Source organism: Neolamprologus brichardi, chromosome 9, assembly GCF_056152115.1.
Source record: "Neolamprologus brichardi isolate AB-2024 chromosome 9, ASM5615211v1, whole genome shotgun sequence".
NCBI lineage: Eukaryota > Metazoa > Chordata > Actinopteri > Cichliformes > Cichlidae > Neolamprologus > Neolamprologus brichardi.
The window spans coordinates 8354048-8415503 of NC_142112.1; the positions used below are offsets into that span (position 1 = coordinate 8354048).

The 61456-nt window shown below is 41.8% G+C and overlaps 2 protein-coding genes across 3 annotated transcripts; one reads left to right on the forward strand and one right to left on the reverse strand.

Annotated features, from left to right (window-relative positions):
* Positions 1 to 26237: 26237 nt before the first annotated feature.
* LOC148101159 (uncharacterized) lies at positions 26238 to 34228 on the forward strand. Of its 2 annotated transcripts, XM_087845572.1 has the most exons (11): positions 26238 to 26292; positions 26570 to 26860; positions 26944 to 27177; positions 27283 to 27387; positions 27494 to 27712; positions 28197 to 28523; positions 32135 to 32480; positions 32591 to 32645; positions 33143 to 33285; positions 33526 to 33580; positions 34103 to 34228. In XM_087845572.1, the coding sequence occupies exons 1-11, from the start codon at positions 26238 to 26240 to the stop codon at positions 34226 to 34228; spliced, it is 1956 nt and encodes a 651-aa protein (XP_087701698.1). The 2 variants fall into 2 exon arrangements, with proteins under 2 accessions (XP_087701698.1, XP_087701699.1); XM_087845573.1 differs by lacking the exons at positions 32591 to 32645; positions 33143 to 33285; positions 33526 to 33580; positions 34103 to 34228 and having other exon boundaries at positions 27494 to 27716; positions 28204 to 28523; positions 32135 to 32484.
* A 19274-nt stretch (positions 34229 to 53502) lies between these two features.
* Positions 53503 to 55200, reverse strand: LOC148101160 (uncharacterized). Its single transcript, XM_087845571.1, has one exon. The coding sequence runs from the start codon at positions 54942 to 54944 to the stop codon at positions 53628 to 53630; it is 1317 nt and encodes a 438-aa protein (XP_087701697.1). The 5' UTR covers positions 54945 to 55200; the 3' UTR covers positions 53503 to 53627.
* Between the last annotated feature and the right edge of the window lie 6256 nt (positions 55201 to 61456).

Here is a 61456-nt window from a genome sequence, read left to right on the forward strand (position 1 = left end):
GTTCAAGCCCCGGCTAGGACAGTCTCGGTCATTGTGCAAGACACTTCACCTACTGGTAATGGCCAGAGGGGCTGATGGTGTGATATGGCAGCCTCGCTTCTGTCAGTCTGCCCCAGGACAGCTGTGGCTACAACTGTAGCTGCCTCCACCAGTGTGTGAATGTGAGAGTGAATGAATAGTGGAACGGTAAAGTGCTTTGAGGGTCTCAAAAGTGCTTTATAAATGCAATCCATTATTATTTAGGAGTCATTAAACATGAATAAAAATAATTTAGAAAGTACATACTGCATGGCTGTCTATAACTTAAAATACTTTCTCAAGTTATTTCTTGCAGTACAGTACCAACATTATTTAACAATTAATGATAGAAAAACAGACAGTAACAAAAATAATGTATCTGTTCACTAATGAAAATTTCTATTAAAGGTGTTAATGGAGGAGAAACCAGGATCTGTGCTCTCAAAGGTTCATCAGTGGATCTGCACTGCTCCCATCAACATCTGACTCCAAGCAGCAAATGGTTCACTATAGACTGGGATGGTTACAAGTATGTTCAGAGTGAGCTCTCTGTGGATGGACAACGTGTAACGTACAACATGTCTGAAGAGAAAAAAACAACTTTAACCACTGTCACAGGTAATTACAGTTTGTTTCACTCAGTGTTCAGGTACCAAAAATGTCCTCAAATTATGTAACAGCTGTCACATGTACAGTAACATTTTACATTTCTGGCCCTTGGATCACTTGCTGCCACAGGTAGGTTTTGGTTACCGGAGCAGAACCATCCACAACAGCATCCATGATGGAGTCACCAAATGTCTCCATTTGATATATATCATATAATAATATCATTATAATAATAATATGATGAGAGAAAAGTCTACCAAATCCTACAAATAAGTTAAACCTGCGTTCTGTTATCCATTTAAAATCTTAATTCGTTTTCTTTAAACACCTTTCTCATGCTTTGAAAAAGAAAAGGATTACTTGAGCAACTTTGTAATGTTGACATGGTTGTTTTGGGAAACTGACAACTAACCTTATGTTTGTAAATAGTACCTTTAAAATGCAGTTGTGTAGGTTGTAGAGTACACCCTTTTTAAAGGTCTAATGTTTTGTGTATGAGGGCATGATGTAAGAAACATGATAAACGTGACCTGAGAAGAGGTTTGATCTTGTTAATCCCTCCAAAGAAGCCATACTTGTTCAGTTTTTTTCTAAATAAGGCATCATAAACGTTAACCTTTGACATGCTAGATGTGACTCTGTGGTTTTTTGCAGTTTCTCTGAGCATTGCGCGGTCTCACCTTTTGCTGTGAAGATTAGCAGCTGTTTTGAAGGTTTTCCACATCTGAAGAATCATTCTCACTGTAGAATGAGGGCAAACTGTCTGTCAAGTCACCTTTATTTGTATAGCACATTTAAAAGATACCAAGTGTCAGCCAACGTGCTGAACAGAGGGACAACGTAGTCAAAATAAATGAAATAATTAAAATAAATTATATAAAAATATAAAAATATTTGTAAACAAATCCACACACATATATATATATATATATGTATATGTGTGTGTGTGTGTGTATATATATATATATATATATATATGTGTGTGTGTGTGTGTGTGTATATATATATATATATATATATATATATATATATATATATGAGAGAGAGAGATATGAATACACACAGACACAGGTGGGCACATGGACACGAAAACATATAAATATACAAATTCTTACATCATCTGGAAATGGTCTTGCTGATATCTTTTCCTCCTCGTCATTGTGTTAACTCACAAACTGAAGGCTCCAGGCCTGCAAGCTGCTAAAACTTCTGTTTTTATTGAAGTGATCCCACTTGCTGATGTTACCTTGGTCATCTGCTTGGTTCTTAGCCTCTTAAGTCCTCATAAGCAGTACAGGTGTCTTTAGTTGAGGTCCGCTCAATATTTATTACATAAATAATTGCATAGTGTAACATGTCGTCTTGGATTGTTCATCTGTGGTTGTATTTACTAGAGATGGCACGATACCACTTTTTTATGTACGATACCAATACCGATATCATAAATTTGAATATCTGCTGATACCGATATGAATCCGATATAGTGTGTTTTTTAATCAATAAAACTGTTTTTTAATATCTTGCTGCATTTTGTATAAGTTTATACTCAAGTTTAAATAAATAACAACACTAAAGCTATTCTGTTAAACCTGTATGTAAAAAATACACTGCACCCAAAATATTTCATAGTTCAGCAAAACTGATCAATCTAATAAAGTTAAACCTGCTCCATCCTCCCTATTCTGGTATTTTAAAGAGTACTTAGCAGAAATATTAAGCAACCTAACTAATAGGGTTGCAAACTCCCAGCAAAAAAAATAGGGAACCACCCTCCAGCTCATGATGCTTAATCGATGTAATCAACTTTAATTTGATGCAGTGTGGAAAGAAAATGCACAGAAATCAATTATTTTTCAAGAATAATTAAATAGATTCAACATCTTTCTTCAGCAGAACTGCAGACTGCACAGATGGTATCTTCCCAGAGGAAAAAGTAGTATAGCTTACTAGGGTATATTAGACTTAACAGTTACTATATACAGTAATGGACTTCTATACATCAGATTAAAACTTTGGGTGTAAGATTCAGATAATTATTTATTAAAAGCTCGACATTTTAAATGAGAATAAGAAAGAAAAGTATGTCTTTGTGCCCCCTTTTCCCTGTTCATGCCCTATCGGCCCCCCTGGCTAAACTTTGCTAGATCCGCCCCTGCACAGTTACGTAGAAAAAGATCCTGGTGTAGAAATAATATTAAATAAATTATAACAACAGCTGATCAAGTTTAAACGCGCTGCTGTTGTTCAGCCGCTGGTTTCCTCTTTCTGGTGAGAAGTGAGCCAAAAACTAAGAAGAGAGACGGACTGACGACAGAAAAGCCGATCAGCTGATCATTGATCAGTTTCACGATTGAAGTAGCAACAGGAGAGGGAGGGGGAGAGAGGCAGTCGCTCCATATATCGGTAGTTAAGCTTAACGTGGGAATGTTTTACAAACAATCAGAGATGAACTTACACACTTGCTTTACTTCTCTCTGGGAAAACTTCCTCGGAGATGAAATGCTGGTTTGGTAGCGAGGCTACAAATACACACAGCAGCTCTATCACGTGACCACACTGCTGCGACGTGCTACGGTTATGAGCCGAGTTGCTGTGTAGCAAGTTTTGTGAGGTGCTTTTTTGATATTTAATGGATCGGATTACATTTTTTATTTCTCACCGATATCCGATCCAGTAATTTGGGTCAGTATCGGACCAATACGATACTAATATTGGATCGGTCCATCTCTAGTATTTACCTTATTTCAAGACCTGCTGAGGACAAGATCTATTTTGTTTTCTATTTTTTCCTAATTCATAAAATCCTACAATTGAAAGTTTCTTTTTCACGTGATTGTGTTTTACATTTACTGACCAGTCTGGCTGTTTCAGAGCTGAGAGTGAAGATGAGTCCTTCTGCAGTGGTGACAGAGGGTCAGAGACTCACACTGACCTGCAGTACCAGCTGTCCTCTGACTGACAACACAAACTACATTTGGTACTTGAACAGTCGACCTCTGACCCCGAGAGAGAACCAGAACAAACATCTGATCCTAGACCCAGTCAGCAGGGAGGATGCAGGAAGCTACTCCTGTGCTGTGAAAAGCAACAAAGATATCAGCTCTGCTCCAAAGACTCTCACTGTCCAAAGTATCACAGGAACATGGACACCAGCAGCTGCAGGAGTTTCTGCAGCTCTGCTGGTTTTAATACTTCTCACTGTCTGCTGGTGGAGGAGGTGAGGATGAGCCCTGTTTTCTCTCTGAGTTCAATCAGATTCAGTCTCAAATTCTCAGACTAACCACGTGTTCATCTTTGTATTCACTTTCTTTTTACAAAGCAGAAAAAAGAGTAATTCTCACAAACCTTCAAGACATGAAACTCTGGATGACTCACACCTGGTAAAGAAAAACATATATGTATACATATATATATAAAATTGTACTATAACATAAAACATCAGCATCATCTATCATGCTTCTTTCACACCAGCTAGGAGAGCAGCTTCATTTTAAAATAGATGTCCAAATCATTAAAATCAGAATTGTTGATTTCTGGTTTTCTTCTCTTGTTTTAGTAGGCAGTGATTTTGTTCTGCTGACAGTAATATTTTGTACCAAATATTCCACGTCCTGTACTTCACGGTGGAGATCATAAATCTGTAAAAATTTCCATGTAAATGATTTTAAACATTTTATTAACATACCACCTCATACAGCTGAGCTATTATATAAGAGCTATGAGTGAGTCTACTTTGTGTTAATCCTCTCTCCAGCTGAGCTCTGCACTGAAAGATCAGCAATAAGTTCAACAATAATAACGTCTCAAATTGTTATTTCTCTTTTTTTTGGTTCCAAGTATGATGAAATCTCACCCCAACCAGCAGAGCAGGATCGTCACTACCCCAGACTCAATTCTTCAGAGGATGAAATGGATCATCTCTATTCCACCATTTCTCCATTTGAGCCCCCTGACCATGTCCACTATGGTTCTGTGGACAACTTCTGACCCAGTATAACCCCTAATAATCACTAACCACACTCAGGCCTGAATACTGTCAAATCTCTTAAATAGAACCTGAAGCAGGCTAAAAAGTCCCAAAAAGCAGCATCATGTGATGGTTCAACGAAACTCAAGAACAGCTGAGAAGATATGTCATTGACATCTATCAGTCAGTCTAGAAAGGTTTACATGAGATATTTCAAAGGCTTCGGACTCCAGCGAACCACAGTAAGAGCCATTATCCACAAATGAAGAAAATGTTTTGTGGCTGTCCCCATCTAGACACCTCATCTCCACCCACTCTGCCTCCAGCAGTGACCCTGATCAAACCAGGATTTGTGGCATCTTTGTAGAGCGTGACTCCACCATAGCTTGCCCAAACTTCCCTGTGATTCTTGCAGCAGGCTGAGCCTGCCGTCTGTAACTCTCCCAATAAGACGAGCAGCAGCCGTATCCATTCAGTCATAGGCCACCAGCCCGCCTCGACCATGGCTTAAAAAGACTAAAAAAGACTGGTGATCACCCCCGTCTCTCATCCAGCAGCGGCGGTGCAGGCCAAGACCCAGGCCAAGCAAGGAGGTTTTCCAAGACCTGCCTCTGGCACTCAGTCTCCTCCTGCAGTGTCTCTGCTGATGCACCACCACCTGCTAACACTGCATCATCACCAGGTCTGCCACCATCTGCACTAGCACCTCGACCAGCTGTATGTGTTGTGGATTCTGCTTGATGTCCTGTGATGTATGTTTTTAACTCCTATTTATTCTTTTGATTTTGAGCAACCTGTGTCTGTGCCTACACAAAAATGTGGGCACACGTTGGATCTTGATTTGACTCACAGTTTACCTCTAGCTTAAAGGTTTTGTGATGTTGTATGGTAGGATCATAAGCCTGTCTTGTTTGAGGTTTCCCTTCCTTCCTTGCTGCCAGAAGAAAGTTTAGGAGAGCTGAACGTAAATGGAAGAAGAATCAACTTCAGGTGTCATACCAAATATTACAGTATTACTGGAACTTTTAAAGATGCTAAGAGAAAACATTTTGCTGCTGTTATTCAGGCAAACTCCTGTAAGCCTTATGCCTTATCTAAAACCATTGACATGGTCCTTCATGCTCCACAGACTGTTGGTGTCGAGTCCTCTCAGGAAATTTGTGAAAATCATCGGTGAAAGCGCAGATTTCCCAGTCCGTTCTCGACCCTTCTATCCCTGTCCATAGCTCTGTTGACTTTGACAGGTTTTCACCAGTTTCTTTGCTTTGCCTGCAGGAGTTGGTCTCTCACCTGAAGCTCTCAGGTTCCCCTTATGATGCTCTCCCTCCTCGATTTTTCAAAGAGGTTTTCCTCACTACAGCACCATTTGTGCAATCCATTGTAAATAGTTGTTTTTCCTCTGGTGTTGTACCCGTGAATCTTAAACATGCATTGATTCAGCCTCTACTCAAGAAACCTGCTCTTGATCCTGATATTACAGGCTTATCTCCAAACTGCCTTTGATCTCAAAAATTCTTGAAAAGCCAGATTACAAGCAATTAATGTCCTTTTTAGAAGAACACAGTATTTTAGAAGTTTTTCACTCTGGTTTTAAAGTTTTGCATAGTACAGAATCTGCCCTTTAAGAGTTTTTAATGATGTGTTTTTAGTAACTGACTCAGGTGACTGTTATTATCGTGCTTTTACATTTAACTGCTGCCAGAGTGGATCATAAGAGTTTAATTTACAGCAGTTGGCAGGTGTTAGGAGTACTGCACTGCAGTGCTTCAGATCCTATTTGGCACAGCAAACTTTCTCTGTGAAACTTGGTGAATTTTTTTGTTTTTAAATCTCTGAATGACCGTGCGTTTGCTGTAGCCGCTCCAAAGTTGTGGAATGATCTGCCCTTGTACGTTAGGCAGGCCTCTTCTTTCTCAGTTTAAAACTCTTATTATAACATATTTATTTGCTGAAGCCTTTGGCACTCTTTGAGGGGTTGACTCAACTTGTTTTATCAACTTGTTTTAACATGTTTTGTTTTATTTTTATTCATTCATTTATTTATTTTATCTTATTTTGTGTTATTTTGTTTTATTGTGTTTATGCTATTTGTATATGTACAGAACTTTGTGAACCCTGGTTTTATCTTAAAGTGTTTCATATATAAAGCTGGTATGGTATGTTTGGCACCACTGTAGCAAGTCTCCAGCTACTGAGGGGACCCACCACGACACGTCAACACACAGGATGTGGATGAGTGCACAGTTCACTGCATTTAATTGGTTGAGGCTACAGAAGCCACGCAAGCCTCTATCTTTAGACTCTAGCTCTGTTCTCTGTTCAGGCTACTAAAATAGTGGAGGCAAGATTAGGTTCTGATAGCTTTCTTCCTTTAATAACTAAAATCATCAGTTAAAAATGTATTTTGCATTTACTTATCTTTGTCTAACAATAAAATGTATTTGATGATCTGATCATTTTAAGTGTAAGATATAAAAAATCAAGAAGGGCGTGAATAGTTTTCAAGGCACTTTGATGGTCTGTAGAAGACTCAGCCAAAGGTTTGAAGCAGTTCAATGTAAAATTAGAATAACTGTCTTACCTCCTCAGCTGAATCTTGACTCTATGGATGAAAACATCCCAGCTCATCACTATACAACACTGCACTTCACTGATAACCACACGGGTGACTTTGACTCCACCATCAAGTCACTGCCTGCTCACTAAAAAAAAAGAAGAGTTTGTAACCAGTGATGGTTTTATTGTCTGAAATAACTTCAGCATTAAAACAGAGACAGCACAGCTGGTATATCGGTCAGTGTTCACTCTCTGTGTTCGGGCATATTATACAGAAGAAATTAGAAGAAAAGTAGCAGTGGTTGAATTGTTCAGTTGAAAAATGTGTAATAATGAAATTCATGTTTCACAGATGTCCTGCAAAATGCAAGAAAACTTGTTAGTACTTCAAAAAGGGCAGTTTTCATGCATGCTGTCAGAAATTAAAACTTCTGTCGTCATGTTTCTTTATTTTTTTACACCACAAAAGAAAAATCCAGTAACTGTCAGGGTCTGTGGGATGAGCAGGCCAAGTGTAGGTCGAGGACCCAAATGTGGACAATGGGAGACAATAATACTATAATAAAAGACACCATTTATTAGCTTGGTAATCCAGACAAAGAAAATTACAATAAAACTAAAACTTTAAAATTAAAGAACTACACTAAGCAAAACATTAGGAGGCACAAGAAGCTAGAAAACACTGAGGGAAGGTGAGCTGATGATCCATAAAGGACAAAGGAAGACTGACGCAATATATTCACAGGAGAGAGCTTAGGGGACATCGATCCCCTGATCCACACCATGAAGATATGCAGCAACAACGTTGGAATGCCATTCGTACTGGAGAAGTGTAGTCAGATGGTAATGAAGACAGGAAAAGTGGTCAGAACTGAGGGGATCGAACTACCAGAAGGCAACATTCCAGACACTGAGGACAGCTACAAGTATCTGGGAATTCCACAGGCAAATGGAAGACACGAAGAAGCCGGTAGGAAAGCTGCAACCACTGAGTACCTGCAGAGGGTTAGGCACGTCCTGAAGAGTCAGATGAATGGTAAGAACTAGATCCGGACTATCAACACCAACGCCCTGCTGGAATAATAAACTGGCCAACTGAGGAGATGGAAGCCACTGACATCAAGACAAGGACGCTCCGAACCGTGTATGGAGGGTTTCACCCCAAGTCCAGCACCCTGAGGCTCTATGCTAAGCGGAAGGAAGGAGGCCAGGGACTAGCGAGTGTCAGTACCACAGTCCAGGACGACACAACGAACATGCACAAATATATCAGGCCACATGCTCAGAGAATACCTCAGGCAGCACAAACCCAAGAAAGAGGAGGAACCATCATAGAAGGTTAGTCCCCTGTGCAGTATGTACCACCATCAGATAGAGGAAGTGGCTGACTTCCAGAAATCCTACCCATTGCTGTGCAAAGCTGGACTGAAAGACAGCACAGAGGCACTAATCATGGCAGCACAGGAACAAGCTGTAAGTACAAGATCCATAGAGGCTGGGGGAGGCAAGACCACAGGTGCAGGCTGTGTAAAGATGCCCCTGAGACAATCCAGCACATAACAGCAGGTGTAAGATGCTAGCAGGCAGGACATACATGTAACCCCATAACCAAGTGGCCGGCATAGTGTACAGGAACATCTGTGGCCTGGAATATGCTCTGGAAGTCCTGAGGTCAAAATGGACTTCCCTCCCAGGGGGGTGGTCGAGAATGACCAAGACTGACCGAACTAAGATCCTGTGGGACTTTGAGATATAGATGGACAAACTGGTGATGGCTGAGTGAATGGACATAGTAGTGGTGGACAAGGAGAGGAAGATGACCATAGTGATAGACGTAAAGATACTGAATGACAGCAACGTGGGTAAAAAGGAACATGAGAAGCTGGAATTCTTATATATAATTTTACGGTACTGAACTTTTACGTCATTTAATTGTTTACTTATTACTTAATTACTTTAGTGTAGTATGGTGTAGTATACACTGGTGTTGTGAAACTTACAGTTAAATGCATGCATCATAGTGAACTACAGTATCATAGACATCATCTGCCTGTTTCTCTTAGTTTCTTTTTCCACAAGATAACCACAGACAACTGTGTTACAGGTCTCTACTCTCATTCTGGTAAAACTCTCAGAACTAAATCAAATTTGCTGTTGCTGCAAGTTTTATAAGCATACCTTGTGATTTTTACAGGAAAGAAAGAAAATAAGAATCATGGTAAAGTACAGAGCAGCAAAGAATACTTCAAGTTGATTTGAATGATGGCAGATAGCTGCTGCACTACACTGACTGTTCATCGTGTCACTTTCAGGTCGTCATGTCTGCAGGTTTCTCGTCACTCGAATTTTTTTCTGAACCACCAAATAACCACATGAGATTCATGTTGCTGCTTTCACTCTGCAAACTCTGACAACTTGTGAAAATGTAATGAAATGCACTCATTTTTCATGTTTAATGATCATAATTTGCAAAATGTGAATAATTTATTTGTGAAAGCTAATAAAGAAGAGTGCTTAGAAAGCACATACCTAAAGGTAAATTCAACACAGTGTCAAATATAGTAGATTGTACACATCTATTCTCAGTTAGAGGTTTCTTCTTTCTTAGGCACACAAAGGAAGTGGGGGCTTTGTCACTCAAAATTCACTTTCAACTTATGTTAAAGAAAATATTGAAAGGAAAATGAGTCAGAATTAGCTGCTTTTGGAATCTTCCAGCACATTATATTAAATTCCAGTTTTATGTCTCAAACATTCAGTTTTCAACATTCAGTGAAAACTGAATGTTGAAAATAGCTTTGAGTGAACATTAGTGTAAGTCAGAAAGAAAGGTTACATTAGCTAACATGACGCTAACAGTTATTATTTTGTTTGTTTTTTTAGTGACTAGCAATACTTTAGTGATATAAGTGTAGATTTATTTCTGTTGAGAAAACGTTGCTTTATGAACTGTGTTAGCATCTTTTTTTTTCAGCTTGGCTAATAAGGCTTTTTATTTTTGTAAGTAGCAAGTTTCTGCCTCTAAAAGAGGAGTGTGGTGGAGAGAGTCTAAACACAACATCCACGCAGCACAACCGAACTGCTCCTAGTCACACACTTCTTCTAAATGTAAGGATGACATCATCTTATATCCATCTAACTTCAGGGTCGGTGGGCCCGCTGGAGCCTATCCCAGCTGTCTTAGGGCAATAGGCAGGGTGCACCATGGACAGGTCGCTAGTCTAATACATAGACTGAGACAACCATTCACACCTATGGGCAGTTTTAGTGTTTCCAATTAACCTAACCCCACTAGCTGCATGTCTTTGGACTGTGGGAGGAAGCCAGAGTACCGAGGGAGAACCCACGCAAACACAGGAAGAACATGCAAACTCCACACAGAAAGACCGCAGCCTGATGGTGGAATTGAACTCAGGTCTTTCTTGCTGTGAGGCAACAGTGCCAACCACCATGCCGCCATGTTGCCCAGTATATTATAGCTGGGGACCATAATTTTAACAGAATGTGCTCCTTTTTATTTTTCAAAGAAGACAACTGCATCAATGATGGTATTTTAAAAAATTGACAATACTCTCGAGCTTGGTACGAGACACACATATTTGAATAATTAGCTTAGACTTTCACTTGTAAAGAATAATCACTGATTTTTATTTGTGTATTTCAGAAAATCTCCTACAACATGTTTCTTTTACATTACTGCCATCTTGTGGCTGCAGTTTGATATTTTCACTGAAAACTGGGCTTATTTCAATTTCACTAGAGACTGTGAGCATCTACTCAAGACTTTTAATTGCTTATCAGTTGCTTTCCTTTCTATAAAAGTCACTGCATGCCACTGCTAAGTAGTGTGTCAGAAAAATGTTCTTCTAAAGGGAAACAGTTACGCAGTGAGCATAACAAGTTTATTCTCTGTCTCCAAAAGTTGATTCTGTTCATCTGGACGTAGCGTTTTCAGTGGGAGAAATGTTTCATCACTCATCCAGGTGACTTCTTCAGTCTCAGCTGACAGGTTTCAATCTTATAAACAGCACATTTGCATAATGACTGAAACCAGCCCACTGAAGGAACAATGGGCTGGGAGGTCAGTTCCTTCATCATAATTATGCAAATTCTCATGACCATTGATCAACAACCACCATCTCTGAATCGAGGAGGGGGCCTAAGGGTACATCTGTCACCATCTTACAATGCTGTGATTGCAGCCATTCCCCAACTCTCTGTGAATGGAACTCATGGCCATTGATCAGCGGTTGTTGATCAATGCAGAAATAAAAATGTTTACAGCCTGGTTGAAAACATTGTTCTGTGAATGATATCCACTGTATCTGTGCTGTTGATGCCTTTTGAAAGCATTCCTAATAGCATCTATCTGGTAATATGCCTTTTGCGCAATGGTTCATGGAAGTATTAACAGTTTTTTAACTGCCTTTATAAATTGAAATTCTTCAGCCTTATACTAGTAAACACTTGTGCTACATGCAAGAGACAGAGTCAGCTCAGTATCCAGCTGTTATTATGAAAGTTTTCTCTTTGGCATCCACAGACGCAACAGCTGATAACAAAATGGTGCAAACAGAGGTGAATCCACATAAATATACTTTTTATATCTGAAAGTCCTGAAGAGCACAGTGGTTATGATGGCGTCCTTATATGCCAGTGTTTTAGCTAGCAAAGCGGTGTGGCCGATGTGGAGTGAAGACACGCTAATGACAACAAGATGTGAGCAGGGCCGACGTTAAATTAAGGTGAAGTTTAAGTTCTCAGTCAAATATGTGCTTATCTAGTGTCATTTATTTCCAATTTTCATTTGTGGATATTGATCGTTAAATACTGACACTAGCTTATGAGTAGTGGAAATGCAAGTAATCGTGTCATTATCAGTGATGGGAATAACGGCCGTTACTTTTTTCAGTAACTAGTAATCTGAATAATTACTATTTCTATTGTTACATCGCCGTTACTCAGAAGAAAATGCGGTGTGGACTGATTAGCTGAGGAATAATAAAGAAGTTGTGGTAAACCAAACACATGACCAATTTAAGGTGGCATAGCAACAAGATGTCATGTCAACCCAAGACTCAGGGTGGTCAAAAACCAAAAGAAAAAATCTCCACTGCAACGTGTCCAAGCACACTGGCTTCACCTGCGGTGGTACCAAGGTAGGTATCCCCAACAAAATTTTAATTCCTCTGCATCGTGAGCACGTTTTGCACAGAGAAGCATTTTTTTGAAAAATGTATTGATAGCACAAAGATTTTCTTGTAAAGCAAAGGGGGCCGAGGAAAAAAAGTTTGGGAACCACTGTCGGGTGGCTGTAGCTCAGGAGGTAGAGCAGGTCACCTACTGATCGGAAGGTTGGTGGTTCGATCCCTGGCTCCTCCAGTCTGCATGTCAAGTATCCTTGGGCAAGATACTAACCCCAAGTTGCTCTCCGATGCGTCCATCGGAGTGTGAATGTGTGTGAATGTAGTTAAATATAGCACTAAGTATAGATAAAGTGCTTGTGAGAATGGGTGTGATTGGGTGAATGTGGCATGTTGTATAGAGCGCTTTGAGTGCTCCGAGAGAGCAGAAAAGCGCTATATAAGAATCAGTCCATTTACCATTTACTGTAATAAGTAAACTTGGATGGATTTGATGCTGGTGTGACCAGAGTGCACACATCTGCTGTTGCTCACAGTGGTCCAAGGGTCCGCTCAGGGAGGTGTGTGTTTGCTCCGACACATGAAAAATTAGAGGGAACATTGTCTGTGAGTCAATGTCCCTGACATGGATCCTGGAATGCCTGGAACTGTACAAGGTCAATGGGACCAAAGACCCCTCATCACAAATCAGTGGGGGTGTGGGGAACAACACTAGATGTTAATTTAAAGCCAGGAGAACAGTCACCATCAACTGCAGGATCTACAGAGGAGATGTTCTGTTCCAACTGCTGTTTTTCATTGGCCTCAGCCCACTCACTAAGATCATTAACAAGACGGGCTACAGATACTGAGTACGAAGTGGAGCAGTTGTCAGTCGCCTCGTCTACACTGGTGACATCAAGCTGTACAGCATACAAACTCAGACATCATCTGATTAGCAAGGTCTGCATCAGGTGTTGAAGAAAGGTGGTGAGAATAGTGAATAGCTGGACCCTTAAGCTGGGTCCGTGGCTCCACCAGATACTAGAAATGATATCCACCACCTCTATCCAGAAGAGCTCAGTCCTAGACAAAGGCACTGCACAAAACACTCAAGCTCTGTGTGTGTGTGTGTGTGTGTGTGTGTGTGTGTGTGTGTGTTTCTGTCATGGTCCCCGTGCCTCGCTGGCTGACTCTGTTTGGCAACATGTTTTGTTTGTTTCCTTTGCGCTCTCTCTCCTCTGCCGGGGCGGTGCTCATTACGGGCTCCCGCCCCTGGCCCACGCACCTGTGCTCACCGTCACACCTGCAGCCGACCCCAGCTGATTTCGAGCACTATTTATGACAGCGGACCTGTGTCATCCTTCGCTGGATCGTTTAGCCATCAGCGTCAGTCCCCCTGGGCATGAGCCTGAGCCTGAGCCTGAGCCTGAGCCTGAGCCTGAGCCTGAGCCTGAGCCTGAGCCTGGACTTCTTTCTCTGTGTGTATATAGATCTGCCCTGGACCCGAGCGAGTGTGTGTGTTTGGATTAATCCCTGTTTCCCCCTGGCCCCTGGAGCCACACTGTATATATATTCTCACCTGGTGTCTCACTGTAAATAAACGCACTTTCTCTTTGCCAAGGATACCTGGTCTGCGCGTGAGTCCGTTTCAAACACTGTGACAGTTTCTTTCTTCTCCCATATCACTGGAAAAATGCTTACCTGTTGACAGTGCAAGCCAGACCACAATACACTGTTATTCAGCTTATTCTACAATACAATTTATAAAGCACATTTAAAAACCCTAAGGCACACCAAAGTGCTTCACAATAAAACAGTAAAATAATAAATCTGAGACCAGATTTTTAAAATATTTTTGTTATTTGGTTCAAATGCTGATTTTTCGGAGTTTATGAAGAAATTCTTTTACTATGACAGCAGGACTTTACACTCTTTTCCTTTTCATATGTTGTATTAACAGGAATAGTGAAGTGCACTGAACATACCACTGGATGGCACCAGAGGAATTTTCAGAGCTCATATTTTAATGTGAGGGTTATGTACTTTCACTTCACTGAGGCAATGAAACCTGAAAACTGAGCCTGTGTGTGAACACAACACTGAAACTGAGACTGTGTGCTGTTCATGGAGGAGTCGGTGCTGTTTGAGTGCCAGCTTTGTTGTTGTTACAGGCTGGGAGGATGAGGATGTGTTGATAGTAGGATGCACAGAAGAGCCACCCGGAGTGCATAAGAAGGTGACAGATGAAGGTGTGTGTTTGTGCGTACAGAAGCAAGTACTTATATTTACTATGGATTACCTCCTTACCATATCAGAACCACTTGTGGAGAGAGCTCCCTTGTGTGCCTTATTTGGGAACAATGAATATGATGATTAACATTTTGAATTTTTCCAGAACATAAACTCATTGTGATAAAGAAGGTAAGATTAACTGGGCCTCGGCTGAACTCACTTTACTTTTTGTTCTTTTAAATATTATTAAACACTAAGTAAATGTAAAAGTAAATGTACCACTTTATTAGGTAAACATTGGTTTCCCATTTTGCCTTCAAAGATGTCTTAATTTTGGAAACATTTCCCACATTTGGTCCATATTGACATGACAGCATCAAACAGATTGTGCAGATTTATCAACTGCACATTCATAATGTCAATTTTCATCCCACCACATTCCAGAAGTGCTGTAATGGATTGAGATCTGGTTCCCGTGAAGTAAAGTAGTACGGGGAACTCATTGTCATGTTCAAGAAACCAGGTTGACATGATTTTAACCTTGTGGTGTATTTTTCTGCCGAACACAGCACTCAAAAGATGGGTACACTGGGATCATAAATGTACAGAGAAAGTATCCTCAGCACCATTACACCACAGCAGCCTGATCTGCTGATAAACAGGATGTTTCATCTTGCTTTTCCCAGCATCTAATGATACAGTCGAAATGTTCTAGGAAAAATTAAAATACTGTTTTTCTAATATTCTTTTGTCTAATGTTGGTGAGTATGTGAAAACTGTAGCCTCAGTTTCCTGCTCGTTGCTGAGAGGAGGATGTGACATCTGGTGTGACTTTGTGCTGTTGTAGCCCATCTGTTTGACATTGTTATGTTTAGAGATGCTCTTCTGCTTATCTTATACTACCATACTTTTGGTTACTGTAGGTGTATTAATTGGTCGTTTGACTAACAGTTCTTACAGTGGGGCCAAAAAGTATTTAGTCAGCCACCGATTGTGCAAGTTCCCCCACTTAAAATGATGACAGAGGTCAGTAATTTGCACCAGAGGTACACTTCAACTGTGAGAGACAGAATGTGAAAAAAAAATCCATGAATTCACATGGTAGGATTTGTAAAGAATTTATTCGTAAATCAGGGTGGAAAATAAGTATTTGGTCACCTCAAACAAGGAAAATCCCTGGCTCTCACAGACCTGTAACGTCTTCTGTAAGAAGCTTTTCTGTCCCCCACTCGTTACCTGTATGAATGGCACCTGTTTGACCTCATCATCTGTATAAAAGACACCTGTCCACAGCCTCAACCAGTCAGACTCCAAACTCCGCCATGGCCAAGACCAAAGAGCTTTCGAAGGACACCAGGAAAAGAATTGTAGACCTGCACCAGACTGGGAAGAGTGAATCTACAATAGGCAAGCAGCTTGGTGTGAAAAAATCAACTGTGGGAGCAATCATCAGAAAATGGAAGACATACAAGACCACTGATAATCTCCCTCGATCTGGGGCTCCACGCAAGATCTCATCCCGTGGGGTCAAAATGATCATGAGAACGGTGAGCAAAGATCCCAGAACCACACGGGGGGACCTGGTGAATGACCTGCAGAGAGCTGGGACCAAAGTAACAAAGGTCACCATCAGTAACACACTACAACGGCAGGGAATCAAATCCCGCAGTGCCAGACGTGTTCTGCTGCTGAAGCCAGTGCATGTCCAGGCCCGTCTGAAGTTCGCCAGAGAGCACATGGATGATACAGCAGAGGATTGGGAGAATGTCATGTGGTCAGATGAAACCAAAGTAGAACTTTTTGGTATAAACTCAACTCGTCGTGTTTGGAGGAAGAAGAATACTGAGTTGCATCCCAAGAACACCATACCTACTGTGAAGCATGGGGGTGGAAACATCATGCTATGGGGCTGTTTTTCTGCCAAGGGGACAGGACGACTGATCCGTGTTAAGGACAGAATGAATGGGGCCAAGTATCGTGAGATTTTGAGCCAAAACCTCCTTCCATCAGTGAGAACTTTGAAGATGAAACGAGGCTGGGTCTTCCAACATGACAATGATCCAAAACACACCGCCCGGGCAACAAAGGAGTGGCTCCGTAAGAAGCATTTGAAAGTCCTGGAGTGGCCTAGCCAGTCTCCAGACCTCAACCCCATAGAAAATCTGTGGTGGGAGTTGAAAGTCCGTGTTGCTCGGCGACAGCCCCAAAACATCACTGCTCTTGAGAAGATCTGCATGGAGGAATGGGCCAAAATACCAGCTACTGTGTGTGTGCAAACCTGGTAAAGACCTATAGTAAACGTTTGACCTCTGTTATTGCCAACAAAGGTTATGTTACAAAGTATTGAGTTGTATTTTTGTTATTGACCAAATACTTATTTTCCACCCTGATTTACGAATAAATTCTTTACAAATCCTACCATGTGAATTCATGGATTTTTTTTTTCACATTCTGTCTCTCACAGTTGAAGTGTACCTCTGGTGCAAATTACTGACCTCTGTCATCATTTTAAGTGGGGGAACTTGCACAATCGGTGGCTGACTAAATACTTTTTTGCCCCACTGTATCTGTCACTTCAAAGCTGCCTGACCATTCTGATCTGACCTTTGTAATTCACTCAGAGACCTGCTGCTCACTGGTTATTTTCTCTTTTTCTAATTATTCTCTGTAAACCTTAGAGATCATTCTGTGGGAAAATCCCAGCAGATCAACAGTTTCTGAATACTCAGACCTGCTTGTCTGACACCAACGTCTGTGTCACTTAAATAACCGTTCTTCCTCATTCTATTCTATTCTATTTTTTCTGTTGTAACATGTGGTTTATCATTGCCTTCTAAGCAAGCCTGCAGTAGAAAAGAAGCATGAATGCAGATCCAAAACCTCTTCAGCAACAATGCTGAACCTTTACTGTACTGGTGTTTTTAGAGACAAATTAATCAACAATATTGTCGATTAATTTTGCCTCTACTATGTCTCTCCATTTCATGCTGGACGGAGCACAAAAGGAACAATGACAATAATCCTACTGTAGTAGGAAGGCACACGACAATTGTAGAACAGTGTTTTTAATTAGAGAGATTTTTACATATATACACTTTTTCAGCTCCCTTCTCCGCCTTGCACATACCACACATCTCTCTTCTCCGGGCCCCAGAAGCTACTGAAAATAGGGAAGGTGTAGTTGGTGTGAAGGCTGACAGACCAGGCTGTGCCAGGTTCCCCTGGCCAATTCACAACCCACTGCTCCACCCCTAACCTGCAGCTAAGCCACAAACCTTACCCTGCATACCCCCATCAATCAACTTGGCCAGCCAAGCTCTGTCTGTATTATTGCCTCTGGACCTCCCCTCACTACAGATCCCTCCCTCATTCTTCCACTCTCGCTGTCACTTTCCCCTCTGTGAACACCGCCCCCCTCCTCGGGCACATACCGCCTGGTATTTGGGACAGAACCTGGCTTAGAGTACTGGCTGATGCAAACCACAGGGCAGTTTTGTCATACCCCATGTGACCAGCCATCAGGTTGCAATGAGCCGCCTGGAAAATAATTTCCTGGCAGCTTTTAGGCACCAACAACTGGGTGTGTTCTTCCTTATTGTGATTGTCAAGACTAACTCTATATAATCTGACCCTGTGTGCAACTTTAAGGTGCACTGTTTGACCATCAATCATCATAACTTAGTCAAAGGCTGAGTGTAGAGTGATGTCACAAGACTGCTCCGGTGGAAAATCTTCCGTGGAGCACCCAAACACATTGACGCAGTCCTAGTGGATATTTTGGGAGACTTAGATGTATTTGTGAGAAGAGGGAGGTCCTCCAGTCTCTGGCAAAATTACTATTGACCAACTGAAAGCACAAGAAAATCACAAATGGAGGCTGTGAAGAGTGTTTGAATGGAGCACAGAGACTAGTGAGCTGTGTGTCTGACTACAAACTGTAATGTCTGTGTTAGTGTGCTCTCTTTACTGAATGACAGTTTGACCACAGTGACTTCCACTTTTACTATGAAATATGAGTGTGAAGTGGTTTAAAGCTGACTCAGGAAACAGCCGACCCACTAAAGTCTGTTTAAAGGTGTTTCATGTAGCATCATGTGACCTTAGCACTGATCCTGTTGTGGTTTATCAGGTTTACTTCTAACATTGAACCAATGAAGAAGTTATACAGCTTATCCTTTTTTGGACCGAGCATTAAGGAAATGTAAACTCACTGTGACAGTGTCACATAAGTCTCTGCCCCTCCCTACACTGTGGGTTCATCTACCTCTGATTGGTTGATGTAAGTCTGCAGTATTTGCTTCCCTTTTCTTTTTCACTTGTTCCTCATATTTACTCCATACATACACTTACAAATACACTCAAGTCATTGAAGGTTTCCCTTAAGCTGTGTGATAAAAGGGACCCTAAAATGCCACCAGACCATCAGCAGTATATGGATCCACATACCATAACACAACCTCCACGGTGCTTTACAGCTAGCTGCAGACAATCACTGAACTTCTATATTCACATTGGATTGAGTCCAGTAGACCTGTTTCCACTGATTTTCAGTCCAGTTCTTGTGTAAACTAGCACAGCTCAGCCTTTTACAGAAGACAAAAGTATGTTTTTAAGGCCTGCCACCAGTTTCATCACATTTCCTTAGAGAGACACTGCACACCATACATATAGCTCTATGGAAATTTTCTTGCAAGTGTACAAATACTATTGCACGCCTGTTGTGTGTTATATTAAACATTTTTCATAGACTCAGCTGAAAAATTAAAACTAATCACGAATTTTTGAGACATGGCGCCAGTAATGAGCTTTGAACTTGTATTGATACTGTAATGAAAATATTATTTTTGTTTGAATTTTGTTCTAATCAATTAGTGTCTTAATCAAATTGCCTGGATAAATTGTATGGGTGAGTTAACTTTGATTCCCCCCAAAATAGAAGAAGCACAATGTAAATAATATCGCTACAAGTCTCAGTTAGCATGTTAAACATCTAAAGCCCAACCAAACCTGAAATGGTGTGGTGGGACTGTGATAGAGCTGTACAGAAACCGGGATTAATATGACGGTGTATCTCAAAAGATTGATATTACAACGGTCACTTGACCCACATTACGTTACTTGCTCTTTGAGTGAATCAACAAATGGCGAAATGAAAAGCCGAACAACAACAATGCTGTTTCTTTAGAGAGTCTTAGCTTACATGCGTGTTTAGTTCATATTTTCAGTTGTTACCCTCCACAGCTAAATAAAGCACTTTAAGTTATGTACTGATGTACAAAACAATGGACATAAGGCGCTTCTTTCAAAGAAAAAACTCAGATGTTATTTTATATATTATGCTTTGTGTGTTGTTCAGTATCTTTCTATGCAAAACCAGATGAATTTCAATACACAGCAGTATATTCACAGTTGAAACCAGATATTTACATACACTTTAGCGAAAAACATAAAAATATTTTTTTTACTGTTGAACATTAATTTAGAGTAAACTTTTTTGTTTAAGATCAATAAATATTGAAAAATCTTTTGAATTAGTTAAATGTCAGAATAAAGAGAGACAGAGCTTCTATTTTTTATCACTTTCATCAAATTTAGGAGTACATATACACTAAGTTTATTGTTAATTAATAAGAAAACTCCAGACGATTCCATTCTGAGCTGAAGAAGCTTCTGATTGGTTCGTAGAGTCCATGTGAGTAAATTGGTGGCACAGCTGTGGATGCATATAAGACAAAACACAGAGCCTGTTTCATAATACATACAATTTCTCTCTGTTTAACAAATATGTTGTTTATATTTATATATATATATTATATCTAAAAAAAATAAACATTTAGTCTGATTTGATGTTTAACAATTAAAAAAGTGTTTTTATCTGAAGAGTTTGTAAATATCTGGTTTCAACTGTATATTTGATGATGTTGTTGTTTGGCTTGATTGTCAGCACAAAGAGGGAGAGAGAGGAACAGAGAGGGAGAGAGAGGAACAGAGAGGGAGAGAGAGGGAGAGAGAGGGAGAGAGAGGGAGAGAGAGGAACAGAGAGGGAGAGAGAGGGAGAGAGAGGAACAGTGAGGGAGAGAGAGGGAGAGAGAGGAACAGAGAGGGAGAGAGAGGAACAGAGAGAGAGAGAGAGAGGAACAGAGAGGGAGAGAGAGGAACAGAGAGGGAGAGAGAGGAACAGAGAGGGAGAGAGAGGAACAGAGAGGGAGAGAGAGGAGAGAGAGGAACAGAGAGGGAGAGAGAGGAACAGTGAGGGAGAGAGAGGAACAGTGAGGGAGAGAGAGGAACAGAGAGGGAGAGAGAGGAACAGAGAGGGAGAGAGAGGAGAGAGAGGAACAGAGAGGGAGAGAGAGGAACAGAGAGGGAGAGAGAGGAGAGAGAGGAACAGAGAGGGAGAGAGAGGAACAGAGAGGGAGAGAGAGGGAGAGAGAGGGAGACAGAGGAACAGAGAGGGAGAGAGAGGAACAGAGAGGGAGAGAGAGGGAGAGAGAGGAACAGAGAGGGAGAGAGAGGAACAGAGAGGGAGAGAGAGGGAGAGAGAGGAACAGAGAGGGAGAGAGAGGAACAGAGAGGGAGAGAGAGGAACAGAGAGGGAGAGAGAGGGAGAGAGAGGAACAGAGAGGGAGAGAGAGGGAGAGAGAGGAACAGAGAGGGAGAGAGAGGGAGAGAGAGGAACAGTGAGGGAGAGAGAGGAACAGAGAGGAACAGAGAGGGAGAGAGAGGAACAGAGAGGGAGAGAGAGGAACAGAGAGGGAGAGAGAGGGAGAGAGAGGAACAGAGAGGGAGAGAGAGGAACAGAGAGGGAGAGAGAGGAGAGAGAGGAACAGAGAGGGAGAGAGAGGAACAGAGAGGGAGAGAGAGGGAGAGAGAGGAACAGAGAGGGAGAGAGAGGAACAGAGAGGGAGAGAGAGGGAGAGAGAGGGAGAGAGAGGGAGAGAGAGGAACAGAGAGGGAGAGAGAGGAACAGAGAGGGAGAGAGAGGGAGAGAGAGGGAGAGAGAGGAACAGAGAGGGAGAGAGAGGAACAGAGAGGGAGAGAGAGGAACAGAGAGGGAGAGAGAGGAACAGAGAGGGAGAGAGAGGGAGAGAGAGGGAGAGAGAGGAACAGAGAGGGAGAGAGAGGGAGAGAGAGGGAGAGAGAGGGAGAGAGAGGAACAGAGAGGGAGAGAGAGGAACAGAGAGGGAGAGAGAGGAACAGAGAGGGAGAGAGAGGAACAGAGAGGGAGAGAGAGGAACAGAGAGGGAGAGAGAGGGAGAGAGAGGGAGAGAGAGGAACAGAGAGGGAGAGAGAGGAACAGAGAGGGAGAGAGAGGAGAGAGAGGAACAGAGAGGGAGAGAGAGGAACAGAGAGGGAGAGAGAGGGAGAGAGAGGAACAGAGAGGGAGAGAGAGGAACAGAGAGGGAGAGAGAGGAACAGAGAGGGAGAGAGAGGAACAGAGAGGGAGAGAGAGGAACAGAGAGGGAGAGAGAGGAGAGAGAGGAACAGAGAGGGAGAGAGAGGAGAGAGAGGAACAGAGAGGAACAGAGAGGAACAGAGAGGGAGAGAGAGGAACAGAGAGGGAGAGAGAGGAGAGAGAGGAACAGAGAGGGAGAGAGAGGGAGAGAGAGGAACAGAGAGGGAGAGAGAGGAACAGAGAGGGAGAGAGAGGAACAGAGAGGGAGAGAGAGGAACAGAGAGGGAGAGAGAGGGAGAGAGAGGGAGAGAGAGGAACAGAGAGGGAGAGAGAGGGAGAGAGAGGAACAGAGAGGAACAGAGAGGGAGAGAGAGGGAGAGAGAGGAACAGAGAGGGAGAGAGAGGGAACAAGAAAAGGTGAGACAGACTTGTTAGTCAAATGGTTGCTTGTCAAAACACATTACAACATGTATCTAGTACAACATGCCACATTCACCCAATCACACACTTTCTCTAAACTGATTCTTCCCAACTACATTCATACACATTCACACTCTTGACATGCAGACTGGAGGAGGCAGGGATCGAACCACAAACCTTCCAATCAGCAGTGATGGGAATGACAGCGTTACAAGGAACAGCGTTACTAACGGCGTTACTTTTTTCAGTAACGAGTAATCTAATTACTGTTCCTATCGTTACAACACCGTTACAGTTACAAGAAACTGCGGTGCGGTCGTGTTACTATTTTTCAGCAAACAGACGGTTGAAGCTGTCGTCAGCTTACTGCATCTTATATCAGTTGCATGCAAGTAGCTGACTATGTAAGTAATCTGGACGCTACAGCTTTAAGCAGCCGTGCGCTGCCGCTGATGGTAATTACGGTCACTTTTTGGCACAACACCTGGAGCTAGGGGGGAAACAATCGCATGAGTGCTGCTGTTTGACTGAGGAAGAATAAAGTAGTCGTGGTTAGGGATGGGTACCGTTTAGGTTTTATCCGATACCGGTGCCAAACCGGTACTTCTGAAACGGTGCCGGTGCTTAAACGGTGCTCGAACAGGTGCTTAAAGAATGGAGAACACAAACTTTGTCCAAAAACCTCTCATGTTCAGCTGTTTTTTTGTAAAAATAAACAATGTTAGCCTTTTCTGCAGCTATGGGGCATATATGGTATCACTCTTGGCTGGAAGCAGCTTAAAGAATGGAAAAAACACAAACTTTGTCCAAAGAGAGAGAGAGAGAGAGAGAGAGAGAGAGAGAGAGAGAGAGAGAGAAAGAGAGAGAGAGAGAGAGAGAGAGAGAGAGAGAGTTTTGAGATGTGAGAGATTTGTGACATTTAGCGTCACACGTTGGAGTGTGTAGTTAATGTGTTGTCTTGTGTAGTTAGCATGTAGTGTTGTGGATAGTTTTGTGTTGTGTGTCAGAACAATGAGGCGACTGCTGTCTCCAGGTAGAAACAGCAGTGACACACCTGCTGCTGTCAGACCTGCAGGTATCAGCTGTGACGTTTCCTTTATAGTGGACAGAAATTTTTTGGAGTGGCACAAATAATTTGTGGCATCTTGTTCTGTAAATAGTTTGAAATGGTTATTTAAAAAAGAGGTAAAAGGTAAATGGCTGCAAATAACTTTGTTATTTTCAAAACTTGTGCATATGATTTTAAAATTGACAATTTACATTTGCATTTAAAGTTATGAAATATGATTCATTACACATGTCTGTTACAGTAAAAAATATACATTTTTTTACTCAGATTTTATGTTTTTTGTCTGATTTTAGATCAATTGTATTAACACAGTATGTCAAAATGAAAACATGACTGTAAATTCAGACATGTGAGGCTGTGCTGAAAAGAATGATACCAAACAGGGCAAAGTAAATAGTTTTTAAAGGTGAAATGTGGAGGGAAAATCAAAAGTAGTCAAAAATGGCCAATTACACCCTGGACCTTAGAGGGTTAAACATTTTTTAAAGTAATGCAATAGTTACTTTTCAAGTAATTAATTACTTTTAGAATATTGTAACTCAGTTACTAACACTGCAGATCAGTAGGTGACCTGCTCTACCTCCTGAGCTACAGCCACCCAGTGGCAATGTGGAGTAAACCATCATTAGGTATTTATAAAGTGTGCACTCACAAACCTGTCAAACCTGCATTTAACACGTTGGCTTCCATAGCAGTATAGTATTGCAACTAAAATAGGAAAATAAGAACATAAATAGTGCATCATTGCCAGACCTGGCCTGCATCTGGTTGACATACACTCTGCCACGACACCAGTCAGTCAGAAGTACCAGCCTGATGGGCCAGACCTGTTTTCTATGAGCCTGGGCCACATAAACCAAACCACAATCGGCCAGATGTGGCATGCCATCAGGCTTTTTTGAACCATTTATAAATTTTAAATGGCAGCACATAATCACACCTGTGGTTCACAGGGGTCAAAAATGTCCCCACTTCATTTGAGTGTTTTTTAAAGTATAAAGTATAAATTGTCAATCAATTCAGTGTTACACCTTAAGACCAACACATCAACACAAAATGTACCCAACATTTTACATTTTAGGGCCACCAGACCTTGTTTACATAAAGTATACTTTGTTTTTGAGCAAAAACAAAATGAGAAAATAAAATATTTAAATGTTCAGATTATTTTGACTATCTGACTAACTACAGAGTGCTGTATGTTGAACTTTAGTGAGAAAGGTTTTTTTGAAGCATTTATAAATTTTAAATGGCAGCACATAATCACACCTGTGATTTTTTCCCCCACTTTTAATTAAAACTTAATTCAAACATTTTGACACAATTTTTTATTCCATTTCAAAATTAAGTCTGATGAAAACCTCATAAAAATGATTTTTTTCTTTGTTTTCGGGTAAAAAATAAATTAAATCATCAGTTATTGTGATTATCGTTTCACAACCAAAGTCAGCTGCTTTAACAGATGATCACTGACAGGTTTATGTCAAAGTTAATTTAAAAAGCTGTTTTTAAACTACTTCAAGTTTTTTACTGGCAGCAAATAATCACATCTGTTGTCCTCTGGGCTCAAAAATGACCCCGTTTGCTTTGACTGTTTATAAAGCAAGAAGTATAAAATATCATCATCTCTGTGTTTCAAGGTTTTATTCATCTTTATTCCAACTCATTACTGACAGTTTTCTATATTTTGGCATGGTAGGAACAGCAGGGCACGAGTCTGAGTGGGGGCAAACTTTCATGAGGACAAAGACGTGTCCATATTTGACACAAGTGCAGGAGGAAGCTCAGGTTCATTCCTCTGCACTGGTCCCATCATGGACAGCTTTCTTTCTGCAGTTGCAGGCCAAGGGTCATATACAGTAAACAAGTTGTTACAGGTGATTGTTTTCTTTTGGAAACCTGCAATGTTAGGGACAACTCGTGTGTCCTGACTGCAGGACAGACGGTTTGCCATCGTACACTAGCATGTTCCATGTACAGCTGGACCTGCATCACATGCTGCCCATGTTTTTACCTCATAGCTCCCTGGTTTACTTGGATGTTCTGTTGGACAGAGTCCTCTGAAGGGGACGTAGTGCTCATACACAGTCACATCAGTACCAGGATCTTACATCAACAGCAGGAGAAACACCCACTAATGGGAGCACGTTTGTGTCATGAACGACAATCTTCTATTGTGTCTTTATTAAGAAATTATATCCTTTTTGTGCTTCTATGATTAATCTTGTGTCAGCATGAAAACTTCTCTACCAGACTCAGGATGTCATAAACTGGCCGTAGCGACTCTACTGGATGCACGGCAGTAAGAATCAACACACCCACATACGCCTACAGCTGCATTCGATCCATTTTTCTTCCTCTCTTGTTGTCCCTCCTTTTTTGTCATTGAGTTGGCTGTAGAGCAGGTCATCTGCTGATTGGATGGTTGTTGGTTCAGTCTCTGTGTGCTCCAGTCTGGAGTTCTTACCAAGGTGTCCTTGGGCAAGTTACTGAACCCCAACTTGGTCTCTGATGCATCCATTGGCATGTGAAAGTTAAAAAGCAGAATACAACACAATACAATACACACTGTGTATAATGTTTTCAGTGCTCGAGTAGAAAAGCAGCTGAAGGAGTATGGGACCTGGCACACGTGCTTGGTAAAGTAAATGAGGAAGTGATGGTGTTAAAGCTAAATGCAGTTTGTCTGCTGACACACTCACACAAGTCAGTCATTCCTGTTAGACAGATGTTGATTTTTAACATTCATGTTTCTGATATTTCTGAAACTCTGAGAGCAGCAGTGATCGGCTCTTTATAATCATCATACATCAACTTTCTGATTAGAAGAGAAAATCTACAACAGCCATGTTGTTGGCAGAAGCTGGATGTTTGTTCATGGGTTTCATTCTGTGTCTCTCAGGTAGGAATAATTTGTTTCTCCTCCTCATGATGACTGTGATGATGTTTGTGGAAGGCAGGAGTTTTAGTGTCAAACCTGCAGAAAGTTACAACATGATTTTAGAAAACAGAAGATTGACAGTTAACAGGATTTGTACTTTTACTGTTCTGAACTGTCAAGTGTATCAAAGCACCAGATTGTGATCCTTCACAGTAACATGCTGTCATCACAGATTAGCACAGAAAAGAAAGTTAGCATAAATGTTCACCATGTTTTCTAATCACATGTTGTGTTAAAGGTGTTCAGGGGAAACCAAACAGCATCTGTGCCTTGAAAGGTTCATCAGTGAATCTGCCCTGCTCACATCAACATCCCACTGCAAGAAATAGCTGGTACGCTGGATGCTTGACTGTCTCCAAGATTGAACTCTCTACAGAGGAAACACATGTAAAGTACAGCATGTCAGCAGAGAGTAATTTCACTCTAACAATCAATAATCTGACAGAGAGAGATGCAAATTTTTACTGCTGCATTAAAACTGCTGACAGATCAAAGTGTCAACAAAGTGGAATTCATCTCCAAGTTACAGGTACAGTTCTTTTTACAAATGCATCACAAATGAATGAGTTTATGGATGATCAGTGTATTCATGTTGGTCATGTGACCTCTCAGAGCTGCAGGTAAAGGTGATTCCTGCCACAGAGGGACAGACAGTAACACTGATGTGCAGCAGCAGCTGTCCTCTGACTGAAAAGCCTGCAGCCTACATCTGGTACAAGAACAGAGAGTTTCTCTATGAGGACTGGTCTCCCTGGTACCAAGAGCTGCTCAGCAGTGAGGAAGCAGTCACATACTCCTGTGCTGTCAAAGGCTACGAGCATCTCAGAGCCCCTGAAGTCTCTGTGGGTGAGTCATGATGGACGCCTCCTCATCATGTTATGAGATGTTAAACACAAACACTTTACTCTTCAGACTCTAATGAATTTACTGGAAGTTGTTGGTTTTTCTCAGGTTCCATCACAGAGACCTGCTTCAGTGTGACCTATGCTAAAGGGAGAGTGTGTCCTTCTCAGCAGACATCAGTGGACGAGTCCTGCTCCATCACATATCCCAGAGGTGAAGTTCTGGACAAACTGCACTTTGAAACTTCATTTTTATTTGTTAATTTATTTGACATGACAGAGATGAACTGGTGGAAAATGTGTTCATCATCTCCCAACAGAAATCCATGTCCAGAGGACTCCTGCTGAACACAGAGGTCACATCAGACTGACCTGTAACAGCAGCTGTTTTCTGACTGAGCCTCTGATTTCCTTTGTGTGGTATGAGAACAGAAAGCCTACAGTGCAGGAGAGAAAACAGATTCTAGTTCACATTTCTCAGCCTGACAGTTTGTCTTGTGCTGTAAAAGGTCTTGAGGATGTGCGCTCTGCTGACGTCTGTGAGTAAACTTATTGTCTCTCCACTTACAAAGTATTACCACCACTTCTTGCAATTATGACTAATCATCACACTGGTTTCCTGTAAAGGTCAGGATCCGTTTTAAAATGTTGATGATCACATCACAATTCTCAGCTGCAGATCCAAAACTCTGGACTCGTCTCCCTCTTCAGATCTGCTCATCTATGATACTAACAGTATTCATCTCCTGACTTCTCCTCAGCTTTTTCAGTCACAGCCAAGAATAACTCAGTCTGTCATTTTCCCCAGTGTATTTCTTTCTTCATTTATATATCTTTAACATTTTAATTGCATTTATTTATTTATTTATTTTTTAGCTGATTTTTATTAGTATAATTAAACATAATTGTTACTTGTTGTGCAGTACGTTCGTCAACATCTGTTGTGTTTAAATGTGTGATATAAATAAACTGATCTGACTAATTAAGTTAAAATATCTCTTCTCTGTTTCATTGATATTTCAGGTTTCAGTGATTGCTGCTGGACGTTGAATTATGTCCACAGCAGAATCTGTGCTCTGGAAGGAGCTTCAGTCAACATCTCCAGTAAATACTCACATCCTGACTATGAGCAGATACAGTCTAAATGTTGGTATAAAGTCAAGAGAAATGCTGAACAGCTGACTGAGGATGCAGATCATGTGGAGTATGATGACAGCATGAAGAACCAACACATCCTCAGATTAAAGAAGCTGAAGAGAGATGACTCAGCAGAATACAGGTTCACCATCACAACAGAAAATGAAGAAGTGATACAGTCTGATTTTCCTGGAGTTATTCTGATTGTCACAGGTAATTACAGTTTGTTTGACTCACTATTCATTGTTTAGATCCCAGTTAGTCCTGTGTGTTACTCAAATAAGCTAACAGAAACTAATCTAAGATGGTAGTGAGGAGACTCACCCAGCACTAACAGCCTACAGCTGCATGACTACAACATTTCAGCTTGATAGCTTGATAGTTAGCTGCAATTATTAGCTATTAATGCCAATTAACAGCAGCTCTGCTCGCCTGTGTTTGCACTTGTTACCTTACTGGTGAAAATAGATCCCAGGTATGTGTTAGCATAAGGACTAGAACAATCTGTGAGAACGATTTGAGAGATGTAATATTTATACACAAGTTTTCACCATTACTGTTACTGAAAGAGTCAAAAATAAAATGTCCACAACTTTAGATTTGTAGTTGTTCTGATATCAAAGGTTTTTAAGGTAGAATGTCCTGCGCATTCGAAGATCCTCCAGTCCACGCCAGTGGCGCTACGTGGCCACAAACCAGAACCCTGCAGACCATGCAACACGTTCGGTTGCTGCAAGACACCAACTGGCTTAGTGGAACCAGGTTTCTGTCCAAACCAGAGCAAGACGTCCCTGACATCACCTTTGATCTTGTGGACCCAGGTTCAGATCCAGACATCCGCCCGCTTGTGTCCACATTAAGCACTGCCACAGCATCCAAGCAACTTGGGTCCCAACGATTCACCAAGTTTTCTTCGTGGCAGTCACTGACTCGTGCAATCGCCCATCTGAAACATATTGCCAGTTGTTACAACATGATCACAACAAACAAACCTTGTAAGGGCTGGCATCTTTGCAAGACAGGATTTAGTGTTGAGGAATCCACCCAAGCCTCAGACATCATCATTCGAACAGTCCAAGAAGAGGTTTATGGCGAGGAGATCAAATGTATCATAATACACAAAGAGGTTCCCAGAAGTAGTCCTCTGAAAAGCCTCGATCCCTTTATTGATGCACATGGCCTACTAAGAGTCGGAGGTCATCTTAACTATTCGAGTCTTGCTCAGAGTGAGAAGACTCCTGTGATTATTCCAGGGAATCATCATATTGCAACCCTGCTCATTAGACAGTACCACGAACAAGTTCACCATCAAGGGCGTCTCTTTATGGAAGGGGCTGTCCGTGCAGCTGGGTTTTGGATAGTTGGTGGAAAGAGAAAAGTGAGCAGCATCATCTACCGATGTATGACATGCAGAAGACTTAGAGTTCCAGTAAGCTGCCAAAAAATGGCCAACCTTCCGGCAGATCGTCTGTCAACAGACCCTCCCTTCACAAATGTTGATGTGTTTGGTCCTTGGAGTGTGTCTGCACGCCGGACTAGAGGAGGCTTTTTTTTTTTTTTTACATGTATGAGCGTAAGAGCCGTACATATTGAAGTCATAGAATCCCTCGACACATTCAGCTTTATCAACGCATTAAGGCGGTTTCTAGCAGTTAGAGGGCCGGTCAAAAGTATTCGATCAGACAGAGGCACTAACTTTGTGGGTGCTTGTCAGTCCTTGAAGATACCTTCTAACATCGACCACAATGGTGTCAGCCCAAGGATGCTCTTGGACATTCAACCCTCCACATGCCTCCCACTTTGGTGGAACATGGGAAAGGATGATTGGTCTGGCTAGAAGGATTCTTGACTCCATGTTCCTCCAGCTCAAGGGGAAGCTTACCCATGAAGTGTTGGTAACTTTCATGGCAGAAGTAGCAGGCATCATTAATGCCCGGCCTCTTGTTTCTGTAACAACTGACCCCGACAACTCATTCATTCTTATGCCAGCTGCTCTTCTAACACAGAAGGTAAACTGTTCCTGCTCCTCCAGGAGAGTTTGGAGCCGCTGACCTCTACAAGCATCAGTGGAGACAAGTCCAGCACCTGTCCAACACCTTCTGGGACAGGTGGCGCAAGCAGTTCCTACCAACATTGCAATCACGTAGGAAGTGGCAGTCATCTAACCCAAACATTAAGCCATGGGATGTTGTTCTCCTTAAGGACAGTCAAGTACAAAGAAATAAGTGGCCACTTGGTCTGGTAACACAGACCTTCCGAAGCAAAGATGGTAAAGTTCGCCAGGTCGAGGTCAAGGTCATCAAGCCAGGAGGAGAAACATTGTTTGTGAGACCCATTACAGAAATAGTACTTCTTCTGGCTTCAGATGTCTAGGTGTTGAACTGTCATTGACAAAGTGTGGTGGCGTTAATCACACCAGGCGGGGAGTGTTCTGATATCAAAGGTTCTTAAGGTAGACTGTTTTCTTGGATTTGGTAAATGTTTAAATATGCAATTGTAACTCTCTGATTCCACCTTAAAACCTGTAGTCAGTAATAGGACATGATGTCGTCGGTAAACAGGAAGTAAGTCTGTGAATTAAGGAGAAGGCATGTGCAGCATGGTGGCATTAGCCAGATAAATCCAGTGGCATCCACATACATCCTATGCCTTTGGTAGCATTGTGTGTATGTATAGACTTGTTTTATATTTTATGTGCATGTATAGACCACTTTCTTTCAAGTAAGTTCATTTTTCTGTAAGTTTAATGATAAAACCAATCTTATGCAGTTTATGCTAGCAATCGCTTATGGAGCTAGTTAAAGGGGAGTGACAAACGAATTGGAGACATTCATTATAGCAAGACTTGTTAAAATTATAATTTGATGTTTGTATTTGAGTTCAAAAGGGAAGTAATTCATATGAACAATGTATGTTGACATATTAAAAAACTGAGTTAATTTCAATGTTATATATGTACATGGTGAATAAGTACAGTGATTATGCCTTGTACTGGGGTGACCGTGGCTCAGGGGGTTGGGAAGCGTATCTGTAACCGGAAGGTCGCCGGTTCGATCCCCGGGCTCTCTGTCCTGGTCGTTGTGTCCTTGGGCAAGGCACCTACCGCCAGAGGTGTTGGCCAGAGGGGCCGATGGCGCGATATGGCAGCCTCTGCTCAGCTTCTGTCGGTCTGCCCCAGGGCAGCTGTAGCTACAACTGTAGCTGCCTCCACCAGTGTGTGAATGTGAGAGTGAATGAATAGTGGCATTGTAAAGCGCTTTGGGTGCCTTGAAAAGCGCTATATAAATCCAATCCATTATTATTATTATTACTGTTTGTTACAGTTTCACCTTTCCCTGTGTCAATAAACCTGTGAACCGGGAAGCTGACTGCCCAACCATAGCAGAGGCAGTACAGTAGTCTTGTGTTGCTTTGAAGGAGAGAGAGCATCAATGAGGAGCAGAAACTCAGCACAAAATCACCAAACCTCTTCCAGGTTTCAGTCCAACACAGACAGAATTCCAGTTCATAAATCCATTGATCATGGTTCAATTCTCTCGGGTTTCCTACTAAAGATGTTCTCCAGTAATGTAAAAGCTGTCACACGTACAGTACAGTAATATTTTTACATTTCTGGCCGTTTGAACATTTACTGTCAGTAGGTTCATTTTGGATTAAAATCTTTACTAAATTATGTATTTTTTTTCTTAAATTTAATACAGTTCTAATATTTGTAAAAAGAAAAATATTTTCTCAGTCACTTTGTAACATTGATGCCTGAAAACCAACCTGCTGTTTATAAGAAATATCTCTTACATTTACTGACCAGTCTGAGTGTCTTTCAGAGCTGAGAGTGAAGATGAGTCCTTCTGCAGTGGTGACAGAGGGTCAGAGAGTCACACTGACCTGCAGTACCAGCTGTCCTCTGACTGACAACACAAACTACATTTGGTACTTGAACAGTCGACCTCTGACCCCGAGAGAGAACCAGAACAAACATCTGATCCTAGACCCAGTCAGCAGGGAGGATGCAGGAAGCTACTCCTGTGCTGTGAAAAGCAACAAAGATATCAGCTCTGCTCCAAAGACTCTCACTGTCCAAAGTATCACAGGAACATGGACACCAGCAGCTGCAGGAGTTTCTGCAGCTCTGCTGGTTTTAATACTTCTCACTGTCTGCTGGTGTGTTAGGTGAGGATGAACACTGTTTCCTCTGTCAGATCTCTTAGGTTTCATCTAGAATTTACACACTAACCTGACACCACCTGTTCATGTTTGTATTCACTATTTTCATAAACCAGAAGAAAGACGAACTCTCATCAACCTTCAAGAAATGAAAATTTGGATGATTTGGAGGTGATACAAATAAAGTACAGTTTTAGTACAACACAAAACATCAGTGTCATTCTATACTTTTTAATAAGAGTCATTTTTTAAGAGATGATACGTTTCTTGTTCATTATTTGATCAGATCATTGTTCTTTCTTAGTTTTTTGTCTTCTTTTAGTTTTTCTTCTGCTGACACAGAAATGTTATGTACCACATGTTTTAGGTCCTGTACTCTACAGCAACAAATAATAGACCAGTCAGCTTTTTAAAAGCTTCATGATAGTTTTTTAAAATGTCAGAGCAAATTATTTAAACAGACTCACTCACATAGTTTAACTCATATAGAAGATCTATGAATTCAAGTTTGAATCTACTATTTTGGGCTAATTCTACCATCCAGCTGAGCTCTTAGTTGAAGGATCTGCAATAATGTATTCATTACTGTAAAAATAACAATAATCATTATCATCACTGATTATGTAACTTCTCTGTTTCTTTGTTATCATTTAAACTTTGGTCCCCAGTATGACGACATCGCAGCTCATCGAGGAGAGCAGGACCTGAACTACCAAAGACTCCACGTCTACAAGAATCAAACAGATTCTCTCTACTCCACGATTCCTCCATCTCAGCCCCGAGAACAACATCATATCCACTACAAACCTGAGTATGTCTGACACATTAATTACACTGTAAAGAGGGCTATATTGTTACAAAACTGTAGATTATTACACACTGGGCTTTATAATAACCTGAATAAGATCAAAGTGGATTATAGAGGTCAGTACTTTGTATTTTGAATATAGAGGGCTGTGAGCTCCTTTCCAGATTCAGTGGAGCAAATAAGGAAATTGTTTTTGTTTTTGTCTTATTTTTCACATAGTCAGTCTTTTTTATTTTGAACTAGATCAAAGAGGACTTCCAGACAGTCTCCAAGAAGAACCTCAGACAACAAAGAGCAGGTACAGAACTGGATTCAAACAAAAACATCTCATCTGTCGTGTTTGTCTTCACCTGAAATAATTAGTCTTCAGCTTTTTCAGTTTTCTCACAAACTCTACCTGATGATTTTCTTTTATAGAGTTTTTATTTGATTATATACAGTTACACCACGAACATCATGTGACAGGGACACACTACTATTATATTTTGAGATCCTACAAATGCCGTACATCAACAATCATTAGACTGATATCAGGCTTACATATTATTTTTGGACATTGAACAGACGTGACGTTTAGCCCTGACTGTACACAGATTTCACTCTGATTTGAACTACATCAAAAAGCCATGTCGTATAATTTATGTTAATAAACTAGGAAATAATTCCCTGAAACGACCACTAAAAGGCTTGTTTACCACATGATTAACACAGACATTTATCACTTGAGCTCTACAAAGTGATGTTTTATAATGCTCTGAAAGGAGGATGAGCTAGAGGTTTAGTTTAATATAAATGTATAATTACTGTCTCATCTCCTCAGATCAACCCTGAAAGTATCTCAGCTCAGTCAGCAGAGCAGGATGATCATCACTACAGGAGACTGCACTTCAGTGAGAACCACACAGCTGATCTCTACTCCACCATGGAGACACTGCCTGCTCACTAAAGAAGAGTTTGTTACCATGGTGATTTAAAGGAACAGTTTGCGGAGAGTTTGTGTCTGAAATAACTTCAGTGTCGCAGCAGAGACACCACAGCTGATGTGTCTGTCAGTGGGTTTCACACATTGTACTAAAACAGACAACACAGGAAAGTAATTAACAGAAATATTAAATATGGCATTTAATCTGTTGTTAGACTCAATTGGTTTCTCTCAAAATGTAAAAGAACCCACCCACCACTTTAATCACACTCTAGATCTTGTTTTAACATATGGCATAGAAACTGAACATTTAACAGTGTTTCCTGAAAACCCTCTCCTGTCTGATCATTTCTTGATAACATTTACATTTACAATAATTGATTACGCAGCAGTGGAGAGTGGACTTTATCAAAGTAGATGTCTTTCTGAAAGCGCTGTAACTAAGTTTAAGAATATAATCCAGCCACTGTTATCATCGTCAATGCCCTGTACCAACACAGAGCAGAGCAGCTATCTGAACGCTACCCCAACAGAGGTCGATTATCTTGTTAATAATTTCACCTCCTCACTACGTACGACTCTGGATACTGTAGCTCCAGTGAAAACTAAGGTCTCTAATCAGAAGTACCTGACCCCGTGGTATAATTCTCAAACACGTACCCTAAAGCAGATGACTCGTAATCTGGAGAGGAAATGGCGTGTCACGAATTTAGAGGATCATCATTTAGCCTGGAGAAATAGTTTGTTGCTTTATAAGAAAGCCCTCCGCAAAGCCAGAACAGCTTACTACTCATCACTGATTGAAGAAAATAAGAACAACCCCAGGTTTCTCTTCAGCACTGTAGCCAGGCTGACAAAAAGTCAGAGCTCTTTTGAGCCAACCATCCCTTTAATGTTAACTAGTGATGACTTCATGAACTTCTTCACAAATAAAATTTTTATCATTAGAGAAAAAATTACCAATAATCATCCCACAGATGTAATATTATCTACAGCTACTCTTAGTACCATTGATGTTAAGTTAGACTCTTTTTCTCCAATCGATCTTTCTGAGTTAACTTCAATAATTACTTCCTCCAAACCATCAACGTGTCTTTTAGACCCCATTCCTACAAAACTGCTCAAAGAAGTCCTGCCATTGATTAATTCTTCGATCTTATATATGATCAACCTATCTCTAATAATCAGCTATGTACCACAGGCCTTCAAGGTGGCTGCAGTTAAACCTTTACTCAAAAAGCATCTCTAGACCCAGCAGTCTTAGCTAATTATAGGCCAATCTCCAACCTTCCTTTCATATCAAAAATCCTTGAAAGAGTAGTTGTCAAACAGCTAACAGATCATCTGCAGAGGAATGGTTTATTTGAAGAGTTTCAGTCAGGTTTCAGAGTTCATCACAGCACAGAAACAGCTTTAGTGAAGGTTACAAATGATCTTCTTATGGCCTCTGACAGTGGACTCATCTCTGTGCTTGTCCTTCTTGACCTTAGTGCAGCATTCGATACTGTTGACCATAATATCCTATTAGAGCGATTAGAACATACTGTAGGTATTACAGGTACTGTGCTGCAGTGGTTTGTATCATATCTATCTAATAGACTCCAATTTGTGCATGTAAATGGAGAGTCCTCTTCACACACTGAGGTTAATTATGGAGTTCCACAGGGTTCAGTGCTAGGACCAATTCTGTTTACATTATACATGCTTCCCTTAGGCAGCATCATTAGAAGACATAGCATACATTTTCACTGCTATGCAGATGACACCCAGCTCTATCTGTCCATGAAGCCAGATAACACACACCAATTAGTTAAACTGCAGGAATGTCTTAAAGACATAAAGACTTGGATGGCCACTAACTTTCTGCTTCTTAATTCAGATAAAACTGAGGTCATTGTACTCGGCGCTGAAAAGCTTAGAAATATGGTATCTAACCAGATTCTTACTCTGGATGGCATTACCTTGGCCTCCAGTAACAATGTGAGGAACCTTGGAGTCATTTTTGACCAGGATATGTCCTTCAACGCACATATTAAACAAATATGTAAGACTGCGTTCTTCCATTTGTGCAACATCTCTAAAATTAGAAATATCCTGTCTCAGAGTGACGCTGAAAAACTAGTTCATGCATTTATTACTTCCAGGCTGGACTACTGCAATTCATTATTATCAGGATGTCCAAAAAACTCACTGAAAAGCCTTCAGCTAATCCAAAATGCTGCAGCAAGAGTACTGACAGGGACTAGAAAGAGAGAGCAGATTTCTCCTGTTTTGGCTTCCCTTCATTGGCTTCCTGTTAAATCCAGAATTGAATTCAAAATCCTGCTCCTCACATACAAGGTCTTAAATAATCAGGCCCCATCTTATCTTAATGACCTTGTAGTACCATATCACCCTATTAGAGCACTTCGCTCTCGCTCTGCAGGCCTACTTGTTGTTCCTAGAGTATTTAAAAGTAGAATGGGAGGCAGAGCCTTCAGTTTTCAGGCCCCTCTTCTGTGGAACCAGCTTCCAGTTTGGATTCGGGAGACAGACACTATCTCTACTTTTAAGATTAGGCTTAAAACTTTCCTTTTTGCTAAAGCATATAGTTAGGGCTGGACCAGGTGACCCTGAATCCTCCCTTAGTTATGCTGCAGTAGACGTAGGCTGCCGGGGATTCCCATGATGCATTGAGTTTTTCCTTTCCAGTCACTTTTCTCACTCACTATGTATTAACAGACCTCTCTGTATTGAATCATATCTGTTATTAACCTCTGTCTCTCTTCCACAGCATGTCTTTATCCTGTCTTCCTTCTCTCACCCCAACCAATCACAGCAGATGGCTCCACCCCTCCCTGAGCCTGGTTCTGCCGGAGGTTTCTTCCTGTTAAAAGGGAGTTTTTCCTTCCCACTGTCGCCAAAGTGCTCATAGGGGGTCATATGATCGTTGGGTTTTTCTCTGTATCTATGAAGCGCCTTGAGGCGACTTTTGTTGTGATTTGGCGCTATATAAATAAAATTGAATTGAATTGAATTGAATCACACAGGCAAATGGCAACCATGAAGAGGCCACTTGGCAAGCTGCAACCACCAAACACCTGCAGAGAGTAAGGCGACTTCTGAGGAGTCAGCCAAATGGGGTGGACAAGATCCAGGGCAACATCTACACCCTGCTGTTCGTCAGATACCCTGCTGGGACAAGAAGTTGGCCAAAGGAAGCAATAAAGCCACTGACCTTATCATGCATAGAGGGTTTCAATGCAATAAACAGCCAAGTTTATAAGGGTGCAGGCTGACTGAGATTAACTAAAACAACAACAAAGCAGTTCGGTCAATATTAAGATATTTTATTCCCATACCATTTATACTTCAGGATTAAGCCAAATACAAAAAAATAAAAATACAAAATAATTTGTTCCTCCTGTCCGTGTTGTGCAGATAGCAGCTGTTCCTTTATCTTTCACGGAGATGATTCATTCAAATACATCTGTAAATAACCCTGAATGCCTTTCCTTGCACCTTATTTTGGCACTCATTGCTGTTTTCTACTACCAACTTCCTGTTCGGGTGTAGAAGCTTTTATTTTGGATGGGACGATTTCCTGTAAAACTGTTTTTGGCGCAGTTTTCAGTGGCAGTCGCGGGAGTTTTGAAATGTGATGGCTTAACGGAGCCTATGGAGATTTCTTTTGTCATTAGCAGCCCCCTTGATAGAGGCACAAGGTATGGTCATGATATAAATGAGGACACATTTAGATGTTTTTGTGACAGTCGCTGCATTTGCTAAATGTTACGTTGAAACGAACTTCATGTTATAAGGTTTACGATTGTAAGAGTGTGGATTATTTTTGCTTACACGCTGTTTCTATGTATACATCCCCAGCTCTTACGGTGAGATTGATGGTTTGCTGCCATTAAACCTTCAAAACGTCATCAGTAAAGTGTCATTCTTCATTCGGGGGGGTTCGCTACAACATCTTTCATGTCAGTTTTAAGATTTCATATTAATATCATATTTTATCAACAGACATGAGGCTAAATATTGCGTTTCAAGTCAGAAAGGCATTAGATTACTACGGAAGGAAGAAAAGGTACAAATGTGGGTCCCACACATAAGGCAGAACTGGTTCAACATCACCACCATCTCAGCTGCACCTGAGAATACTGCTGATGCTCTGGTGGCAATTCAGGGTCCCTTTTATCACACAGCTTAATGGAAAAATTCAATGACTCGGGTGTATTTGTAAGTGTGTGTCAGAAGTGAATGTGATGAACAAGTGAGGAAAAAAGGGAAGGAAACACTCCAGATTTACCTCAACAAATCCAGAGGTGGATTGACCCACAGTGTAGGGGGAAGTGGAAACTTACATGACACTGTAACAGTCAGTTTACATTTCCCCAGTACAACTTCAGCTTCTTCATTGGTTCATATGTTAGAAGTAAACCTGATCAACCACAACAGGATCAGTGATAAGGTCACATGATGCTACATAAAACACCTTTAAACAGGCTTTAGTAGGTCAGCTGTTTCCTGGGTTAGCTTTCCACATATTTAATACTTTTGTACTCATACTCAAACTGATTCATTCAGTACTCAACAACATTTATCCGACTTCTTAATTTACAAGCATGTGTAAGCTTTACAGGTTTTTCTACTGCTTTTAGTTTGATATAGAATTATTTTTCATGCACATGTGATTAATATACATGATTAATGGGACTGTAGACTGAACTACCCAACAGCACAGACGCAGAGTTGTTAAAGCACCTACAGCTATAAAATGCTACTTGTGCTAAAAGTAAAAACAGGTGAGGCTGTTTTAATGTAACAATAACTAAATATGAAGACAGCCCATCATTTTTATGTTTTCATGCTTTCTGTTGTTATACCGTAAAGTTAAAATACTTTTGTCATTTAAAAAAACAGGATCCAGGAAGAGATGTGTGACGGTGTAATGTGGTTTAGTTTACTACAGTAAAATTGTAAATCATTTTTGTAACATAATTTTTAAACAACTCAGCTCAAGTTTTTTTCCTTCAATCTGATTGTCTCCAATTTTCAGACAACTAAAGAAGACATTAAAAAGATGCTGAGAAAGAATGCCATTCTTTCTCGAATTAAAAATATTTTCAAACCTGTTTCAGACCAACAGAAACAAATCTGTGACCAGATTTTCAATTGTCACTCAGAATCCATGTGCAGTGGACCGAGGGTGGCTGATCAGAACCTGACAGCCTTTATGGAAACACCCAGGGACAGCCTGCATCGACTTAATGAACGGGAATTCAGTCCAGCATCTTCACTGAGCTCTGATGGAAGTTCAATAACACCTCAAGAGAGTCACACTCCCGAGGAGCTCAGGGCTATCCTAATCAGTAGCCTAAAGCCCAATATGTTAGCTACTAATAATATCTTTGTATTGTTTTTGTTCAGACCGATGTTCACAGGCTTGCTCCTGTTTGTTGTTGTGGAAAAATAATTTAAGCATCGAAATGAAAACGATTACAAAACACAAACCCAAACCCCAATCGAATAGAAAAAATATAATTCGACATTGTAAGACAAAAGACAAGAAAAATGCAACATATGCAGCAAAACCTTGATCCCCAGGAAGGGACCTCATCGGCCGCATATTTCAGAAGCTGTTGATCAGTATCAACTTAGTATCAACTTAGTATCAACTAAGGTAATTAAGAGCATTTCTAAACATAAAACATGTCAAACACATGGGCTAAAGCTGCAGAAGACCACACCAGGTGTCCTTCTGTCAGTTAAGAACAGCAAACTGAGGCTACAAGTCACCAAAAATTGACAACAGAAGATTAGAAAAACAGTACCCGGTCTGATACGTTTCAAATTCTGCTGCAACATTTAGAGTTTTGGGTCAAAATGTGGCATAAAAAACACAAACGTCTGCACTGCTACTGGTCTTGCAATGGTTTCAAGGACACTTTCCCAGCACTCTTGGGCCCCTTACTGCTAAATGACATCATTTAAACACCACAGTTACCCGACTATTGTTGCTGAGCGTGTCTATATTGTATGTCTCTGTCCTTTATGACCCCACTGTACCAATCTTTTGAAGGCTGTATCCAGCAGGTTTATGTGCCATGTCTGGTTCCTTGAACATGACATCATTTATGTGCATCCAACCAATCTGCAGCAACTCTGTGATATCACGTCAATATCGACCCAAATCTCTGAGGAATCCTTTCATCACCTTGTTGAATTTGTGCCACACAGAATTAGGGCAGGTCTAGAAGCATCCATTAAGTGCATAAAGGAAGGAAAGTGAATAGAGCTCCGGTTGCCTACCTCTGCTTTTAAGGCCTTATTGTACTGATGGACTTCTGTCATGGCATCTAGTGTCGGGTTATTGGCCAGCAGCCCTCCATCCAGAAAGCGCCCCATTGGTCAGAAATAGGTGGGAGCAGCGCCGCTGGAGCGAGCAGCTCGCCATACAAGTTGTTCTGATATGAACACAAGGATCCATCCAGTGGTATGTTCACAGCACTTCATTATCCCATTTGACATTTGAGGGCTGGTGCTGTAGCCGACAAACACAGGTGATATCTGACGTACCTTGTGGGATGGTGAGAGGCTTGAATGTGGCAGTGGTGGTGTATGGGGCCTCTCTGGAGACGGATGGAGGTCATAGTTCCTGAATATATGAAGCTCGCCTGGATGTCTGTCTGCCAGAGCACTGGTCACCATTACCCTGTAAAGAAAGAAAGAAGTGAAAAGTCATGATGTCATAGTAAACAATTGCATTTCAACCAAATTACAAAAATATTTTTAAAAACAATCTGGCTTCAGATGTATTATTTTAGTGTTTAGAGAGCCATGCTACACATATCAAAGCAAGTCAGAACACTGAGGTCTGAAGTTAAATCTGAGGACTGTTTACTAGATAATTGTCAAAAACTGCCGTTTGAAACCTGTAAACACCAAAAAAACACTAAAAATTAACTGATGTTAAATATGAAAATTTCTACAATAGATCTTCACATTATATTAAAATGCAAAAAATTAAGAGAAAAAATAATGACTAGAAAGTGTGGTGCATTGTGCTGTGAATAATCAACAATGCATACTGTTCCACACTTCATGACTTCATGACATCTCACTAAAAGATAAAATCAAAAAAACATTAAAAAAAACCAAAAAACAATAAATCATGGATCCATCCACTTTATTCAACCTGTTTGAGAGGAAAGAAGCCAAAGCAGAAAACCCCAGACCTCCTCTCCACAGCCACCTCCTCCAGCTTATCCGGGGAACCGAGCTGTTTACAGGCTGACCGAGAGAGGTAATCACTTCATGGTGTCCTGGGTCTACACCTGAACCTCCTCTCGATCATCCATGCTGGACCAGAACACCTTACCCAGGAGGCGACTACTTCAACTGGCTCCTTTCGATGTGCAGGAGAAGCAGCTACTCTGCTCTGAGCCCCTCTAAAATGATTGCACTCCTCACCCTATGCCAAGGAAACGTGCAGCTACTCTTGAGAGAAAGGTGACTTCTGACACCTTTATCCACGATCTAGATCTTTCTCGTTCTCTCTCAAAAGAACAATGACAGACTTAAAAGAAGATCAAGGCTGCATTAACAAATTTCTGGTGCTTTTCTATAGCAATGTAAAGCTGCAGCGCCATCTTGTGGCAGATGGCTGCATAACATTTAGAACACAACAATTTGTCATTCTCTCCGTAAGCGTGACAGGTCGAAAAGTTGAATTATAATAAAACTTTGTAGGAGTGTAGAGTGGGTTCATGTTAATAATCCATTTGGCTTATATCCACTAAGGTGTTCAAGGCCAACTTAATGATTTATTGGTCGAAAATGAACAAAAAGCCTTAAAACTTAGAAACTGTGATTCTTACAAGTGTGCCATTTAACATGTCAACATATAAAAAGTATCATAAAGATTTTAAATATAATGTAACATTTGACCACTGACCCCTTCTTCAATGTAAAACTGAAGGTTAAAGTAATAATAATGCTATTTAGAGCTATTTAAAACTGTTTCTTACTGCCATTGTTAGTATTGACAACATATATTCATGGAATAATAACAGATAAGATTTGAGGCTTCTGAAAATTGTTCGTTCAAACTCACTATAACTCACTCATCCTCTGACCCTCTGCAGCTTTGCGGAGTCTGCGGCAGATCACACATTGTCAGATAAATGAGGCAACTGTTTTACTCATTCCAGGAATCCAGTAGCCACTGGATCTGATTTCATTTATGGTGAATCCTTTTCCTTGGTGTTTTACTTTGTCATGACAGTGAGATATTCTGAGTTTGGCTGCACAATGTTCTTTTGGGATCACGATCGGGTGTTTGAAGGTGTCACTCGTTGCATGCTGGAGTCTCCCTCCCACCTTGAGGAGACCATCTGTATCCATGAAAATGTCCAGTTTAAACAGTTTGTTATGATGTGGGAGCTGTTCTCCTTTCTTCAGCTGTGTTATTTCCTGTTCATACGTTTGACTTTGTACATGTCGAATGATCACAAGTTCAGCATTTTTCTGCTCACTCACTGTAGCTGATGCATTTGACTTGATGTGTCTAGCCCTTCTTATGAGATGTGCTACAGCCTTAATTGCTTTGGACCAGGAGGAGAACTTACTTGGACATTCAGCAAGACTTACAGTGTCTGTGACTTTAGTTAACATTGTCTGTACTTTTCTGACTTCTGGATCTCCTATGGTCAGATCCAGCTCGACAGGTTGTGCTGTGGGCAGTTCATTTTTCCACAAAAAGGAGGGGCCAGTGAACCAGATAGACTTATTTAACTCATTGACAGTTACACCTCTCGAAGCACTGTCAGCTGGATTCAGTTCTGATGGCACGTAAAACCACTGCTGAGGGCTTGTACTTTCCCTGATCCTCTGGACCCTGTTAGCTACAAAGGTGTGGAAACCACGTGCATCATTGTTTATGTAGCCCAGCACCACCTTTGAATCAGTCCAGAAATACTCTTTTGCACCATAACACAGTTCTTCCCGTAACATGTTGCTGACTGAGACTGAAACTACAGCTGCTGTTAGTTCAAGTCTGGGGATTGTGGTCAGTTTAGTTGGAGAAACTCGAGCCTTTGCTATTACCAGAGAGCAGTGAACTTCACCTTTACCGTTTTTTGCCCTCAGATAGCTACATTGTGCATAACCACTTGAGCTTGCATCTGAAAAGTGGTGCAACTCTATTTCTTTAGTTTCACCAAAGTTAGCAGGCAGGTAACAGCGAGGTATGTTTAGCTTGTCTAGATTTACAAAGTCACTTTGCCAACTCACCCACCTTGGCTTGAGTGCATTAGGTATGGGGTCGTCCCACCCGACAGCATGCTGACACATTTCTTGCAAGATTTTCTTTCCATTTAGCACATATGGCGCTAAAAATCCAAGTGGGTCGTAGATCAACGCAACGGTGGATAGAATGCCTCTGCGTGTGGCTGGCTGGACTTTCAGTGTGTTGTCAAATTTGAAACAGTCCTTTTCAATGCTCCACTGGATGCCTAGTGCTCTTTCTTGTGGCATGTCTTTGAATGTCAAGTCTCTTATAAGATAAGAAAAGATAAAGATAAGATAAAACTTTATTAATCCCTCGGGTGGGTTCCTCTGGGAAATTCGGTTTCCAAAAGCACAGCACCGACAGAAGTTACAGAGCGTGAGCAGAATATTATATATATACAAACACACACATATATAAGAGACATATATAAATAAAATATACGAAGGGGATAAACAGAATAAATAGGAATAAAAATGAAAATAAAAGTACAAGTGAATTGCACATTTAAAGTATTGAGGTCAATTGCACCGTTGACTATTAACAAAAGTATTGCACAAAAGGTAATTGCACAGTGAAGTGAAGAGGCACTACAGCTTAGTTGTTCCCCCCTCCTTTGTCCTCCTGTCTCCCCTCCCTCTCCCCTCCAGAGAGGAGTTAAACAGTTCGATGGCGTGTGGGACAAAGGAGTTTTTAAGTCTGTTGGTTTTTGTCTTTGGGAGAAGCAACCTGTCACTGAACAGACTCTTCTGGTTGTTTATGGCCGTGTGCAGAGGATGCCCAGCATTGTCCATAATGTCCAGCAGTTTTTTTTAGTGTCCTTTTCTCTGCCACTGACACCAGAGTGTCCAGCTTCATGCCGACCACAGAGCCAGCCTTCCTGTTGAGTTTCTTTGCTGTGCTGCTCCCCCAGCACAGCAAAGAAGGTAATGTTAATGTTTACAGCACACTCTGATGCAGGTATACTTTGCAAAACAGTGTGATTGTTAGAAACAAACTTGTGGAGACGCAGGTTACCTTTGCGGCAGATTTCTCTGGCTTCTTGTGCCAACTGCATTGCTTCTTTCACTGTGTTTGTGCTCGTAACTCCGTCATCGACATAAAAGTCTTTCTCAACGAACTGTGAACCTGCTGGGTGCGAGTGGCTGTGCAGTACTTCAGTCCATAATTTGCACAGCCTGGAGATGATGCCGCACCAAAAAGGTGTACCTTCATTCTGTATGCTTGAGGTTGTGTGCTTGTATCACCGTTTTTCCACCAAAGGAAATGTAGATAGTCCCGGTCCCTCTCACTGATGTGGAACTGGTGGAACATCTTTTCTATATCGCACATTAAGGCAATAGGATGTTGCCGGAATCTCAAGAGAATGCCAGTCAGATTGTTTATTAAGTCTGGCCCTTGGAGGAGATGATCATTGAGACTTGTTCCATTGTGTCTGGCTGAACAGTCAAATACGACACGCAGTTTTGTGGGCTTTTTGGGGTGGTAAATCCCATGATGGGGGATGTACCATTGTTCACCTTGTGTTCCTTCGTTGTGTACTTCTTCCACGTCTCCTCTTTCAATTATGTCATTCATGTATGCAACATAATCATTTTTGTAGTTCTCATCCTTGTTCAACCTTCTCCTTAAGTGTTCCAGTCTGATCTCTGCAAGCCTTTTGTTGTCTGGTAAGTTTGGCCTTTGCTTGAATGGAAGAGGCATCTCACAGTGTCCTTGTTCGTTTTTCTTTATCCCTTCCTTAAGTTTTTCTAGAAAAACGAGATCCTCTTGTGAGACCGTTTTGTCACATGCCTTTGTGTCCTTGAAATCTGATTCAAGAACATTGATCATGTCCATTGGACTTACAGCAGGCATTTCCTTTACCATGACCCTATGGCACAGACTTGTTTCAGTTTCATTTGACTCTGATGAGCCACCAACAATGCTCCACCCTAGGTCTGTCTGTATGGCAAATGGCTCATTGTCTTTTCCGAGTAGAACCTGTTTTGGAGCTAGAGTTCTGGGACAGTTAAATCCAATGAGTAGTCCAACATCACAACTCAGGAGAGGGGGTATCTGATCAACGATCTCTGACAGATGGGGCCATTGCCTTGCAGTTTCATTTGTGGGTATGTTGTCATAGTTAAATGGGATGTAGTCCTTTGTGTAGGAGGGTGGAAGGTCAATGTGAACATCTGAATTATGACCTCTCACACGTAACCCTGCTACTCTCTGACTTTTGACTGTCATGTGAACTCCCAGCATCGTGGTTAGTTTTAGCTTAACTGGATGGGATGCTGCTTGTAACTGGTTAGTTACCTCCTCACTGACAAATGTGTTGTCACTTTGTGTGTCTAATAAAGCGTACACAAGCTGCTCTTTAGATGGACTCTGGGTAGTGGAAACCCACACAGGAACAATCATGGAGGTACTACCTGATTGACCCACCTTAGTAATATTCAGAGCTGTGGCTGCCATGGTGTCATTTTCTGTTGTTGAAGCGACGTTTGTAGAGCTCTGAGGCCTTTCATTTGCCATGTGACTCTCATTGTGCAAAGAGGTGGGGTGTCGTCCTTTGCAAGTGTCACATTTGTGGTGATGACGACAGTCTCTGGCATTGTGGCCCACCTTTAAGCACCCGTAGCACAGTTTATTTTCCTTCACAAATGTCCGTTTGTGGTCTAGTGACTTCTCTGAGAAGCTTGGGCACTTTGACAACTGATGACTTTCATCTTTGCAGAACATGCAGGCCATCTTTAACCTTGTGTCATTTGACTTAGTTTTTTCTCCTTGTACTGTGGAGACTTGAGTCACAGATCTGTTTGGTTTGGTCTCCCTTATGTATCTTTTCTCCAAGGATGAGCTGCATGAATAGAGTGCATATGAAGAAGTCACAGGATTACATGCAATTTCTGCCTCGAGTGCTACAAACTCTGCAAAATCCTTGAAAGAGGGAAAATCTTTGCCTTTCATGAGAGCAACTGTGACTTGATGGTTCCAACGTGTTGCAAGCCCTTCTGGAATCTTAGTATCTCTAAGCCCTTTACATGTGGTGTTGCTTGCAGACAGGTTGTGAGAAAATCAGAAAAGGCCCGTAGACCTTCTGCATCTTTTGAGTGGATTTTAGGCCACTTTGACAGTTTGTCTCTGAATGCCTTTTGAACAACAAATGGCTGACCGTAGCGTTAGTCAAGTCTTTTCCATGCATCTTTGTATGCCTCTTCATCACTGCGGTAGAACGTGCCCTCAAGACACTTAAGAGCAGGACCAGTGATATACCTTTTTAACAAATGCAGTTTTTTAGCTGGAGATTTACCTTTTTGGCCCACCAGTGAGATGAAGGAAGCCTTCCATTCGATGTAGGTGATGGGATCTCTGCTGAACACGACGGGCACTGGCACTGGAATTCTGCTTACTGCTATGCTGTCTTGAATAGCTTTAGCCAGCTGAAATACATCTGTGGGAGGTGATGGAGTGACAATTTGTGAGTGCAGTTGTTGTAGAGGATTATTGACAGGGATGGATGCATATTGTTCCACATGTGGGTGATATGAACCTGTAGAGAGCTCTGAGGCTGGTTGTGCAAAGCTTTGGTTGATAACAGACATCCCATTGCTCTGTAACATTAACTGACTGTCCATATCAACTTTAAACTCCTTGTCATAAATCTCTAATTTTGCACGTGCTGCTTGCCTTTCCTTTTCCGCTTGTAAATGTTCTAATTCAGACCTTATTGCATCCAATTCCCTCCTGTGTTTCTCTTCCATTTCTCTTATTTTTTGTTTTTGTTTTATTTCCTCTTGTGTAATTTTATACTGAGCTTCTTTTGCAGCTAATTCTGCAACAGCATCGATTCTTTTGGCTGCAATGCTCGCTTCAGATTGGTAACTTGACTGTGATGCAGTACCAAATATGAACTTAGCATGTTCATAAGCTAAGAGCTGATGGAGGCGCTGCCTTTCTCTATCTGCATCATACTCATCTATAGCTGCTAAACGCTCAGATACTATTTTCATAATGTCCTTTGTCACTGAGTCCATTTTGCGCCTTATGACATGGGATGGTTCATTATGCTCTCTATATTCACTGTATGCTTTCATCATATCATTTACTGTCCTTTCAATATCATCAGCCATTTCTGCTAACCGTGAATCTGATAAATCAGTTTTCAGGTCTTCTCTGTATACTCTGACCTGGCCTTTCCAATGTTCATAAATGGTTAGCAGTTTCTTCTCTCTTTTATTCTGTTCATCCCTTTGATATAAAAGCATTTTCTCTGTGGGCACACTGGGCCGTTCTGATCGCCTTGGGAACGTTTCATTAGCTGTTTCATCGGCTTCGCATGTCAATTCCTTTCGTTGTTCCTTTTGGTTTATCTGATCTCCTTCTATATTTTCCATTTTGAGAGCAATTGCTTGTTACCGGACCGTTGCTGTAGCTTGCTGCTCCGTGCCGTGCTGTTACCGTTCCGATTGCAGGAAGCTCTCTCTCTCGCTGCTCCCGGAGGTAAGCTCTTACTGCTCCCGGAGGCAAGCTCTTACTGTAGCGAACCCCCCCAAATAAAGGATGACACTTTACTGATGACGTTTTGAAGGTTTAATGGCAGTAAACCATCAATCTCACCGTAAGAGCTGGGGATGTATACATAGAAACAGCGTGTAAGCAAAAATAATCCACACTCTTACAATCGTAAACCTTATAACATGAAGTTCGTTTCAACGTAACACTTAACAAATGTAGCGACTGTCACAAAAACATCTAAACGTGTCCTCATTTATATCATGACCATACCTTGTGCCTCTATCAAGGGGGCTGCTAATGACAAAAGAAATCTCCATAGGCTCCGTTAAGGTATCACATTTTAAAACTCCCGCGACTGCCACTGAAAACTGCGCCAAAAACAGCTTTACAGGAAATCGTCAACAGCGGCAACAGTTGTGACCATACACTTGTGGGCGTCACACACTCCCCAACAAAAAGAAAATGGCTCCTGACATTTAACCTCTTACCCTTCAACATTCATTATACTCATTACTCAAACAACTCAAATCACATCCCCTTCCCACATACCCACATTCCTTGTGTACTAACATTTATAGATTGGGCAGTTATAATATACAGGGAAGGTCCCTGGGTGTGCACAGTGAGATGTTGGAATGCAATATGGCAGTAAGGGGAAGTAAGGTAACAGGGGATATGGTGACATGGTGTAGTGTGTTGTGTTTGGTGACTCGAGCACTTCAGCACAACTGACTGATGGATGCACCCGGAGAGAGGGCTGGCCAAGGGTATCATATGTGAAATGTGTAACAGGCCGTCGTTCTCTAGTAGACCTTCTTAGAACTGATTCATTAGTCGGCGGGGTCCCGTTAGGTGTATACTGTGCCCTTTCTGAAAGCGGCAGTCCAACTTCTCCTTCGTCGACTGTGAAAGGCACTTCAGTGACTCCTGATTCCCGTACCCTCTCATGTTCCTCCTCTCCCATGTCGTTGTCAAGTTCAGTGCTTTGGTGTCCACCATCTTGTTCCATTCCTGTTTCCCTCAATTCATCTGTGGCTGTTCGTTCCTCCAATACTATTGCTTCTGTCGGCTGAGGTGCTCCACAGTTAACCATTCTGCTGAACTCACCTGTTCCCCTTGAGGGTCCAACAGTATGGTTACAGGTATGTAGAGCATCCTCTTTGTTTCCACTCCTCAAATCATACCTCAACTCATAATACATTGAACTCTCATCGTCATCAGAGCTTGTGTCAGAGTGGGGCTGAAACTCTGTCTCTCTTTGAGCTGGTTTTGATTTCTTTTTCTTTACGGCGGATGGCCCGTCCCCCTTATTTACAGCAGGCAAGTCCACAGGAAGCTCATTGACAAGATGCAATCGATTGCGATGCAGAACACGCACTTTCTTCCCCTTTGCCTCTGAGGTCACTCTGTACACTGGGCTGTCATTGATCTGTTCCTTCACCACATAAATGGTGTTCTCCCAGTAGGACCTTAACTTGCCAGGACCACCCCTCTCAGTCAGGTTCCGCACTAGTACTCTGTCTCCAGGTTGGAGTACCACTCCTTTCAAGTGCCGGTCATAGTGTTTTTTCCCACGATCACTTGACTTTTGGCTGTTTCCAGACGCAATCCTGTAAGCTTCAGTCATTCGTTCTTTCCATTTCTCAGCATAACCTCTTGCAGTTTGTGGCTTTCCATCAGTAAACAACTTGAACAGGAGGTCTACTGGCATTCGTGGATGTCGACCAAAAAGCAGAAAGAATGGTGAGTAACCCGTAGCTTCATGGCGCGTGCAATTGTACGCATAAACCATCTGTGGGAGATACTCTCTCCATCTTTCTTTTTTTTCTTCACCCAGGGTCCTCGGCATCTGCAAGATGGTACAATTAAAGCGTTCAGCTGGGTTGCCCTGAGGGTGGTACAGGGTTGTTCGAGAGTGCCCCACATTGCTCAACTGTTGTACAGTCCGGAAAAGCTTGTTCTCAAACTCCCGCCCCTGATCATGGTGCAGCCTTAAAGGGTAGCCAAATCTGGGGATATAATCACTGAAAATCCTTTCAGCTGCAGTTTTGCCACTCTTGTTGCGGGTTGGATAGGCCTGGGCATACCTAGTAAAGTGGTCTACTACAACTAGGATATACTGATATCCGCCCTTGCTTGGCTCTAAGTGGAGGTAAACGACTGAAACCAATTTCATTGGTGAGCTTGTGGTAGTGCTGGACATGGGAGCTCGGACATGTGTCACCGGTTTCTTCTGTTTGATGCACGGGCACTGCCGGGTGACATAGGCTTCGATGTCTCGCCTCATGTATGGCCAGTAGAACCGTTGCCTCGCCAGGCTGAGAACTCTTTCTACCCCGACATGCCCCATGTCATCATGCAGATGTTTCAGGACCAGGGATTTGAAGCTAGCTGGTAAGACTAGTTGGCGCTTTTCTGCAGTCTTACGATACAGAACTCCGTCTTCTAAGCTCAGCTTTGTCCACTCATGCATCATTTTCCTTGCAGGACCTCTCACATTCCGTCTCATGTCATCTGTCAGCTTTTGATCTGAGTCTTTCATTTTCATGATCTCACCTATCGCAGGGTCTGCTCTTTGAGCCCTTTGTAGTTCATCCAAATTAATGGGCGTGACCTTTTCTTGGATTACTGGTTCAAGCTGGTCACCTTGTGCTAGAGCCAGAGCAGCGATCCATGCGACAGCTCCATGCTTGCCTGCTCCACATCCCTCCCAAGTAGCGGCAACAGCTTCTTTGGAGAGCTCTTTTGTACATTCAGTGACGTATCTGTCAATGTCAAGGGGACTCCTCGACAGGGTGTCTGCGTCAACATTTACTTTGCCAGGTCTGTACCTTATATCAAACCTGAAATCTGATAGCTCTCCCACCCATCTGAACCCAACCGCATTCAACTTGGCAGTACTCATGACATAAGTTAAGGGATTGTTGTCTGTGTAGATGGTAAAATACGGGGCATAGAACAAGTAATCCCTGAACTTCTCGCAGACAGCCCACTTGAGGGCGAGAAACTCAAGCTTACCCGAGTGGAGTCTGTAATTCTCTTCAGCCGGTGTCAGTGTTCGGGAGCCGTATCCAATCACTCTTAGCCTCCCATTCTGATGTTGGTAGAGAACGGCCCCAAGTCCCTTATCAGATGCGTCTGCATGAAGGACGAAGGGAAGCTCAAAATCTGGGTAGGCAAGTACAGGGGGGTTTACCAACATATCAATCAACTTACACAGGGCACCCTGGTGCTTCTCTGCCCACTCAACTGGTGTTTTGGATGGTAACTGTGCACCTTTCCCCTTCTGTCCTGTAACCTTCCCCAGAAGATGCTCCTCTTTGGTTTTCTTGGGTTGCAAAAGCTCATAGATGGGTTTTGCTGTTCTTGAGAAATCCTGGATATATGAGCGATAGTAACTCAGGAACCCAGCGATCCTCCTCACATCTCCCACTGTGGCAGGTGTCTCCTTTTTCAGGGCGTACACTGCCTCGAGATCTTTTGGATCAATGCGCCCAACATACCTCACTTCTCTTTTAAATAGGTCACATTTTGTCGGCCGGAGTTTGACTCCGTATTTCTGCAGGGCTCTCAAGACTTTCCTCAGCCCTTCCACATGTTCCTCAAAAGTCTTGGCGTAGCACAAGATGTCATCCAAGTATGGGATGCAGCACTCATCCCGAAGGGGAGACAGCATTTCTTCCATACTGCGTTGGAATGCAGCAGGTGCGTTGGTAAGGCTGAAGGGAATTCACACCCATTCATAAAGGCCCCAGGGGGTGATGAATGCAGTCAGATGGCGGGATCCTTCTGCTATAAAGCCCTGGTGATAGGCTTTTCCCTGGTCCAAAATGGAGAACCAGTTGTAACCCCCTAAGGTGTCAATGAGGTCCTGGATTCTTGGTAATGGGTGGCGATCAGGTACTGTGCACTGGTTCAGGAGACGGTAGTCGATACAGAGCCTTAGGGAGCCATCCTTTTTCTGCACGCAAACTATTGGCGCAGAGTAAGAAGATCTAGACTTTACAATCCATCGTCTTGCTAGGAGGTCCTCAATATACTCTTTAACCTCCTTATAGAGAGGTTTTGGAATTGAGGTGTACGATTTCTGAATTGGGGTTGTGTCTTTGAGTGTTATTGTCATTTCCAAGCTGGGAATGCACCCCATGTCATTCTCATCACGTGCAAAAGCCCCTGACTCTTCCCTTAACATTTTCTTGGCAACAGTTTGTTGGTCTTCAGTCAGGTGGCTAACATCAACAGGTGTATCCCATTCCTGTGTTGCTTGATCTTCACCGCACCGCTGGGGTATTTGAGATACATCAGTGTCGACATCTTGAGTCACTTTGGGCTCACCGAGGTTTGGTAAGTCAGTTTGTACGACTCCTGCTATTGGTTCAATAGTTCCAAGGGCTGCTCTGCCGGTGAGGGTCACATCGTGCTTAGTGTGGTTGCCAATAGGTACTTTGACATATGGGACATCACAAACTTTGAGGAGGCTGTTGCCAACATCAAGCTGTTGCAGTTGTGGGTTGCTCTCAGTTGGTTCAAAGAGCACGAGGGGGGTGGACATGTCAACTGTAGAGGAGACTTTACACTTAACATACTTAACTTGACCAGCTGGGATTACTACATCGTGCAGGCCCACTTTTAGGACACTCTGGCTGACCCCGTTATCACTGGTAAGCTTGGTCTGGATGAAGTTGACCAGTGCCGTCGCTGTGTCATCCTGGAGGTTCATTGCGCTGCGCAGGAGGCTCACAATGGTGGGTATGAGGTTTGTACTAGCATTTGGCCCCAGTATCAGCTGTTCAATTACATTGAAACTAATCAGGGGGCAGTCCATGGGCACACTGCTTACTAAAAAGGGGACTTAAAAAGGGGACGTACAGTCAAGTTTGGGTCACTATTCTCTGGGAGACTCACCATCACGCCCACCCAGCCGTTGTAGAGTAATGGCTGGCCATTAACACCAAGCACACTAAGAGCCTTATCTCCAATAAGTTCTGTCAGTGGCCGGAGTTTGTGGTCAGAGAGGTAGGTTTTTGCCCACTGGCGATCAATGACACTCACTTGTGCACCCGTGTCCAATAAACAGTCCACTGCAAAGCTATGAATGTAACACTTGATTTTACATTTTTTTTTCCAACAAGCTGTGCCACTCTCTCACTTGTTCCTGTGTCTGCATTTTTCATTGGAGGTGTCGCCCAACTACTCCTGACATGAGCAATCTCTTCTGAGCACGTACCTGGTGATTTTGGGTCTGGCTGTCCACTGGTTCTGGGAGTGTGTGTATCAGCAGGAGGCCAACTAGAGCTTCTGGGTTGGCTTCGTTTGAGACATCCCACTGCCCTGTGACCTGTCTCCCCATAGATAAAACAATGAGTGCATGAAGTAGCCCCACTTTCAATACACTTTGGACAGCCGTACTGTTTTGCAGTTTGTCTGGGCTTCTGCTTTGGGTGTGCACACTGACAAGTAGGTTCACGAGCCTGACTGGCTGTGAGAGACTCCACTTTGGTGTTGAGTACTTTTTCGATGACAAAGTTATACACAACTAAATATTAAAGCAAATATGCTTTAAAATGGGTGTTTTGGCACTGGAAGTGACTGATAATATTTAGTTGTATATTACTGTGATTTTATAGGAGACGGAGTGGAAGTCACTTAAGTGAATAGTCTCCAAAACCAGTTGCGCTCCTTTTTCTTTTTTGGTTTTTCTTTTGGCACTTGGTCATCTCGGGCCTCTGGAATTTCTGGTTTGGTAGCGCTGGCCTCCTCTTTTTCTGGCTGATTCTCCTGGAGTGTCTCATTTTGGGCTGGAGAATTTTCAGGATTGGCAACGTTGGACTGGTCTTCTTGCTTTTTTATTGTCTCTTGCAGAGACAGCAAAAACTCCTGAAGTGTGATCTTTTCTTCCTCTGTTTGCCCGAGTTGGTTGCGGATTGTTGTGTTCTCCAGGTTTTGCTCCACGATTTCCTGGTGGGAAGCTTTGGTTTTCTCCAGCTCTTCTTTTAAATTTTGCACCTTCAAATCATTTTTTTCACAAAGAGCCTCACTGGTGCTGCGTTTGTCTTTCAGCTCAGCGAGCTCACAGTTGGCTCTTTGTTCCTGATCTTTGCACTTTGCAACTTCCTCTTCAAGATTCTTTTGAGTTTTGAGGAGCTGCTCACGGAGTTGTTTGATCTCTTCTTGTTGATTTTTGCACTGAACCTCCAACTCAGCTTCTCGAACAGTTTTTACGTCTGTAGAGTTTGTGTGTGGAGCTTCTGCAGTTTGTGTTGAAGCGTCCACACTCAGCTCTGCAGCTGTGACAACTGAGTTGCTGTCTTGAACAGGAGCCTCACTTACCTCAGGGGTGAAGTTCTCCTCGGGTGTCTTTCTACGAGCCTCTTCCAGCTGTTTTTGAAACTCAAGGATGGTTTTTTGAGCGTTTTGTCTGCAGCACTGTAGCTGCAGACAAACCCAATCATTCTGAGTTTTAGCTGCAGCAGCTTTGTGGTTTGCAGTTGTCATTTTATAAAGATTGGTTTTGCACATGTGCTGAGCCTCCTGCAGGTGGAATCTCAGCGCACCCAGTTCATCAGTCTCATTGTATGGACGACTGCCATCATTTGGTGTTAAGTGAGGCTGTGGCTGAGGTGGCCCATCGTTGGTGTTATGGTCAGGATGGGGCTGATGTGGCACAGGCCCTCGTTTTGGCAAAAACCATGGATTTTGCCAGTGTTGCCCAGGCCCATTATTGGGTTTAAAGTGGGCATTGGGCTGATGTTGCACAGGCCCTCGATTGGGTCCAGAGTTTCTGGCTCTGGGGTTTGGGTTTGCATTTTTCTTGTTTGCACCCTTTGGTTTGGCAGCATCAGATGGAGTACCCTCATTTGGTGCCTTGTTTTTCTCTCTTGGGTTTGGGTTTTGCTGCTTAGGGCTAACAGCGGCCGATGAGGTCCCTTCCTGGGGATCACGGTTTTGCTGCATATGTTGCATTTTTCTTGTCTTTTGTCTTACAATGTCGAATGATATTTTTTCTATTCAATCGGGGTTTGGGTTTGTGTTTTGTTGCATACACTTAACGTGTCAAATCTTTGTCTAAAGGTTGGCTCGTGGTGTGTTCCTATACAGTTGCACAGTTCTGAGACATACTGAGAGCACGCTGGTGTCCTACTTAAGGACTTTTGAGAGAATGTTATTGCTCAATTTCCCTTTGATCCTTTGATCTGGAGTGTGATGTCAGGGAGTGCAAATGGAGTGTGATGTCACCCACTTAGAATGCAAAATGTGATGTCATCAACGTAGCAGAGAGTCTTGTTTTTCTTTGAAATAGAATTCTACCAAACTGAAATAAAAGTCTTTAACTTTGTACGAGATGTTAAATTCCCAATCGAAAGGCCAAATACCCGAGAACTTCAGGAGAAGATTACACAAATAGCTCAGAAGCTTCAACAAATGCTTCAGGATCAACATGTTTTCTATATACACCTTTGGGATGTTGCATCTTCAAAAAATAAAAATGAAATGACTGAGCCTCACACAGGAATATTGCTGCTACTTGTTTACTGAACCTTCTCTTAGCCACATGTTCATAACATCAGTGTCCGTTCACTGCCTCCTGCAGGACGCTCTCTTCTTCCACTGTCTTACAGAACCGATACTGCCTCTCCTGGCATTACCAGTGTAACAACACACTATGTCCTTTATCACACTCATTCTATCTGTCTGTTTCTTCAGATGAATAACATGAGCTTGTATCTATGTATCTGTATCTATGAATAATAAATGTTTTCCATACCAATATATTTATATAACAAATATTTTTTTACGATACCACAAAAAATATTTTCCATTCACCCAAACAAATTTGAAAAGAGCCGTTTTCATATTAATTTCTGTCCCAATGCAAAAAGAAATATGTTCAAAGCTTCAAGTTTAAAATGAAATAATTTTATTTAACACTGCCCAGTTGGAGATTTGCTATATTGTATAGTATTAAACTGTAAGTCTGAAATAGGTCAGTTTTAAGGGGCATTAACTCGGGACAAAATAACGTATTTGCTTTCTGTGTCAGACTCAAAGTGATCATCACCACAGGGATGTGTGCATGAGTTAATGCTGTAGAGGAGACAATGATCAGGAAGAGAACTGCTGCCACAGCCGCTCCTTAAATACCTGGTCTTGATGAAGGGGAATGACAAATGTGATGGAAAATGTGTGTTTCACCTCCTCTAACCTCTGTGTACTATTGATATGTATTTGTAACTTTCTTGTACAAAGTTGTAGTTGTTTTTCAGTCTTCATAAACTCAATTCATGGTATAACAACAGAAAGCACAAAACATAAAAATGATGGGCTGTCTTCAGATTTCAGTTATTGTTACATTAAAACAGCCTCACCTGTCTTTACTTTTAGCATAAGTAGCATTTTCAAGCTGTAGGTGTATAAGGTTTTGCTCTCTTTAACAACTCTGCGTCTGTGCTGTTGGGTAGTTCAGTCTACAGTCCCATTAATCATGTATATAAATTATATGTGCATGAAAAATAATTCTATATCAAACTAAAAGCAGTAGAAAAACCTATAAAGCTTACACATGCTTGTAAATTAAGAAGTCGGATAAATGTTGTTGAGTACAATGTACTTTCCTCTAAGATATAGGATTAGGATTAAACTTTATAGTCATTACACATGTATGAATACAGGGTAACGAAATACAGTTTGCATCTAATCAGAAGTGCAAGAGTAGCAAGAGCAATGCATTTTTCTGCATCTTCTTGTTTGTACCCTTTGGTTTGGCAGCATCAGATGGAGTCCCCTCATTAGCACCCCCTTATTTATGGCTTGGGTGCTTTTAAAGCCAAAGAGAGACACTGACTATAATGGAAAATATAAGTCTTGATGCTTACAAGGAGACGATAACAGATGTAGGTGTCAGTAGTAGAAGTACACATTTAGGTGCCCTTGACAGTAACCATATCAGTATAAGGGTTAATTGTTTTGTTTTTTGTTTTTTAATATATCAAATTCATTTTAGTGGACTGGATGTACTTCAACACAAATTGCCAATGTATATATATATACATATATATTAGGGGTGCAACAATACTCGTATCGATATTGAACCGTTCGATACAGTGCTTTCGGTTCGGTACGCATATGTATCGAACAATACAAAATTTTTAATTTATTTTATCAACTTTCCTTCTGACGATGCTGTCTGTGTTGAGCGCTCAGTGGATCTGCGCTCGACAGTGCAGCCTAGGCGGAGTAGTCGAGCGCGAGACAGATAAATATGAAGGCATGCCGGCTCGGACGTCGCCCGGATCAACAAGGTCCGCGTCAGGTGTTGAGGAACCAGGGCACCCTGACGAGAAGTGGGCTACTGGAACAACAAGGCATCGGTGGGCAAGAGACGAAAACAGGGCGTTGTTGGAATGCTACTACGCAAGTAACCCCGGCGAAAGGGGCTACATGAATAAAGGAACATGAGAAGCTGGAGAAATACCAAGGGCTCAGAGAAGAGCTCGAGAGGATGTGGAGGGTGAAGGTATTGGTGGTCCCCGTGGTAATCGGAGCACTAGGTGCGGTGACTCCCAAGCTAGGCGAGTGGCTCCAGCAGATCCCGGGAATAACATCGGAGATCTCTGTCCAGAAGAGCGCAGTCCTGGGAACAGCTAAGATACTGCGCAGGACCCTCAAGCTCCCAGGCCTCTGGTAGAGGACCCGAGCTTGAAGGATAACCCGCCCGCAGGGGCGTGCTGGGTGTTTTTATATATATATACATATCAAATCAAAGCTAAATGTATCACCTCATCAGGAAATGCGGGGACACAGTGGTGTGCCAGTTTAAGGCAATGATATGAATGCGGACTGTTGCTGGGCCACGTGCACCCAATAAACTAACTGTGCTCCCTCAGATGAATTCTGAGTTACACTAATTCATATAATTTTGGTGCTGAAAAAACTCAAACACCCTTGTTGCTAAGACATTATTCCAGTGCAAGTTCAGATTTTTTTTATAGCGCTTTTACTAGTCCCGCCTAGGAACCCCAAAGCGCTTTACACACCCAGTCATCCACCCATTCACACACACTGGTCGAGGCAAGCTACAGTCGTAGCCACAGCTGCCCTGGGGCAGACTGACAGAAGCGAGGCTGCCATATCGCGCCATCGGCCCTTCTGGCCAACACCAGTAGGTGGTAGGTGAAGTGTCTTGCCCAAGGACACAACGACCGAGACTGTCCGAGCCGGGGCTCGAACCGGCAACCTTCCGATTACAAGGAACTATGCCATTCCTTGTGTTGTCTGCCAAAACTGATGTCACCAAGTACCCTTGGCAATCCATGGGTATACGTTTGTCACGACTGACTTGAGTGGCTGAGTAAGTTTCAGGGTTGCTAGATTAAGACAAAAACTTTAAACTGGAAATCCCAAAAAGTTTTCATATTTAGATGATCAAGACTTAAAATGGAGAGTTCAGTCACTTTGATGTTGATGTGGTTCTTTTTTGTTCTCACATGTTTACACTGAATTGCTTATCATTGCTCGGGTTACCTCTTTGAAAATCTTGGACAAAATGAATTTTGGTAAATGCTAAATGGACTAATTTTGTTATGGCGCTTTTCTACTCTCCTGGAGCACTCATTCACACCCATCCATACAAGCCCTTTTTATGCTTAAATGCTTTCATTTTAGCATCAGATATAAAAAACATCTGGCATATTTTTATGATATCAGTGATGCATCAATTCAAATTAGAGTCATCGATGTGGATTCTGTTCTCAGTTGTTTTTATGGATCTAATAAAGTCTAATAAAGTTAACTGCAAAAATGAAAAGGATCCCCACTTTGAGCGAGTACACTAGGTTTTGACTATTGAGCGATGAATCAATGATTAACAGTTCATGGAAGAATATGTGTCATAACCAACCTGTTCTACCCTAATTATGGTATCAACTAAGACTGGGAGGTATGTTATTTGTACTTCACCACACTTCTCTGTCATTTGTAAAAAAAAATGCTTGTTAACCTGTTGACAATGTTTTTCAGCAAATGCCATGAAAAAGTTGTAAAAATCAGTCCCTCAGCTTCTGATAAACAGCACAGCATTTCAAATTATGTGAAGCCAAATAAAAATTGGTGCTCAAACGATAAATGAGAGAAGAGAGCAGACTTCAGCAAGGCCTCAAAGAGATGTTCTCATTGATGTCCAAAAGATGATGTTCTCATGGATGAGTAACTTGTCTTTGTGCTTTTGTAAAGGGCTCAAATATTGTTATGTTGAAAATATGCTCTCATGCTGTAAAATGTGTGTGATATAGAAGCTGGGAATTGTATAAATGAGTGTGCTTCTCTGGTGACTCTGTCTATTCAGTGGACTATACCTGTCTGTATATTAGTGATTTCCGACTCTTTGTAGAGAACCGGCTCTTTTGGCTCCGAAACGGCTCTTCAGGTTGTTTTGTTGCTTTAATTAATTTATTATTAACAATAATATAAAATTATGCACAAAAGGAATTACTAATGTAAAAAAAGTGGTTTTATTTATATATGTTTATATATAAATACATGCGGTGGCCCCCAGAGACAAAACACGTACAAACTCCAAAACACATTTCTAGCTTTAACTGAACTTCCAAAACAGAGCTACTAGATCACTTAAATTACACAATTGAAAGCATTTGTGTATTGTTTGTGTATTTACACACAAGCACTCATATATATTCAAATAATTTTAAAAAAAAAAGTTCATTTACCTGTTACTACCACACACCAAATCCGGTCGTTGGTACTTGCTGGCTTGTGTAGCCACTAGGTAACAAAAGCTCAACACAGCGCCCACAGCATCCTGGAGCACTTCTGTTGACTTTTGTACGTGTTTTGGAGTTTGTACGTGCCTTGTCTCTAGGGGTCACTGTAAATATACTTTTATTTATTCACTCCACATAAAATGTAATAAATAAATCATATAATACAAAAACCAACTAGTCACAGTTCAACTTTTACCTATTTAAATTTTCAGTTTTTTCCTTTTAAACAAATTTAAAGTGAAACAACACAAAACACTGCAAACCACAACACAATTAAATAGAAATTAAAATATGAAAACAAAAAGAAGATGCACATTCTCTGTCATATGGGCCCGCATGAATAAACTTTCTGAATCCTTTATCATCCGCAACTGAAAATAGTTGTGGATGATTACTATACCTTTCTAATGTGATGTTGTCCCTGGCTCTCTCTCTCTCTCCCTCTCTGTTCCCGAGCTACTGCGGCTGTAACTACTGCCCCTCCCCCTCTGCCCAGCGCAAAGCACAAGGCTCGCATGCTGAGTGAAGCGGAAAAAAAGGGTGAGAGAGAGAGAGGGTGAGAGAAAGAAAAAAAAAAACCCCATGGCTCGCGATAAGGAGCCGGCTCGCCTCGTTCACGTCAAAGACCCGGCTCTAAGAGCCATTTCGTTTGCGACCGACACATCACTACTGTCTATACCTGTGGTTCACAGGCTTCTCTCTTGTTTTCCATGTTTATAGACATTTCAGTTGACTTTAAATTACTTTCCCAAAGCTCAGTTGCTAAAGGGCTTATGGTAGCCTAATTGAAGATATAAGTTTATAGTATAAGTTAATAAACGTACCTTGTCCCCGATCACTGACTGGGGCTGATCAAAAGGTAGAATGATGTTATGTATATCACTGATTACTGCTGTAAGGTTTGGGGTGTTTTTGCACTTCCACAATGAGCGAGTGAGTTTGCTTGAGTATGATGTTGCAGTAAGGGCCAATATAAAGCTTCAGGCAAAGAAACAAAGAGAGAAGCAATATTCCACCTAACTAAACCAAGGATTTCACATACACATGTAAAAAAAACTTGCCAGCTTTTGTTTGGTTCTCCTCTAAAATTTTATTTTGGACAGCTTATATTTTACAGCTTATATTTAGTGAAAGCAGTGAGAACAGGCACTGCAGACATCGGTTTTCTTTTGTTCCACAGCAGGGTCAGTCCTGCTTCACGAAAATCTTGATGTGAAAAGTAGATAAGAGGATTCAGACCACAGTCTAGATATGACAAAATTGTGGACAATGTCCTTAAAAAATCTGGTGCCGGTGACAGGTCCATCTTAGCCAGCAGGATCAACTGAAGCAGAAGAAATATTCTGTCAGTGTTGATTTCAAGAACAACTGCTGTGAAAAAAAATGTTTTCCACAAAGAAAATGAAAATAAAGTCACTTAAAGTTGTTTTTTAAGAACAGGAATTAGATAAGACAGTCTTAACCTGGGAATACACCAGGTGCATATAATTGAGCTGGTATCTCTGATACGATTTTGTATAGTCTTTCTCATGGCTTGAAACCACATTCGGAAAGACTACACAAAATCGGGCATTTGGTCTACACTTGTCTTTTAATTTAAAATTTACTGGATTCCCTGTGCTGCTGCAGCTGTTCACAGTGTATGGTTAGTTAGGATTCTGTGATTCAGATGATGCAGCAGAACACGTGTACATGAAT

Excerpts from the sequence above, each read along its gene's own strand:
- LOC148101160 (XM_087845571.1), bottom strand. The coding sequence starts at position 54,944 with ATGCAACATATGCAGCAAAACCGTGATCCCCAGGAAGGGACCTCATCG.
- LOC148101159 (XM_087845572.1), top strand. The coding sequence starts at position 26,238 with ATGTTGTTGGCAGAAGCTGGATGTTTGTTCATGGGTTTCATTCTGTGT. Across the intron at positions 26,293-26,569 it reads TTTCATTCTGTGTCTCTCAG|GTGTTCAGGGGAAACCAAAC; the intron begins GTAGGAATAATT and ends GTTGTGTTAAAG. Across the intron at positions 27,713-28,196 it reads TGTGCGCTCTGCTGACGTCT|GTTTCAGTGATTGCTGCTGG; the intron begins GTGAGTAAACTT and ends TTGATATTTCAG.